This window comes from Oncorhynchus nerka, linkage group LG2 (assembly GCF_034236695.1).
Source record: "Oncorhynchus nerka isolate Pitt River linkage group LG2, Oner_Uvic_2.0, whole genome shotgun sequence".
Classification (NCBI taxonomy): Eukaryota; Metazoa; Chordata; class Actinopteri; order Salmoniformes; family Salmonidae; genus Oncorhynchus; species Oncorhynchus nerka.
In genome coordinates, this window is record NC_088397.1 from 64,865,639 (window position 1) to 64,937,727 (window position 72,089).

General features: G+C 43.7%; 3 protein-coding genes and 2 pseudogenes across 3 annotated transcripts; 3 read left to right on the plus strand and 2 right to left on the minus strand.

The window, feature by feature from the left end:
- The first annotated feature begins 4,194 nt into the window (after positions 1 to 4,194).
- LOC115139763 (SWI/SNF complex subunit SMARCC2-like) lies at positions 4,195 to 21,449 on the plus strand. Its single transcript, XM_029677541.2, is given in 26 exon segments — positions 4,195 to 4,305; positions 5,161 to 5,280; positions 5,605 to 5,690; positions 5,909 to 5,990; positions 7,355 to 7,447; positions 7,564 to 7,633; positions 7,789 to 7,858; positions 8,164 to 8,239; positions 9,408 to 9,655; positions 9,961 to 10,085; positions 10,309 to 10,368; positions 10,603 to 10,771; positions 11,335 to 11,406; positions 11,569 to 11,682; positions 12,228 to 12,381; positions 12,567 to 12,686; positions 12,794 to 12,856; positions 13,058 to 13,316; positions 13,523 to 13,684; positions 13,848 to 13,909; positions 14,423 to 14,549; positions 14,672 to 14,835; positions 16,872 to 17,006; positions 17,276 to 17,414; positions 17,417 to 17,662; positions 17,829 to 21,449. Coding segments are annotated over 26 exon segments (3,186 nt in total). The 3' UTR covers positions 17,888 to 21,449.
- Positions 21,450 to 22,263: 814 nt separating this feature from the next.
- On the minus strand, positions 22,264 to 37,419 carry LOC115139781 (myosin light polypeptide 6). The gene is made up of 6 exons (XM_029677556.2): positions 37,338 to 37,419; positions 37,058 to 37,085; positions 35,492 to 35,635; positions 25,249 to 25,422; positions 24,514 to 24,591; positions 22,264 to 22,761 (listed from the first exon to the last, which is right to left on the minus strand). The coding sequence occupies exons 1-6, from the start codon at positions 37,338 to 37,340 to the stop codon at positions 22,733 to 22,735; spliced, it is 456 nt and encodes a 151-aa protein (XP_029533416.1). The 5' UTR covers positions 37,341 to 37,419; the 3' UTR covers positions 22,264 to 22,732.
- A 609-nt stretch (positions 37,420 to 38,028) lies between these two features.
- On the minus strand, positions 38,029 to 44,447 carry LOC115131439 (elongation factor Ts, mitochondrial-like; annotated as a pseudogene).
- A 6,536-nt stretch (positions 44,448 to 50,983) lies between these two features.
- Positions 50,984 to 56,134, plus strand: LOC115139786 (uridylate-specific endoribonuclease-like). Its single transcript, XM_029677571.1, has 9 exons — positions 50,984 to 51,092; positions 51,600 to 51,722; positions 52,289 to 52,417; positions 52,845 to 53,019; positions 54,245 to 54,450; positions 54,853 to 54,966; positions 55,084 to 55,190; positions 55,334 to 55,476; positions 55,677 to 56,134. Exons 1-9 carry the CDS (start codon positions 51,035 to 51,037, stop codon positions 55,789 to 55,791), a joined length of 1,170 nt encoding a protein of 389 aa, XP_029533431.1. The 5' UTR covers positions 50,984 to 51,034; the 3' UTR covers positions 55,792 to 56,134.
- A 5,728-nt stretch (positions 56,135 to 61,862) lies between these two features.
- On the plus strand, positions 61,863 to 66,414 carry LOC115145913 (neurogenic differentiation factor 4-like; annotated as a pseudogene).
- Positions 66,415 to 72,089: the final 5,675 nt, after the last annotated feature.

Consider the following 72,089-nt stretch of genomic DNA (forward strand, 5'->3'; position numbering starts at 1 on the left):
TGGAGTAAAAAGTACATTATTTTCTTCAGGAATGTAGTGAAGTAAAAGTAAAAGTTAGAAAAAATATAAATAGTAAAGTAAAGTACAGATACCCCAAAAAAATACTTAAGTTGTATTTTAGAGTATTTTAAATTAAGTACTTTACACCACTGCCATCTAGGTGCCCTTCTTTGCAAGGCATGGTTTGCTTAATATAAGGAATTTGAAACGGTTTATACTTTTACGTATGATACTTAAGTACATTTTAGAAATTCCATTTACACTTTTGATACTTAAATATATTTAAATCCAAATAGTTTGACTTTTACTCAAGTAGTATTTTACTGGGTGACTTTCACTTTTACTTGAGTTATTTTCTATTAAGGTATCTTTACTTTTACTCAAGGATGACAATTGAGTACTTTTTCCACCACTGGTAGATGGGTAAAATAATTTAAAATAGTTTTATTCTGTACAGGCTTCCTTCTTTTCACTCTGTCAATTAGGTTAGTATTGTGGAGAAACTACAATGTTGTTGATCTATCCTCAGTTTTCTCCTATCACAGCCATTAAAATGTGTAACGGTTTTGCTTCATGGTGAAATCACTGAGCAATTTCCTTTCTCTCCGGCAACTGACTTAGGAAGGACGCCTGTGTCTTTGTAGTGACTGGGTGTATTGATACGCCATCCAGAGTGTAATTAATAACTTCAACATGCTCAAAGGGATATTCAACGTCTGCTTTTCTTATTTTTTTACCCATCTACCAATAGGTGCCCTTCTTTGCGAGGCATTGGAAAACACGCATCCTGGCAACAAGGCAATAAAGTAATACTACAAAAAATGTGGCAAAGTAATTATTTTTTTTGTCCTGAATAAATAGTGTTATGTTTGTGGAAACTCCAAAACATATTACTGAGTCCCACTCTCCATATTTTCAAGCATAGTGGTGACTGCATCATGTTATCGGTATGCTTGTAATCATTAAGACGGGGGAGTTTTTCAGGACAAAAAAAATGGAATGGAGCTAAGCACAGGCAAAATCCTACAGGAGAACCTGGTTCAGTCTGCTTTCCACAAGACACAGGAAAATTAATTCACATTTCAGCAGGACAATAATCTAAAACACAAGGTCAAATCTACACTGGAGTTGCTTACCAAGAAGACAGTACATTTTGACTGAGTGACTGAGATACAGTTCTGACTTAAATCTACATGAAAATCTATGGCAAAATCTTTGGCAAGACCTGAAAATGGTTGTCTAGCAATGATCAACAACCAACTGACAGAGCATCAAGAATTTTTAAAAGAATAATGGGCAAATGTTGCACAATCCAGGTGTGGAAAGCTCTGAGAGATTTACCCAGAAAGACTCACAGCTGTAATCACTGCCAAAGGTGATTCTACAAAGTATTGACTCAGGGGTGTGAATACTTATGTAAATTAGATATACATGTTTCTAAAAACATGTTTTGCTTTGTCATTATGGGGTACTGTGCATAGATGGGTGAGATTTTTCTTTTATTGAATACATTTTGAATACAGGCTGTAACGAAACAAAATGTGGAATAAGTCAAGAGGTATGAATAGTTTCTGAGTTTGCAACTTCTTAATTTTTTCAAATCTCACTATTACCACAGTTAGCTAGGTGATAGAGAAATCCCTTCCTCATATAAAATGGCAGTATCCCATCTCTTAACCCCTGAAACCACAAGCAATACTCTATAATTACAGAATAGACCCGTGTCTTGCTCCTTCTCTCAGTGAACTAGTCTGTGGTCTCATCTTGTCAGAGTGAAAACAAGCAGACAGATATTTAATTAAAGGTGAGAGGTAATAGTATTCTGGATGCTGAATTTGTTTCCTACGGGAGACTGGAGGGATAGTGGTGGTGGAAGGGAGGGGGGACACCTCGGCAGTCTCCCCTCCTCCTCACACTCTATCCTGGCAGATTCCAGTGTAAAGTTAATTGGACAGGGAGCGAGGGCATAGGAGGGAAGCGTTCGTGCCCATTAGCAATCCCCCTGTGGAAGGCTGAGCTGAGAGGATCACAGACTCACAAATAGGAGGATTAAAATAATCAATAGGCTTCAGTCTCCTCTCCAGCACCTCCCCCCCACACATACACACACACAGAAATACATACATTCTGCCTGGTCACATGCACACCCCCTTACACTCAAGACATACAGACACATGTAGACTTTCAATTACTCACACATTTCCATGCATAAACACTGATTTGTGTGAACCCATACACACAAAAGTAATGATTCCGCACACACACATAAACATATACATCTATCTTAGTGCTAATGAGGGGTATGCGGAGACTGGTGTAGACGGAGAATAGGAGCAAAAGGTCAAAGAGAAGAATTCACCAGACAGCCGCGTTTCTGTCTTTGGAACAATGTGAAATGGATGTTTCTGGGATATATTATTATACCTTAGATTTTGGCAATGAGGCCCTTTATTTACTTCCCGAGAGTCAGATGAACTTGTGGATACCATTTTTGCGTGCAGTTTGAAGGAAGCTAATAACTAGCGCAATTACTAACTAGCATTAGCGCAATGACTGGACGTCTATATGGGTATCTGCTAGCATGCGCAAGGACTGGACGTCTATGGGTATCTGCTAACATGTGCAATGACTGGAATTCTATACTAGCAGACTTCCAGTCATACCCATAGACTTCCAGTGCACTAATGCTAGTTAGCATTGGCTCGCAAACCTAACTCTAAGGCTGCGTTTCAAACACATAAAAGTCACACCCTCCTCCACTTCGCCTCACCTTATGCACTTGGGGGAATCCCCACGGCCATCTTTGTAGACGGTCAAAATGATTAGCCAAGCATAGGGAGTTGGCGACACAAGCCCCTCAGCCCTCGTTTTTGATCGCGTTTGCGAGCGTACAATTATGTTCACTCCGGTGCCTGAAACGCCGCATAATTTAATTTACGATGATTGTACATCTGCTAAGAAAAGTCAGCCAAAACTTAAAACCAATATTAATATGGAGAAATAAACATACAAGTGTATGTAAAAATAATTTAAATAAGTTAGAAGTTGTGCTACTAATGCACATGAAGGCTGAAACACGTATCATAAACGTAATTATGTTTTTGTTTGGTTTGCTTTTGGAAACGTTAGCTTGCGTGTACAACTTTCTCTGACATCACACTTAGATTGTAATTTTCGATGTACCTGATATAGTCAGATGGCTACCATTCAATGTCTGCGGAGGCTTTGTCTTCTAGCCAAAATATGAAATGCAAACATAATTGACTGTAGCGCATATAATGCACACACAACAGCTACCAGTGGTTTCATGATGACTGAAAACACAACCGTGGGATGAACGAGTGACACATTTCTGGGCAAGAAAATGTCAAATTCATTCATTCTTTCCTTGCCCTGCAATTGTCAACTTGTCAGAGGTCATGCATGATATGTCATCAGAGGTGTCCACTTAATTTGAGGGCTGAGGGGAGAGGTTGTGTCTTTTAAGTGTTTGGAATGCAACCTAATTTCCACAAGTTAATCTAACTATGGGGAAGTGAATAACGGGCCTCATTGCCAAAATCCCAAGTATCCCTTCAATCTTTTTATCCTTGAACGTTAGGCCTTTAACCGAAGCTGACAAGGTAAAAATCTGTTATGCCCCTGGCGAAGGCAGTTAACCCACTGTTCCCTGGTAGGCCGTCATTTAAATAAGAATTTGTTCTTACCTGACTTGCCTAGTTAAATAAAGGTTAAATAAAAAAATAAAAAACAGGGAGACCACAAGATGGACATCTCTTTTTCAAGTGAGCCCTGGCGAAATACAACTCGGAGACAGAACTGCTATAATAGTGAGCAAGCACATTTGGGTAATGAGAGCAGAATGTCTGAAACCTAACGAACCTAATTAAATAGTAATAAATACCAGCCATACATAATGCTTGTTTTTATGTAGAAAATATATATTTATAATGTGGTAATGATTTCTCTCATCCCATGTCAAAACATAATTTAGAAAGGTAGGCCTACATTACATTCAATGTGCACTCTCTGGTGTCCGTGTTTAAAACGATGCAGACATTATTACGCACTGCATTATCTTTATGCAATGACGCCACCTATTGTATATTTACTGCAACTACAGTGGCAGTAATGGGCCCACCGACTGCAGTATCTTCTTTCCACCACCAGGTCGCTGTCATTCTGCAGACAAAGATGGCGGTGCGGAAGAAAGACGGCGGCCCGAACGTAAAATATTTCGAAACGTCTGATACCGTCTCGCAATTCGACAATGTCCGCGTTTGGTTGGGCAAGAATTATAAAAAGGTACTGCCTGTTTTTTTTGTTGCTAAAGTAATAAATACACGCATTCATATTATCATAAATGAAGGCGAGCAACCCTAACAGCAAAACGAGTGAGCAAAGAGAAAGGAGGGAGGGTGTGAGATGAGATGGGTTGCAGGATAGTTCAGCGGTTTAATCCACACATTCACGAGACTGAAACAAAAGGATGCTGCGAAAACGTCTTGGGGAAATTCCGCGTTGCAAATTATGAACATAAATCCATGTTACTACCCCCTTTTAGTAGAGGGGAATGAATGGCCTGTGTTGCAGGTTTTTGTTCAAGGGGAGGAAACCCAACTGGCTATCTAACGGTAATTTCATTGATTGCAGATGTCTATACTCCAGCTACCGCACCGGCAGCGGCAGCGCAAGTGCACAAATCCAGATGTTGAGCTGTCTTTTTACCGGCGCTTTCGGTTTTATCTTTCACCCCATTGCACGCCATGTTCTTTTAGGGCAATATATGCGCCTTGAGTTTTAATGACCCGCCCCCTTTTACCCCTTCCCAGATGGTGTGCAGAATTTTCTCATTATAGTGTTGCCAAAAAGCCCTGTCTATTGTCTCAGAGCATGCGCTCAGCTCTACCATTCTCAACCTGGCCCAGACAGAAAGAATGCAAAGATTCACGTAAAGAAACCTGTTGTTTCTTTGACCATCAAATTAATTCTGCTTTTGTTAATTGTAGTGTTCAAACTGTCAAAGTTCTATGGTGGATATAGAAAAAAAAATCCTATTCTCTCTCTCGCTATCGCACATGCACACACAAACTAAACTTAAGTTACAATGTCTATTTATTCTGACATTTCCATGTTAATCCTCTCTCTCTCATCCCTCAGTACATCCAGGCGGAGCCCCCCACCAACAAGTCTCTGTCCAGCCTGGTGGTCCAGCTACTGCAGTTTCAGGAGGAGGTGTTCGGACGACATGTCAGCAACCCACCTCTCACCAGGCTGCCGGTATAAACATACACACACACAATTGGGTATTGTGCTTCCCCTATTACACTATTCTAGGGCTCGCGAGTGGTTCAGCGGTCTAAGGCACTGTATCTCAGTGCTAGAAGCGTCACTACAGACCCTGGTTTGATTCCAGGCTGTATCACAACCGCCCGTGATTGGGAGTCCCATAGGGTGGCGCAGCGTCGTCCGGGTTAGGGTTTGGCGGGGTAGGCCATCATTGTAAATAAGAATTTGTTCTTAACTGACTTACCTAGTTAAATAAAGGTTACATATATTTTTTTTTAAAGAAGATTGTATCTAACCCTCTGTCTTTTTGTTCAGATGAAGAGTTTCCTGGACTTTAAGTCTGGTGGGGCTCTCTGCCACATTCTGGCAGCAGCCTACAAGTTCAAGAGTGATCAGGGCTGGTAAGAGTTTCATTAACGTCATTAGATTTTGTTTGACTCACTGCACATACATTCCCTTCAAATTAATTGAACCCAGTTGTATAGTTGAAAAGTTCTGTTTAAGATTAAACAAAATAGAATGATCCTTGAGATGTTTTCATTTTGACAATGATGTATTTTTATTGAAATATTTGACGAGGTTCTTTGAGATTTTTTACTCCTGTCTGTCTTCATGGCAGGCGCAGGTTTGACTTTCAGAATCCTTCTCGGATGGACCGCAATGTGGAGATGTTCATGACTATCGAGAAATCCCTGGTACAGGTCAGTCTGCCGTGTTCTTCTTTGGAAAACTATTTATTTATCTATTGTTCTGTGTCCCTCTCTTTCTTATTCACTCTCTCTTTCTTATTCAGCCTTTCTTTCTTATTCACTCTCTTTCTTATTCACTCTCTCTTTCTTATTCACTCTCTCTTTCTTATTCACTCTCTCTTTCTTATTCACTCTCTCTTTCTTATTCACTCTCTCTTTCTTATTCACTCTCTCTTTCTTATTCACTCTCTCTTTCTTATTCACCCTCTCTTTCTTATTCACTCTCTCTTTCTTATTCACTCTCTCTTTCTTATTCACTCTCTCTTTCTTATTCACCCTCTCTTTCTTATTCACTCTCTCTTTCTTATTCACTCTCTCTTTCTTATTCACTCTCTCTTTCTTATTCACTCTCTCTTTCTTATTCACTCTCTCTTTCTTATTCACCCTCTCTTTCTTATTCACTCTCTCTTTCTTATTCACTCTCTCTTTCTTATTCACCCTCTCTTTCTTATTCACCCTCTCTTTCTTATTCTCTCTCTCTTTCTTATTCACTCTCTCTTTCTTATTCACTCTCTCTTATTCACTCTCTCTTATTCACTCTCTCTTTCTTATTCACTCTCTCTTATTCACTCTCTCTTTCTTATTCACCCTCTCTTTCTTATTCACTCTCTCTTTCTTATTCACTCTCTCTTTCTTATTCACCCTCTCTTTCTTAATCACTCTCTCTTTCTTAATCACTCTCTCTTATTCACTCTCTCTTTCTTATTCACTCTCTCTTTCTTATTCACTCTCTCTTTCTTATTCACTCTCTCTTTCTTATTCACTCTCTCTTATTCACTCTCTCTTTCTTATTCACTCTCTCTTTCTTATTCACTCTCTCTTCACTCTCTCTTTCTTATTCACTCTCTCTTTCTTATTCATTCTCTCTTTCCTATTCACTCTCTCTTTCTTATTCACTCTCTCTTTCCTATTCACTCTCTCTTTCTTATTCACTCTCTCTTTCCTATTCACTCTCTCTTTCTTATTCACTCTCTCTTTCCTATTCACTCTCTCTTTCTTATTCACTCTCTCTTTCCTATTCACTCTCTCTTTCTTATTCACTCTCTCTTTCCTATTCACTCTCTCTTTCTTATTCACTCTCTCTTTCTTATTCACTCTCTCTTATTCACTCTCTCTTTCTTATTCACTCTCTCTTTCTTATTCACTCTCTCTTCACTCTCTCTTTCCTATTCACTCTCTCTTTCTTATTCACTCTCTCTTTCTTATTCACTCTCTCTTTCCTATTCACTCTCTCTTTCCTATTCACTCTCTCTTTCTTATTCACTCTCGCTTTCTTATTCACTCTCTCTCTCTCTTTCTTGCCATCTGTTGATTAGAACAACTGTCTGAGTCGACCAGTGATCTACCTGAGCTCTGACATTGAGGCCAAGCTGCTGGGGAAACTGAAGGACATAATCAAGAGGCACCAGGTAGGCTTGTCTTCACTGACCTAGTGACGAAACTGTATATGGAGTACACATACAGTGCAATACAATACAACACAACATACAAACACAGTTAAGCAGAGTTTGTTTGCTGCCAGCAGGGCTCAGTGACTGAAGACAAGACATGCAGCTCCCATGTGGTGGTTCCCATCCCTGCCAGTCTTGAGGAGGGTGAGTCAGTCTAACATTAAGGATCAACCGTGCCCTTGAGCAAGGCACTTAACCTTAATTGCTCTGTATAAGAGCATCTACTAAATGACAAAAATGTAGTGGCTTGAAAATGAGGCCCCTCCCTCTCTCTCTCACCAATCCCCTGGTTGGTTCAGAGGAGTGGGTGCGTCCGGTGATGAAGAGAGACAAGCAGGTGCTGCTCCACTGGGGATACTCTCCTGACAGGTAGGTACTGTCCATACTGGGGCCTCAGCCTGACACAGTCAACTCAATCTTAGCCTTTAGCAGCACAGCATGCTTTAACACCTGTGATACTGACACTATTGAGTAAAGTCAAACAGTGAATGTACACTAACATGCTCTCTAAACCCATACCCACATCTCCTTTACCTATTCATACACCACGACAAAAGCAAACAGTTCCACACTGTTTTTCTCAGCCTGTGTCATAGCACCATGTTGTGACATGTAGTGCACTAGGCTGACACTAGTCTCTGACCTCCATCTGACCTCTGTCCCCTGCTGCTCAGCTATGACACCTGGATCTCAGCCAGTGAGGTGGAGGCAGCTGTGGAAGATCCGCCCAGCCCAGAGAAACCCAGGAAGGTCAGCACACATAGCTTTCTTCCTCTCTCTCTGTGTGTAAAGGGCTGTGCCCAAAATCGCTCTTTCCTACTAATTACAAACATTCTCTACTATGTACTAACCATACTACGTAGCCTACTATTTAGAACATCCTGATAGTACCCGTCATTCATTCGTTTTGGACAGCTCGCCTCATCCCCTTGTCAAACACACTTGGGTCTGAAATAGACAATTCTCGTCCTCAATAGCATGCAGCTAATTCGTATTAGATGAAGAGCAGAAATTAATATGACATCCTTACATTTAAAGCATACAACATTTTTGAAATCTCATATACCATAAAACTTTCTATTCGCATATATACAGTAATCAGCGTACTATTTATTATGCCGTACTATTTATTATGCAAGTACCGGTATCCGGACACGGCTCTCTCTGTCTCTCATATATACATGTAAGAAATTATTAACATATATACATGTTTATGACCAGAGTGCGAATTACACCGTGATATTCGGGGGGGGGGGTCTATATGAATTTGTTTTATGGGCCTAATAATAAAGATATCATTTAATGGTAGAAATGAATTACCTTTCAATGTGGCATGGGCACAACCAGTCACAGTGTTTTCATCTGTTTGTCAAACAAATTACTTCAAAAAGTATGCATGTTCAACCACTCCAAAACAATCCAAACAGTGCATCGCATGTACACTTACGCCATTACAAAACACCAAACAGTGTGCCTAATGACATTCAGCCATTGATAAGACCTACAATTGATGCATCTCGCTGATAAATTCAACTTTTTTGTAGGCTGAAAAGTTGGGACGCTGAAACTGTTCCGGGGAAAACGGCAAGGATCACCCAAATACACACGCTCAATTTACTACTCTAGGCTACAAATTGTAGGCCTGTTACCATGAACTTCAAATAGGCCTACCGGTAGCCAGTGTTGTAGTGGTATTTGGACACTTTTATTGTAATATTTACCACTGTAAAACATATTTACAACTACATTTTAAGCAAATAGTATAATATTAAATTAGCATAATTTAGAGACCCCTCCAAAGTTGGACTTTTGTTGCATTTAGGAGAGCTAATGTCTCATTCAGAGGAACTGAGCCCCTCCTGGCTCCCCTGTAATTCACACCCTGTTTATGACATCATTAAAAACTGTGTTTCTTCAGGTCCATGCCAAGTGGATCCTGGACCTGGACCAGTTTAATGAGTGGATGAATGAGGAGGACTATGAGGTCGGAGAGGGGGGCCCCAAGAGGAAGAGGATCTCAGCCAAGACCCTGACGGACGAGGTGACCACCCCAGGGGACGAGCGCCGGGACAAGAAGCCCGGCAGCGCCAAGAAGAGGAAGCGCTCACCCTCCCCCTCGCCCACTCCAACATCCCAGGAGAGCAAGAAGAAGAACACCAAGAAAGGGTATGTGTGTGTGTGTGTGTGTGTGTGTGTGTGTGCTACCCTATTACCCTTTGTTTACTACTGTATAGTCCAGCCCAGGATGATGCCCTTTGTAGAGGTGTCATTGGGAGATCTGTAGATTGCTGACACACACTATGACTAAGAAATACTAGCCTTTAGATGCTATACACTATGACTGACTTTGTGTGTGTGTGTGTGTGTGTGTGTGTGTGTGTGTGTGTGTGTGTGTGTGTGTGTGTGTGTGTGTGTGTGTGTGCGTGCGTGCGTGCGTGCGTGCGTGTGTGTGTGTGTGTGTGTTTGTGTAGGCCCACCACCCCGTACACTAAGTCTAAGCGAGGCCAGAGAGAGGAGGAGCCAGAGGATCTGACTAAAGATCTGGATGAACCATCACCTGTACCTGCTGTAGAGGAGGTCACCCTACCTAAGACAGGTACACAACACACACACATGTACAATACATATGACATTTTGTTAGTGAACATTCTAACTCACACATACACTTTATTATGTACGATTTTGACTTAGCCCATTGGCTTATCCTCCTGATATTTACGCTGGTTGAAACATCAGTATCATCATTGTGACTGAAGGTCAGGGGTTGAACTAAAGTCACAGGAAATGCAACCCCCCTCTCTGTCTCTGTCTCTCTGTAGCCAACACTAAGAAAGACTCTGAGTTGACACCAGTGAAAGGAGGTACCATGACAGACCTGGGTGAGTTCCCTGAACTACTTCATCAATACAATACTTTCTATATTTGTCCATATGTACAGATTATTTAAATGTTTTGCTGTCACAGTATCCAACCTGATGCACAACCCACACATCACATCATAACTTTACATCTCAGTGTATACACTGTCTGCAGGGAGAGGTCACTATATTTTAGCTTAATCTATCCTTTCTGTCCCCCTATGTTCATTATCTCCTCTTTTATCTCTTGAACAGATGAGCAAGAGGATGAATCCATGGAAACTGCAGAAAAGGAGGAGGAGGAGGGCTCTCCGAGTGTGAAAGGAGAGCCAGTGAAAGGGTCGGACCTCCATGAGGACAACGTGACTGAGCAGACCCACCACATCATCATTCCCAGCTACGCTGCCTGGTTTGACTATAACAGGTAGGCTACACATCCCCCCCACCCCCGGATCATCAGCCTTATAGTGTTACGCTTTAGAGTTTGTTTCGTGCAATTCTACACATTTGGCCATGGGGTGTTGAGAAGATTTGACAATTTTATAACTAACTTCATGCAATTCTACTCATTGTGCCATGGAGTAGAGAGGACAATGAGCTGTTTTAAAGCACATTTCCTACAGTTCTACACATTTTGCCATAGGGTGGAGAGAAATGTTTGCAGTTTATAATATAATATCTGAGTGAGACTAACTAAATCAATGTGGGTCCCCTGGGCGGTAATTCGACCATAACAAGTTTAGATACCTGTCCGCTAAACTAACTTAGCAATCCAAGAACTGTTAGCTGACATGGTTAACTATCAGTGACTGACATAAAAAGAAAAAAGCTGCTGATGAAATTGAACCTTGTGTATTCTACTATTCCCTAACTGGGGGGGATTGATCCGAGGGTGGGAGCTGCCAGTTGCCCATCCCTGTTCTAGAGAGATGCTCTTAAATGGTATAGCTAGTCTACTGTATGTTAACCTCGTTCTCTCTTTCCCAGTGTCCATGCTATTGAGCGCAGAGCCCTCCCAGAGTTTTTCAATGGCAAGAACAAATCCAAAACCCCTGAGATGTGAGTAAACCCATGCTAACATATTATTATTACACATGCCTAGCTTATGCACTCCTCTGTGTTATGCATAAAACAACATCTTTCACACAGCTTTAAGGTTAGGAGTGACTTAACTGTATATTCACTGACAATAATCTCTATCTCTCCTCTATCTCTCCACAGTTACCTGGCCTACAGGAACTTCATGATTGACACGTACAGGCTGAACCCGCAGGAGTACCTCACCTCCACCGCTTGTCGTAGGAACCTGGCCGGAGACGTGTGTGCCATCATGAGGTTAGGGGGACTCGCTGCACACGGACATTTACAACAGTCACATTACAGTTTACTCCGTTTTGTAATTCTTATAAGAAGAGTATAATACTAGCTTCATGAAACCAGACCGCTGCGCTCAGATCAGGCTGGTTTAACACTGTAGAACAAGGGTGTCAAACGAATTTTGCCCCGGGGGCCACATTCGGTCTTCAACGAGGTCTGGAGGGCCGCACTGAAAATGGATTATATTTCCTCGCCGTCAAAATGTGCAAAAATTAGTCCTCTGGTCATCATGGAATTTTCGATGCTGCCTGACTGTCTAGCTTTCATTTGGTTGATTAGAGAGATGGACACGGTCAAGAAACTGTATGAATGTAGGTCCATTATCATTTCCACACAGTTTCCATTTGGTTTTAGACATTTTAAAGTTTATTGAGTAAAAAAAAAAAACTTTAGACCAGATTTGACACCCCTGCTGTAGTACATTGTGTACACACTGTCATTGTTGTGTATTCTTTTCTTTTCATCTACTTCCTGCAGTAACATTTACCTCCTCCTCTCCTCAGGGTGCATGCATTCTTGGAGCAGTGGGGTCTGATCAACTACCAGGTGGACTCAGAGAGCCGGCCCACCCCCATGGGCCCCCCGCCCACCTCCCACTTCCACGTCCTGGCTGACACCCCTTCCAGCCTGGTGCCCCTGCAGCCCAAGGCATCTCAGGTACACACACACACACACACACACACACACACACACACACACACACACACACACACACACACACACACACACACAAATAAACACATGTGCACGCACAAACACAAATTGCATCTATATTTTGGTTCTAGATGTCTCTATTTGACTGTAGCTTCACTCCACTTACCTTCTCTCTCTGTCCCCTCTAGACTCCGGCAGCCCAGCAGATTCTGTCATTCCCAGATAAGGTGAAGGAAAAGCAGCCAGTCGACCTGCAGAACTTTGGCCTGAGGACAGACATGTACAGCAAGAAGACTGGGCCTCCTAAGGTATGGCTCACAACACTGCAGGACTGATGAGGATCATAATGCACTGTATAGCTAACTATTAAAGAGTAGTGAGGTGTTTCAGTGATATTACTTCTTCCTGTCTACAGAGTAAGACTGCTGCCAATGCCATGCGAGACTGGACCGAACAGGAGACACTACTGCTGCTAGAGGTAACTAACAGCTGTCTCCTCCACTTTATTACCATTCAACAGAATGGTTCAACAAAAGGCCCTTTAAATCCAAATAAACTTCAAATTGAAAACATGTTGAGAGGAACAAAAACACACAAAGCACTTATCTGAAAACAAAATCTAAGGCTTAATATAACATTATAATTATTAATATCAATCATATCATCCCTCCCCTTTCAGGGTCTGGAGATGTACAAGGATGACTGGAACAAGGTGTCAGAGCACGTGGGCTCACGTACCCAGGACGAGTGTATCCTGCACTTCCTGCGTCTGCCCATTGAGGACCCATACCTGGAGGACATGTCCTCGTCCCTGGGCCCCCTGGCCTACCAGCCCGTCCCCTTCAGCCAGGCAGGCAACCCCGTCATGAGCACCGTGGCCTTCCTGGCCTCCGTGGTGGACCCCCGCGTGGCCTCCGCAGCCGCCAAGTCTGCCCTGGGTGAGGGGTCAACTCACTAACTAACCGTCGGTCAGATCACACAGTAAAGACTGGCCTGATTTGTGTCAGATAACTGTTTAGTTAACCATTATTTACCAGGCGGTGTCTTGAAGTTTAAAAAAAAACTTCTCTCAAGAGAGACATTTTAGAGATGGATTGTGTATTGGGTGTAGCGTTCAGCTGTTTCTCTCTTCTCTCTCTCTCAGAGGAGTTTTCCCGTATGAAGGAGGAGGTCCCAGCAGCACTGGTGGAGGCCCATGTGAGGAGGGTGGAGGAGGCGGCGCGGGCCAGTGGCAGACAGGACCCCCTCTACGGCCTGGAGGGCAGCGGCATTGCAGGCACCAGCCTGGAGGAAGGAGACAAACCTGGTACAGCTTCCATCTACTATTATCTAAAACTATAGTCGTCTTTGGTCATGTTTCCACATAAGTATGTATGTCAATAGTTTATCAATCTGAATTGAAAAACGAGTTGCAGGTGGGGTAGACGTAAGGCTGGCTGACAACTCATCTGTCTTTTCTCTGCCTCCAGAAGAGAGCAGTGAGGAGAGTAAGAGTGACAGCCAATCCAGTGAGGAGAAGAGGGAGACCAAGGTATGGTGTCTGTTTGGACTTCTACTGTACCTGTGTTTGCGTGGTCGAGTCTTCTGGCAAACCAGTTCTGAATTGTCTATGTTGTGATGATCGATACTCAAGTATCAGTAAGGACGGCCTCCCGAGTGGCACGGCCTTCCGGGTTAGGGGAGGGTTTGGCCGGCAGGGATATTCTTGTCCCATCACGCACTAGCGACTCCTGTGGCGGGCCGGATGCAATGCACGCTGACACGGTCGCCAGATGCACAGTGTTTCCTCTGACACTCCTCTGACACATTGGTGTGGCTGGCTTCCGGGTTAAGCGGGCATTGTGTCAAGAAGCAGTGCGGCTTGGCTGGGTTGTGTTTCGGAGGACGCACGACTCTCAAACTTCGCCTCTCCCGAATCCGTACGGGACTTGCAGCAATGAGACAAGACTGTAACTACCAATTGGATACCACGAAAAAGGGGTAAAAAAAATCAAGTATCAGTAAAGAGCTGACCTTGTTGTCCTTATCCCCATGGTGATAACAGGAGAATAAAGATGGAGCCATGGAAGAGGATGAGAAGCAAGGAGAAAACGGGAAGAAGGAGGAGGAGAGAGGGAGAGAGGGAGAAGGAGAGAGAGACCGAGAGTCTGAGAAGACAGAGACAGAGATGGGTAATGTTTATGTCTGTGACTGAATTTGAATGTCTCTGTAATCTCTGTAAAATAGTGGATTCTGTCTCTCTTTCTTAGATACTAAATTAAGTGTGATTTATATGTTTCCCACTCTGCATTAGGTGAGAGAGAGAAGGAGAAGGAAGGGAAGGAGGCCTTGGAGGAGGGCCAGAGAGAAGGAGAGAGCGAGGGCGAAAGGAAGGCGAAGGTGGAACGGGATGTGGGAGAGGGGAACCTGGCTACCGCTGCTGCCTCTGCTCTGGCTGCTGCTGCCGTCAAAGCCAAGGTCTGACCTCTGACCCTTGTTTAGCATGATGCCCCTAACCACAGATCTAGGATCAGATGCTGTATGTATCAAGCTTCTCAGAGTAGGAGTGCTGATCTACGATCAGTTTTGCCATAGTTCATACAATTACATTAGGAGGCACCTGATTCAAAATCAGCTCTCCTAGCCAATCCCCAGGGATTCAAAAATAGGCAGAGACTGCGGATCCGGAGGTAACCACCCCGTCCCGCCCACCTGGATCCCTTTTCCCCACAGCTGAAGATCTGAATCACGTTCTGATTCTGAAACGTCCATGCAGCGTCTGCATACCAATCATTTGATCTCAATCAGTTTCATGGGATATGCATTTAGATCTTATTGAGTTATACAGTGTTGTTTCCAAGTAGCCTACAAGTAAGCCTGTTCTGAATTATATACAGTGAAGCAAATTCTTTTGCAGATAGTGTTAAACTGTATAGCTTACCTGTGTTTAGTTTCAATCAAAGCACATATTTTGCCTAACACGCTGTTGAGGCCACATGAGAGAAAAATGTGACCGTTCGTACAATCATCCTAAAATCTCATAAGAAATGAGGTGGTATTTTTTGTCTTCCAGTATTGTTATACAGTCGGAAAGTATTCAGTCACCTTGATTTTTTCCACATTTTGTTACGTTACAGCCTTATTCTAAAATGTATTAAATTGTTGTATTTTTCATCAATATACACACAGTACCCCATATTGACAAAGAAAAAACTGTTTTTTAAGGAAATGTAATATCATATTTACATAAGTATTCAGACCCTTTACTCAATACTTTGTTGAAACACCTTTGGCAGTGATTACAGCCTTGAGGCTTCTTAGGTATGACGCTACAAGCTTGGCACACCTTTATGGTTAGGATCCAGGCTGTGTCACATCCGACGGTGATTGGGTGTCCCATAGGGCGGCACAATTGGCCCAGCGTTGGCCGGGGTAGGCCGTCATTGTAAATAAGAATTTGTTTTTAACTGACTTGCCTAGTTAAATAAAGGTTACATTTCTCTTCAGATCCTCTCAAGCTCTGTCAGGTTGGATGGGAGCGTTGCTGCACAGCTATTTTCAAGTCTCTCCAGAGATGTTCCATTGGGTTCAAGTCCGGGCTCTGGTTGGGCCACTCAAGGACATTAAGACTTGTCCCGAAGCCACTCCTGCTTTGTCTTGGCTGTGTGCTTATGGTCGTTGTCCAGTTGGAAGGTGAACCTTCACCCCAGTCCTTTAGGTGCCTTTTGGCGAACTCCAAGCGGGCTCTCATGTGCCTTTTACTGAGGAGTGGCTTCCGTCTGGCCACTCTACAATATAGGCCTGATTGGTGGAGTGCTGCAGATGGTTAGCCTTCTGTAAGTTTCTCCCATCTCCACAGAGGAACTCTGGAGCTCTGTCAGAGTGAACATTGGGTTCTTGGTCACCCTTTTCCCCCGACTGCTCAGTTTGGCCGGGCAGCCAGCTCTAGGAAGAGTCTTGGTGCTTCCAAAATTCTTCCATTTAAGAATGATGGAGGCCACTGTGTTCTTGGGGACCTTCAATGCTGCAGAAATGTTTTGGTACCCTTCCCCAGATCTGTGCCACGACACAATCCTGTCGCGGAGCTCTACGGACAATTCCTTCGACCTCATGGCTTGGTTTTTGCTCTGACATGCACTGTCAACTGTGGGACCTTATATAGACAGGTATGTGCCTTTCCAAATCATGTCCAATCAATTGAATATTCCACAGGTGGACTCTAATCAAGTTGTCAAAACATCAAGGATGATCAATGGAAACAGGATGCACCTGAGCTCAATTTCGAGTTTCATATCAAAGGGTCTGAATACTTATGTAAATAATGTTTTTATGTTTAGTATATTTTTTTCACTGTGCAAGAAAATACAAAAAAACAGTATGTTCAGTTCAGTATATGTCTGTGCTATTTTCACATACTAAAGATTATTTTCTCTACCCTTTCTCTCCCCTATGCTTCTTCTCTCTCTCTTCCTCTCCACCCCCCCCCCTCCCTCTCTGTCTTTCTCTCTCCATAGCACCTGGCTGCGGTGGAGGAGAGAAAGATCAAGTCTCTGGTGGCTCTGCTGGTGGAGACTCAGATGAAGAAGCTGGAGATCAAACTGAGACACTTTGAAGAGCTGGAGACTATCATGGACCGAGAGAGGGAGGCTGTGAGTCAGGCAGTAGCGAAGCATTATGGGGGATCTAGTTTAAGTGGACTAGTTGGTTTTGCTTTGTTGGTTGGACTACGCATTTACGTGTGTGTGTGTGTGTGTGTGTGTGTGTGTGTGTGTGTGTGTGTGTGTGTGTGTGTGTGTGTGTGTGTGTGTGTGTGTGTGTGTGTGTGTGTGTGTGTGTGTGTGTGTGTGTGTGTGTGTGTGTGTGTGTGTGTGTGTGTGTGTGTGTGTGTGTGTGTGTGTGTGTGTGTGTGTGTGTGTAGTTGGAGTACCAGAGGCAGCAGCTGCTGGCAGACCGTCAGTCGTTCCACATGGAGCAGTTGAAGTATGCAGAGATGAGGGCGCGTCAGCAGCACTTCCAACAGATCCAGCACCAGCAGCATAGCCAGACTGGAGGCCCACACCCCGCCCCGGCTCCCACGGGCCCCCACCACAGGGCCCCTCAGCCACCCAGTCCCAGCCGGCCCCCAGTATCCCTGCACCACAACCAGCTCCCAGCCCAGCACCCTCTGCCTCCTCCGTCCCCATGACTGGCCCTTCCTCTGCCCAGGCCCAGCCCACTGAGCCCCAGCCGACCCCCAGTGGTCCTCACTCCTCACCTCCCCGCCCGCCAGGCCACTCCAGCACCAACACCACCCCAACACTCCACGGTGAGTCACATTTTGTATTGACCAACTGTGAATTTTCAGTAATTACCTAATACTGTATGAAGGTGATCATGTGACCCATTGGAATTAACTTGAACTGTACTGTTGAATGTTTTTGCACTATGTTTGTGTTACACATCTCAAATTCTTCTCCTCTTTTTGAACCCAGAGTCCAGCGCCCCTGGGGATACACTCCACTCCTCAACTGCTGCTCCCACTCCACAGTGAAAAGAGAGAAAGAAAGAGAGAGAGGTAGGGAGAGAGAGGAGGGAGAGAGAGGACGGAAGAAGAGAGAGAGGTAGGGAGAGAGAGGTAGGGAGAGAGAGGAGGGAAGAAGAGAGAGAGGTAGGGAGAGAGAGGAGGGAGAGAGAGGAGGGAAAGAGAGAGGGAAGAAGAGAGAGAGACAGGAAAAAGGTCTTGGTAAACTGAATGACATTGACCACTTTGTACCTATGAATTCTGCCTGTATCATCTGAAAATGAAGAAGTCAAACTGAAGGAGATACAACAAACTTTGATCATTTTTAACATTTGGACTGGACGATTGACATGCGAAAGAAAAACAAAACAAAAACATTCCCTACCGGAATGAATATTAGGTGGAAACAACCCCCTTAAAATTACTCCCAACTAAAAAGAAAATGCAAATGAAGAGTTTTCAAACGAACAGTCTTCTTTTTACAGACATAAGTTGCTTAATTACTTTCACCCTTCACATCGGACCCAAGGTTAAACCAAGAGAGTATTGTCATGTAAATACGCCACCTGACCTGAGGATATGAAGAGAACTAAAGGACTCTTGTCTTAGCAGTCCTCTGAATAGTGGTGCTTTTGTTTTCTTCTATAGAGTACTGAGGGTCAGATGTTCCCAGCCATGTTCACAGACATACCTACCTACCTATTCTCCCAAGGTACCCTAGTAGGTACTTAGAATTGAAAGAAGATTTTTTTTTTTTTTTAAGAAAAAAGATTTGCACTTTGAAAATATGTTTCTCCGGCGGCCATATCTGAAGACAAATCATTATCAACTAAGGGCTCTATTCAATCAGATCCGCTTTAGACAACATCCGCAAAAGCTGTTGTTGTGGCTGTGTCAGAGGTGGAACTGCGTTAGAGCTGTCAAATAACACAAGTGGCTCCTGGCATTATACCTAAAGCGTACATTGCCATTGGCTGCATGAAGTAGCATTAAGGGCTTTATTCAATCCGCACCGCGGAAGTCCAGGTTTACACCATGATTGAAATTTAAAGGCAGTGTTCCCGCATTAGCAGAGACTGTGTTCACGGTAAACACTGCATATGTCGGCTCAATCGGAAAATACCATTACATTTCTATCCTGGAATCTGTAACACTTCAGCTTTACAGATTGAATAGAGCCCTACAAGAATACCATGCAGCGTTGTTTACAAGTTTGAATTCTGGAATGTGTGATGTAATCTACAACTCGATTAGGCTGATAGAAATCCTCATTATTTAGTTGAATGATTTTCAATTTGAGCGTCATTATTTCTATATAGCCTACATTTTCTCGTTCTGAACTTGTAATGTGAGACGGGTATGACTACCTGACAACGATCAAGAGTAGCTGCTCACCGATTTGACAGTTCCACCTCCAACACCGCCAAAACATCAGCTATGTGGGTGTCGGCTATCGCCGCTTAACGCTTGATCTGATTGAATCTAGGCCTAAATGGACCTGAAGCACATAACTGTTTTCTTGTTTTTAACTTTTACTAGGATGTCATAGTTTCGAAATATGAGATCATCAAGCTTTGTTGTCCTATGTTAGTGAATGTGGCGTTATAGAGCTTCGGGGTTGGCCTGTTGGTTAGATGTATCCTAAACTAAAAAGTATGTGTGAGGGCAATGAAAACGAATGGTATTACTCTTTGTAATAATATGTATTCCACTTGAAAACGGTCTCATCTGGCCCTACTGCCATTTCAGTTAGTAAGACTATGTACTGTTAACTGGATTTTCTGTTTACAATGCTGACAAATGATTCACTGCAATTTGAAGGGACAAAATCCCTATATGACTGAGCATTAGAAACCACTTAAAGTATTGATGAAAGGCAACATACTCCCAGAGTTACAGTGCCCCCGAAGACCCACAAGGACCAGGTCACAATGTTCTAAAAGTCCTCATTTTAAAGGGACAGTGCAGTCAAAAACTGTATTTTCCCTGTGTTTTATGTTTCCACACTGATGTTGGAATAATGCTGTAAAATTGTGAAAATTATGATAATGCCCTTTAGTGTAAGAGCTGTTTGAAAATGTAATCTTGTTTTGCAAGGGTGGGGTTTTGGACTACATGGCAACATCACCAGGCGGTTTAAGTTAATAGGCCAACAACAAAGAGAGTTTGCCCTCCTCTCTGCCAACAATAGCTAGTTTTCAGGTTACATGTCCCTCCCATTTGGCTCCTTTAATTAGTCCCCTCACTCAGACCACTTCGACAGTCCTAGCAAAATTCTTGCTTGAGAAATTGCTTTTAGCTAAGAAGCTAGTTTTGTTTGTTTTCTAAAATAATCAGGTACTTAATTGTTATCCAGAAATGATTTGATATTGAGATAAAAACATCTTCATTGGCCCTTCAACTCTATTTTGTTTTTGAACATTCATATCTGAAACACTTCTGAAACAGTTGGGCTTTCATAGAGCAGATCGTAATCATAAGACAAGCAGTAACTAACTACACAGATATGATTTGGATTCTGTCAGTATGTCCAGTATGGCTCGTCAGTATCAGTCAATCATACCATTGTAAAGATTATACTCTAAAGTAATGACTGGATGTAGGCTCCAGAAGAACCCTATTAGCAACTTCAGACATAAGACATCACCGTCACAACTCTTCCTTCATTGATAAACCAACATCCTTTTTAATCATGTTTGCCATTTTCTCCATATAAGTCAGTGGGGTGTAGCCGGAGTTTTGGATGTTCGGGAAATCCAGATTTTTATAGTTTGTGTTTTTCCAATGACAGGTCCAACTCACCTGAAGTGATTACTATGTAATGGAAGTGGCTTTAATGTTACAAAAGAACTGTGCAAGTCAAGGGATCTCAAAAGTCACATCAGTTTATAGAGAATTCTGTCCATTAATATTTGTAACAATATCTTTATGTATCCTATCTATTTTTATATTTTTTGACTGTCAGGTTTTCCATCTTGTTTCTTTGATATTACTGTTTGCATCTAATTGCTGTATTTTTGTAACCTCTCTCACTGTCATGTGCGTGGTCCTAATAGGTCACAATGACCTGTCAGTCAGTGTGACTGTGAGCATGGGTGTGAATGCATGCCATGAAGATCTCTATCCCCTAAGAGTTCCATCAGTTCCATCGCCCCTCCCCCCAGTGTTTGATAAGGGCTGAGGGATTGTGATGCTCATAGTTTGGTATGTCTGTATGAGAACACGCACCAGCACATCACACACATTCTGACAGTGTCATATATACTCTGATGAAACTTGTCCAGATAGCCAGTGTTAGAAACTTCACTAGTCGTGACCATGGATGGACTGCTTTGGTCTCCATTGTGTGGATTTCGTGATATGAAATACATGTCTGTCCAGTTTGTTTTTCATGATTGCATTGATTACACAGTAGAAATGAACCTTTCCTCAGTTAAACCGTTACCGAATTAGTGTCAGTTGCTCTGCAGTTCATATAAAAAAAAAATGGTTTTACTTACAAAAAGTTTTTAAAAACCATGTAATAAATGTGACATGTGTACAGTTTGGTCATTGTTGCCATCTTGACTGTACCATGGCAAACTTCAAGCTATGACAATTGTCTTCAGTGTAGTTCACTAAGAATTTTTGGCAGTATGACTATGCTCTAAACACTCATTCCTTACGTGAAGGAAGACATCTTTCACTGGTTGTTGTTACATTAGGCCTACGGAAATAATCCAACGCTCCATCTGCACTGCAGGCACCGCAAGGGGGCAGGCTGAGTGGCATCTTCCATACAGGGTCCCCCTATGCATGGGACAAGTGCGTCTTGAACATTACGGTTTATTTTCCACTGAACCATCACCTAGTACTAACAGACACCCTGCAGACTAGAGACCAAGCAATCACCTTACCATACAAGGCCTACTGCCTCAGGGCAGCTAGTAGACTCATACCTGCATTACCATAAAAAGGGCTAGTGTAAGTACTGCAAATACCATAGAGGGCCACTGCAATAAAACATACCCATCTTACCATAGCACTACTGCAAAAAAGAAACTATGACAATGCTGAGTAGGCCTTACATTACAGCCCTGTTGAATAATATTCAAATTACCTTTACATTTGAGAGAACGCCAGCATAGAGGTTTGTTCCCTGAAGTTATCAAATGGATATACCACTTCCTAGGTTCCATGGTGTCACCTCAAAACACATGCATTCTAATAGCCAGAATGGTCCTGGACATGTAGCCAGAATGTCTAGGTATCTGGACCATCCCAGACATAACCAGAATGGCTTAAAATGGTCTAGTAAGTGAAGTATCCATTTTTATATTACTGTAATGAAATTCCAGACATCTGTTAAAACTAAATGAAGGATGGTTCTTCATAACACCACCATTGTGTTAAAAAGATTAACACCATTTGTTTTCAGAAACTGGGGATTTTTATTAAATATAATTTGATACAACATATACATGAGACAGTAAATCTACCATTCCATAATTGGCCCGGTAAAATCCACATTACAGCTGGTCTCAGCCAATGAACATGCATCTCCTCTGTATAAAAACACAGCTATTGGGCGACAGGGCTGACACAGGGGTTGAGTGACAGGGTGGGGAGATGGGAACGTATGGAATAACGAAGGGAATGTTATTGCCGATTCTGTCAACGAGCCAGGCGTGATCGCATGCACCTCTGTGGCTTGATGATATTTTGAAGTGAAATTAAAAAAAGGGGCTCTTCAACTCAAGACACAGAAAAGGCACTTCCGAAAGAAAATATCACAAAATGGAGGGCAAACAAGATTTGGATGGGGGTGAGACAGACATGACATATAATAGAAAAAACATTTGGGAATAAAATTAACCAGTTGTGTTCTTGAAATCTTCAACCACTCATCACCATCCGGACAAGTTCTGAGGGAGAAAAAAAAAAAAAAAAAAAAAAATCAGCAGCATTAGTCATCGGTGTGAGAAGAAAAGCCTAGAGCAAACTCCACCTCCAGCCAGCAGTGCTCTCCCTATCAACTATAGATTTAGAGGGCCGTCTTGTCTATAGGAATTTATACTGACTCATTACTGTGACTCTTGGTTCGAGATGGATTGGCTTGTATAGCCTAGAATAAATTATGGGGGGTGTATTCCATCAAAAATAGACATTGACAAACACTCAGATGTCACAGCCCAGACATCACATTGAGACAAATTCAATTCATCAGAGAGTTCACTTAGTGACTTGCTCCCACATGGTTCTCTAGGTGTTTATCCCCAACATGAGACAGCTTTCTGCTGGAGCTGCAGCCTGATCCACATGTCAGTCAGAAGAGAATCTGCATTAAAGAGGAGAACATTAGAGGCAGGAGCAAGGGATTAGAGGGGGAAACCATAGAGCAACTCAGAAGATCCATCTCCTAGCGAGCCAGAACAGCCAAGGGTTTGCTCAGCCAGGCCTCAGAACCTGGAATGTGTTAAGATTAGCAACCACCCCCTCTTTATTTGGGCTGTTCTAACAGAGGAAAAAGGAGGAGCGAGGGATCTGTCAGAAAGGGGGGGGAAGAACTAGCACACCTACAGTACCAGCTTCCATGGGGAGAGGGGATGGAGGGAAGAGATGTCACCAGCCAAGGAAATGCAATTCTCTATTAGTATGAAGTGACTATAGTAAAGACAATAGTTGAACCCTTAAAGCTTTATTTTACAGCACTTCATGTGTTTACACCCCCAAACACACCCTTATGCATTCAGAGTTGAGGAGTCACACCTCTAGTCTAACAGACCCCCCCATCAGTGTCCTGCCCTCATCAGGTTGGAGAGTCAGTGTCCATGGGGGTCACTCAGGAGCCACATGCAGAGAGGCTACATGCAAACTACAGCCAGATGAGAGGGAAGGGCAGGAGAGGGAGAAGTGCTCTGTAGGAGAGAAAGTTAAATAAAAGAACAGATCAAACCATAAATTCAAACCAGACTCCACCACAGGAATCCAGGAGCCTCTGACAACACCATCACGGCACAGAGAGATGTCCTACTCTACATACGCCATAAGTATCATAGCCTTTACTACGTATCTCTTCAATAGGACGCCATCTTTTGAATTAGTGTGTTTGAGCAAGAACCACACACTCAAACCAGAAACAAGAGTAACCTGCGTGTTAACTACTTGCTTAAAGTAGGAGTAGGAGCATTCTGTGCAGTGATGGTTAAAGAGAGGGCCCCCCCTCACCGCTACACACATCTCCCAGTGCAGGTGAGAGCCCACTGCTGGGGTAGGTGCTGACCGAGGGGGGGGGGGGCTTTTGGGGGTCTGCTCGTACCCGCTGCTCAGCCAGACATGATGTGGCGGACAAAGAATGTGGGAGAGGAACAGGGAGGTCAGTGAAGGGGGGGACCCCACACATCTGAAATCAAATGCGCACAACCTCCACCCAGTCAGACACAATCCTTATTAATAACCACAAAATCACAGGAGTTTGTGTTTATATGATACATGAGTACATACCATTCAAGACAATTGCCATTTTATTTTGTTACAATTCACATCTTATCCACATGATTCTTCCATTATTCCAACACTGAAATGGTCAATCCTAAAGCATTGTGATATATTCTACTGTACAAGTCCAATGTTCTCCCTTTACACCCACATACATCCAGTTCACCACGCTGCTTTACCTTCGTAATTGATGCAGCCGTTGGCGTCTTCGTGTCCCGCTAAGAGAGTCTCCACCTCCTCTTCTGTCATTTTCTCACCTGCAACAAAAAAATGAAACACTTACATTCTCAGATAGACAAGTAGACAAGACACGATAGGAAGAGAATCCCATCTTTCCTATACCTAACACCGGTGAGCTAAACCCCACTACCAAGCAGACATTCCCAGAGGCATACTGATACAGTTAAGTGAGACCATCAAAACCATGTCTTATGTGTTGCTCAATCCTCTTACAAGACAGATGTTCCGGATGCAAATGATGAAGATTAATATGGATAAGGTAGGGCATTGAATCACTAGTTTAAGAGGTGATATCAGGAACGTAATCAGTTTAGTGACAATAAGGACCTTTGGTTCCCCAGTCAGGTGAGGTTGACAAGGAAAAGAGGTAAACTATCAGGACCATGCAGTTCAAGCTTTTCTCTTGGTCCAAATTAAAATTCAGGTAAAACCGTCAAGAGCAGAATGTCAATGATTTATGTCGCCGACATTGTCACAAGGCAGGTTTCAGTACTGTTTGTCTGGAATGTTAAGCTGAAGTAGAGCTCTCAAGCACAAGAAAGAAATTGTTGGCTAATATACTGTAATATTAACCATGGACTAATACAAGAAATAACAGTGACTGCAGTTGGATGAAAATGAACTCTTCATGAGGAGAGATGTAAACATATTCATCAGGGGTTGTGAGGCATTACCAAGTGTTGTGAGGACATGGCGCAGCTCAGCGCCCATCACTGTGCCATTTCCCTCCTTGTCGAAGACGCGCAGACCCTCCACAAAATCCTCAAAGGAGCCCTGGTCCTTGTTCTTAGCGATGGCCTGGAGCATGGGCAGGAACTGCTCAAAGTCTAGCATCTTGTGGTTCATCTCTGGGGAAGGACGAAAACATATTTTTTTAAACACTTAAAACACTCTTTGCTAGAAACTCACTAGCTGTTACTTTGCTAGAAGACAGAATAACATACTGAACAAAAATATAAAGTGCGACATACAATGAATGACTTAAGATTTTACTGAGTTACAGTACTATGGATTTCACATTACTGGGAATACAGATATGTATTGTTGGTCACAGATGCCTTAAAAAAAAAAAAAAAAAAAAAAAAAAAAAATGGGACGTGGATCAGAAAGCCAGTCAGTAGCTGGTGTTACCACCATTTGCCTCATGCAACATCTCCTTCGCATAGAGTTGATCAGGCTGCTGATTGTGGCCTGTGGTTGTCCCATTCCACTTCAATGGCTGTGTGAAGTTGCTGGATATCATACACATTGATCCAGAGCATCCCAAACATGCTCAACCGGTGACATGTCTGGTAAGTATGCAGGCCATGGAACTGGGAAATGTTCAGCTTCCAGGAATTGTGTACAGACCCTAGTGACATGGGGCAGAGATTTATCATGCTGAAACATGGTGATTGTCGTGCCATTCATCCACCACAACGCTACTCAGAATCTCTTCACGGTATCTGTGATTTCAAGTTGCCATCAATAAGATGCAATTGTGTTTGTTGTCCATAGCTTATGATTGCCCATACCATAACCCCACCATGGGGCACTGTTCACAACGTTGATATCAGTAAACCGCACACCCATGCAACACCATACATGTGGTCTGAGGGTGAGAGAACGGTTTGATTTACTGCCAAAATCTGTGAGACGAAGAAACATTCAATTCTCTGGTGGACAATCCTGCAGTCAGAATGCTAATCACACTCAACTTGAAACTTCCATGACATCTCAATGTGACAAAACTGCACATTTTAGAGTGGCCTTTTGTACCCAGCACAAGGTGCACCTGTGTAATGAGCATCCTGTTTAAACAGCTTCTTGATCATCCATCCAGCTGACAGGTGTGGCATATCTTGGCAAAGGAAAAACTCACCAACAGATGTAAACAAATGTGTGCACAACATGCACAAAAAGCTTATTTCTCATTTGGAACATTTGGGATATTTTATTTCAGCTCATGAAACCAACATTTTTTGTTCAGTATATACAAAATAACCACATCTGCTCCATTTAAAACTAGACCTGCATACTGAGTGTAAACTCAAAAAAAAAAAAAGTCAGTTTCAGATAAAGATATTTTTTTGTTGTTGCATTGGACAAGTCAATTCATGTCGCACTCCTGCATCTGCAGTGAAAGGTGGCAGAGCTAGAGCGGTGTTAGTCAGACCACGAGACATCCCGAAAATCAGTCTTCGTGAACATCTGTAGCGTCTGACCGGTTTGGCCTACAAACTATTATGACCACTATGGAAAGAAGAGACTCAAACCTGGTTTTCCTCTATGGCACCCATAAGTGTCACAGGATTCCACTGAAGGAAAGCAGTACGGGTTTAGAAAAACTAAGGTAGTTATGTGCCTATGTAAGAAAAATATATACACACGTTTGGACAAGCCGAACACCTTATTTTTTACATTGTCGAATAATAGTGAAGACATCAAAACATATGGAGTCACGTAGTAACCCAAAATGTATTTATTTTATTTTATTTAACCTTTATTTAACCAGGTAAGCAAGTTGAGAACAAGTTCTCATTTACAATTGCGACCTGGCCAAGATAAAGCAAAGCAGTTCGACACATACAACGACACAGAGTTACACATGGAGTAAAACAAACATACAGTCAATAATACAGTAAAAAAAAAACAAGTCTATATACAATGTGAGCAAATTAGGTGAGAAGGGAGGTAAAGGCAAAAAAAGGCCATGGTTAAATACAATATAGCAAGTAAAACACTGGAATGGTAGTTTTGCAATGGAAAAATGTGCAAAGTAGAAATAAAAATAATGGGGTGCAAAGGAGCAAAATAAATAAATAAATTAAATACAGTTGGGAAAGAGGTAGTTGTTTGGGCTAAATTATAGGTGGGCTATGTACAGGTGCAGTAATCTGTAAGATGCTCTGACAGTTGGTGCTTAAAGCTAGTGAGGGAGATAAGTGTTTTCAATTTAAGAGATTTTTGTAGTTCGTTCCAGTCATTGGCAGCAGAGAACTGGAAGGAGAGGCGGCCAAAGAAAGAATTGGTTTTGGGGGTGACTAGAGAGATATACCTGCTGGAGCGTGTGCTACAGGTGGGAGATGCTATGGTGACCAGCGAGCTGAGATAAGGGGGACTTTACCTAGCAGGGTCTTGTAGATGACATGGAGCCAGTGGGTTTGGCGACTGAGTATGAAGCGAGGGCCAGCCAACGAGAGCGTACAGGTCGCAATGGTGGGTAGTGTTAGAAAACGGATTGCACTGTGATAGACTGCATCCAATTTGTTGAGTAGGGTATTGGAGGCTATTTTGTAAATGACATCGCCAAAGTCGAGGATTGGTAGGATGGTCAATTTTACAAGGGTATGTTTGGCAGCATGAGTGAAGGATGCTTTGTTGCGAAATAGGAAGCCAATTCTAGATTTAACTTTGGATTGGAGATGTTTGATATGGGTCTGGAAGGAGAGTTTAGAGTCTAACCAGACACCTAAGTATTTGTAGTTGTCCACGTATTCTAAGTCAGAGCCGTCCAGAGTAGTGATGTTGGACAGGCGGGTAGGTGCAGGTAGCGATCGGTTGAAGAGCATACATTTAGTTTTACTTGTATTTAAGAGCAATTGGAGGCCACGGAAGGAGAGTTGTATGGCATTGAAGCTTGCCTGGAGGGTTGTTAACACAGTGTCCAAAGAAGGGCCGGAAGTATACAGAATGGTGTCGTCTGTTCATTGATGTATACAGAAGAGAAGTCGGTCAAGAGAGTGAACAGAGAAGAGAGTCGGTCCAAGAATTGAACCCTGTGGCACCCCCATAGAGACTGCCAGAGGTCCGGACAGCAGACCCTCCGATTTGACACACTGAACCCTATCAGAGAAGTAGTTGGTGAACCAGGCGAGGCAATCATTTGAGAAACCAAGGCTGTCTAGTCTGCCGATGAGGATGTGTGGTTGACAGAGTCGAAAGCCTTGGCCAGATCAATGAATACGGCTGCACAGTAATGTTTCTTATCGATGGCGGTTAAGATATCAGGACCTTGAGCGTGGCTGAGGTGCACCCATGACCAGCTCTGAAACCAGATTGCATAGCAGAGAAGGTATGGTGAGATTCGAAATGGTCTGCAATCTGTTTGTTGACTTGGCCCTTAGAAAGGCATGGTAGGATAGATATAGGTCTGTAACAGTTTGGGTCAAGAGTGTCCCCCTTTGAAGAGGGGGATGACCGCAGCTTCTTTGGGAATCTCAGATGACACGAAAGAGAGGTTGAACAGGCTAGTAATAGGGGTGGCAACAATTTCTGCAGATAATTTTAGAAAGAAAGGGTCCAGATTGTCTAGCCCCCGGCTGATTTGTAGGGGTCCAGATTTTTCAGCTCTTTCAGAACTTCAGCTGAATGGATTTGGGAGAAGGAGAAATGGGGAAGGCTTGGGCGAGTTGGTTGAAAAAGCAGGGGTGCAGTGCTGTTGACCGGGGTAGATAATTTGTGTTGAGTTGTTGCCAGGTGGAAAGCATGGCCAGCTCTGTAGAAAAATGCTTCACATGGGTGAACAGAGGCACAGCTGAAATTCTCAATTATTGTTTTTAGTGGATTTACTCAGTGGTGACAGTGTTTCCTATCTTCAGTGCAGTGGGCTTGTCTGATGGGAGGAGTCTTCTAAGTGTTCTTATTCTCCATGGACTTTACAGTGTCTCAGAACTTGTTTTGAGTTAGTGTTGCAGGAACATAGGAGGAAATTTCTGCTTGAAAAAGTCTAGCCTTGGCTTTTCTAACTGCCTGTGTATAACATCATTGTTTCATTGCATGCTTCCTGAACAGCTGCATATCACGCTGTTTGTAGTTTGGAATTAAAATTTCGAAATAATGCAGAACCCATAGGATGTTTTTGTGTTGGTTAAGGGCAGTCAGGTCTGGGGTCGTCTAGAACCAAGGGCTATATCTGTTCCTGGTTCTAATTTTCTTGAATGGGGCATGTTTATTTAAGATTGTTAGGAAGGCATTTTTAAAAATATCCAGGCATTGATTTGACAGCTGGACATCGGATGCAGGCATGAGGATGGAGGTCTGTTGAGATCTTGCGTTCAGCAGAGGTGTAGTTAGATTAGTGAGTTAGGATGATATCTATGAGGGGATGTCCAAATCACACAACAAAAAAATAAAAACAATAGATAGATATAGTTATAGAGGCCCAGGAAACATAATAATAATAAAAATAAATAAATTGTCCGATTGTCTATTCTGGATGGCAGCCGGTAAGACAGCTAACATGTTCCAGTTGCAGATGGGCATTCAGGCGTCTGAAGATAGATGGAGGAGCAATCAGATCTCCTTGGTGTAGATACAGCTGGGGGCAGAGGGTCCAGTTGTGAAGGCCCGGTGAGAGACTTGTTTTTAGAGTAAAAGCGTCCGGATTTTTAAAAGTGCAGGGAGTGATTGACAGACTCAGGATAGTGATTGAACTGGCTAGGCTATCTTTGGGTAGATTGATGTTTGCTCGGGACCGCCCCTTAAGATCCGTTGTAGTTTGAATGTCCAGAGATTTTTGAAATCCAGGGACATGGAGAGAAAATCGGTCGGTATGTTCCGTTCCGTTGCGCAGTGAAAACAAAAACTGGCGATAGATTTTCGAGTTAAATGGATAGCTGATGACCACAAACCGTGGTTAGCTGAATACTAACGAGTTGCCAGTAGGAGCTAACTAACTCCTGGCTATTTCTGGCTAGCTTCTTGGAGGATTGCAGATTTGAGGTAAATAATACATTTATACATATCAAAGATTGGTGAGGCAGCTAAAGATGAGTTGATGGAAAATAAAAATAAAATGTATGTGTACAGAAAAGTTGTAAATATATATATATATATATATATATATATACACACACGAACGACAATATATTGTCAAAAACATCTTGAACTGGAGCCATGGGCATCAATCAAAAATGGTGCTCAACATTTACATTACATTTACATCCGAGCAGCTAACCGATCGCTGCAGCTGTACATAGTCTATTGGTAAATAGCCCACCCATTTTCACCTACCTCATTCCCATACTGTTTTTATACTGTTTTTTATTTATTTATTTAATTTACTTTTCTGCTCTTTTGCACACAGCAATGGATCATATTGACATTAAGGGAGTGGTCATCAAAGAGGGGAGTGGAGAGAATGGTTTGGGGGTCAATATCTCTACCTGTACATGACCATCTGATCATTTATCACCCCAGTGTTAATCTGCAAAATTGTATTATTCGCCTACCTCATGCCTTTTGCACACATTGTATATAGACTGCCCATTTTTTTTTTCTACTGTGTTATTGACTTGTTAATTGTTTACTCCATGTGTAACTCTGTGTTGTCTGTTCACACTGCTATGCTTTATCTTGGCCAGGTCGCAGTTGCAAATGAGAACTTGTTCTCAACTAGCCTACCTGGTTAAATAAAGGTGAAATAAAATAAAATAAAAATTTAAGTCATTTAGCAGACGCTCTTATCCAGAGCGACTTACAAATTGGTGCATTCACCTTATGACATCCAGTGGAACAGTAGTGCATCTAAATCTTTTAAGGGGGGACTGAGAGGGATTACTTTATCCTATCCTAGGTATTCCTTAAAGAGGTGGGGTTTCAGGTGTCTCCGGAAGGTGGTGATTGACTCCGCTGTCCTGGCGTCGTGAGGGAGTTTGTTCCACCATTGGGGGGCCAGAGCAGCGAACAGTTTTGACTGGGCTGAGCGGGAACTGTACTTCCTCAGTGGTAGGGAGGCGAGCAGGCCAGAGGCCAAATATATTTTTGATTCTTCAAAGTAGCCACCCTTTGCCTTGATGATAGCATTGCACTCTTGGCATTCTCTCAACCTGCTGAAGTAGTCACCTGGAATGCTTTTTCAACAGTCTAAGAGTTCCCACATATGCTGAGCACTTGTTAGCTGCTTTCATTCACGCCGCAGTCCAACTCATCACAATTGGGTTGAGGCCGGGTGATTGTGGAAGCCAGGTCATCTGATACAGCACTCAATCACCCCCCTTTGTCAAATAGCCCTTACACAGCCTCGAGGTGTGTTTTGGGTCATTGTCCTGTTGAAAACTAATTATAGTGGGACTAAGTGCAAATCAGATGGGATGGCTATCGCTGCAGAATGCTGTGGTAGCCATGCTGGTTAAGCATGCCTTGAATTCTAAATAAATCAGACAGCACTCCCCAGCAAAGCACCCCCACACCACCTCCATGCTTCACGATGGGAACCACATGCAGAGATAATCCGTTCACCTACTCTGCGTCTCAAAGACGCGGCAGTTGCAATCAAATATCTCAAAATTGAAATCAGACCAAAGGACAGATCTAATTTTCCACAGATCTAATGACCATTGCTTGTGTTTCTTGGCACAAGCAAGTCTCTTATTATTGGTGTCCTTTAGTAGTGCTTTCTCTGCAGCCATTCGACCAGAGGCCTGATTCACGCAGTCTCCTCTGAACAGTTGATGTTGAGGTGTATGTTACTGGACTCTGTAGCATTTATTTGGGCTGCAATTTGTGAGGCTGGTAAATCTAACGAATTTATCCCCTGCAGCAGAGGCAACTCTGGGTTTCCATTCCTGTAGCTGTCCTCACGAGAGCCAGTTTCATCATAGCGCATGATGGTTTTTGCAACTGCACTTGAAGAAACGTTCAAAGTTCTTGACATTATCTGGATTGACTGACCATCTCTTAAATTAATAATGGACTGTAGTTTATCTGCTTACTTGAGCTGTTCTTGGTCTTCTACCAAATAAGGCTCTCTTCTGTATACCCCCTTACCTTGTCACAACACAACTGATTGGCTCAAACACATTAAAGAAATTCCACAAATTAAGGCAGACATGTTAATTGAAATGCATTCCAGATGACTACCTCGAAGCTGGTTGAGAGAATGCCAAGCATGTGCAAAGCTATAGTCAAAGCAAAGGTTGGCTAGTTTAAGAGTCAAATATATTTTGATTTGTTTAACACTTTTTTGGTTACTACATGATTCCATACGTGTTATTTCATATGATTTATTTTTTTGAGCAGTAGTAAATACAAGGGAACATTTAAACACAATGTAACTCCAAGTCAATCACACTTCTGTGAAATCAAACTGTCCACATAGGAAGCAACACTGATTGACAATCAATTTCACATGCTGTTGTGCAAATGGAATAAACAGGTGGAAATTATAGGCAATTAGCAATACACCCCCAATAAAGGAGTGGTTCTGCAGGTGGTGACCACAGACCACTTCTCAGTTCCTATGCTTCCTGGCTGATGTTTTTGTCACTTTTGAATGCTGGCGGTGCTTTAACTCGTGGTAGCATGAGACGGAGTCTACAACCCACACAAGTGGCTCAGGTAGTGCAGCTCATCCAGGATGGCACACCAATGCGAGCTGTGGCAAGAAGGTTTGCTGTGTCTGTCAGCGTAGTGTCCAGAGCATGGAGGCGCTACCAGGAGACAGGCCAGTACATCAGGAGACGTGGAGGATGCCGTAGGAGGGCAACAACCCAGCAGCAGGACCGTTACCGCCTTTGTGCAAGGAGGAGCAGGAGGAGCACTGCCGGAGGCCTGCAAAATGACCTCCAGCAGGCCACAAATGTGCATGTCTGCTCAAACGGTCAGAAACAGACTCCATGAGGGTGGTATGAGGGCCCGACGTCCACAGGTGGGGGTTGTGCTTACAGCCCAACACCGTGCAGGACGTTTGGCATTTGCCAGAGAACCCCAAGATTGGCAAATTCGCCACTGGCGCCCTGTGCTCTTCACAGATGAACGCAGGTTCACACTGAGCACATGTGACAGACGTGACAGAATCTGGAGACGCCGTGGAGAACATTCTGCTGCCTGCAACAGCCTCCAGCATGACCGGTTTGGCAGTGGGTCAGTCATGGTGTGGGGTGGCATTTCTTTGGGGGGGGGGCCGCACAGCCCTCCATGTACTCGCCAGAGGTAGCCCAACTGCCATTCGGTACCGAGATGAGATCCTCAGACCCCGTGTGAGACCATATGCTGGTGCGGTTGACCCTGGGTTCCTCCTAATGCAAGACCTCATGTGGCTGGAGTGAGTCAGCAGTTCCTGCAAGAGGAAGGCATTGATGCTATGGACTGGCCCGCCCATTCCCCAGACCTGAATCCAATTGAGCACATCTGGGACATCATCCACCAACGCCACACCACAGACTGTCAAGGATTTGGCGGATGCTTTAGTCCAGGTCTGGGAGATCCCTCAGGAGACCATCCGCCACCTCAACAGGAACATGCCCAGGCGTTGTAGCGAGGTCATACAGGCACGTGGAGGCCACACACTACTGGGCCTCATTTTGACTTGTTTTAAGGACATTACATCAAAGTTGGATCAGCCTGTAGTGTGGTTTTCCACTTTTGAGTGAGACTCCAAATCCAGACCTCCATGGGTTGATCGATTTGATTTCCATTGATCATTTGTGTGATTTTGTTGTCAGCACATTCAACTATGTAAAGAAAAAAGTATTTAATAAGAATATTTCATTCAGATCTAGGATGTGTTATGTTAGTGTTCCCTTTATTTTTTTGAGCAGTGTATAATTCTAGAATGTAGTAAAAATAAAGAAAAACCCTGGTATGAGTAGGTGTCCAAACACTTCACTGGTATTGTATTTATTTTTATTTCTTTGGGGATACCTAAAGGGGTCCTGAAATACAAAAATAAAATAGCTAAATGATCCATAGTATGACCATCTTAACACAATTCCATACGTCAACTTAGCACCTCCCCCCCAACGTCATAGAAGACGTAAACTAAAAGAGATATTTGATACACATTCCTAAATACTGTACTCACGCCCAGTATGTGTAGCCTTACAAATTCAAAGTACGTGCTGCTCTTGCACATTTAGCAAAAAATAGAATATTTACAAATCTTATCAATTCCAAGAAGAATGCTTGTGTTTCTCTTTAAGTTGATTATCAGCTTTACATTATCAGATCTAGTTGACATGAGCTGCGTATCTGAGATGCATGTGTTTTGTTTAACACATGTAAGAACAAAACAGGGATTGTTTGGAGTGAACCCTGTGCAAGAAGAACAATTTCCCTAATAATCCTGTTTACATAGACACATCTGAAATCAGACCTGATGGCAAAAATATTCAGAAAACCAGCAATCAAAATAAACATTCTACAACAGTGAACATGTTATTTTGGGGGAGCATATTTGATTCTGAGTTCAGACATAAAATTCAGTTGTTTACGAACACATTTCACTTGCACTAAAGAGGGAGACTCGGTCGGCTGGTGCTAGCAAATGCGCAGAGGAAACACACAGCTGGAACACCGATTAAGGTGTTTACATGTCCTAATAATTTGAAAGATTGCTCAGAAAAACAGGTGTTTTAATCAGCGTATGCTTACTTTGATTTTATGCCAAATAAGATATGCAGAGTAAAGTATTTATGACTATTGCATAATCTGCCTAGGGCTATAATCAGTTAAATATCAAAATATATTAGTACGCATGCAAACATTCAATGCCTCAGTTCCTTGACTGATAAGGGACAGGCAGCACAAGCACAACAGAAACAGTTTCACTACTAACACCCTCTTGATAGGTTAAGACAATGCCTCTGTGGTACTTGACAATTGCAGATTATAAACTAAATTCACTCCATAGGATAGTTGTCATACCCAGAAGAACATGGTTTCAGTTATATCCTTGGATGCTTAATCACAGTTGACACCTTACAAATAACTCAAACTGATTTGGTGAATTTGACAGCAAACAGTAAACAGGCCCAAAAATACCAACCCTAAGCGTTGAAAGATATGCCTAAATCAAACAGAAAACAATAAAGCTACTCTATGCCTGAATAAAGTGGTATTCATTTGTTTACTGAAGCATGTAGTACTTCTATAGGTTTGATCCAGCCAGTGGATACTAATGTCAATGTTCAGTAAACATCTAGAAGCATGGCTGACCTTCTGACTTGGGGTTGCCCAGGACCTTGAGGACCTCAGCGTTGACAGGGTTCTGGCCAAGGGCCCGCATGACATCACCACACTGGCTGTAACTGATCTTCCCATCACCTGTCCTGTCAAACAGCAGGAAGGCCTCCTTGAACTCTGACAGACAGGGAGAAGGGTGTTAAAAAAGCAGAGTTGGATTTAGAGTGTGAGGGGGGCTGTAAATGTAGAAAAAGGTTGAAAATGGGGGGAAAAGTCTGAATAATTTCTTAAAGAGTTATTACATAAGCTATTCAATTTGTTATCTACAGTAAATGCGGTGGCCTCTAATGGAACGCTTTCTGACATCTGGGTAATTTCCACGGGCCATTGTTATGGTGCTTGCCTCCCATCGCTGGTATGCGGCGCATTCCGAGACCGCTTGTCTAAAACTACACAGCAGCCACTCATTTACCCATATATGGCATTGACAGCAAACCCTGGCCGAGTAATCTTTCAACCAATCAAACGAGCAAATTAAATCGACCGTAGAACAAAACTCAAAACAGCCCATTGAGCAAGGGGAAAAGCCACATGCGATAGGCGAGTACAATAACGACATATCGGTACATATATCATTGCTAAATGGATACATTATGCTTAGCTAACTTTATTTCAAAGTGTATGCCTGAGGTTTAGTTGGGCCACGCCTTCAACACGTAGACCTCAAAGTGGTTGAGTCATTTCCCTTTGCCATGTATACAATGTCTGAGTCAGCGGTGTCGGACTGAGAACAAATTACAAGTGTCTTGACTGCCTCTATAATATATAGACATATTTTAAACAGTTCTGGCACACGTAACTAGCTGAACTAGGCGAAATCACAACAAACGAAACAGATTAATACCAAAATTGGTGTTGAAAAAAGTTAACTCAAACGACAAAAATGTTTCATCCAAGTATCTAGGCTTTTAAACACTAATAGCTAACTATGCCATGTTGAAATATGGCCCTTCCATTTCTGCATGCATAATTTATTTATTTATTTTTAAATCAGAACGCAGTGCAAAATTAGTTGGGCATCCATTCAACACAAAACCTTAATCTGTTTAGACAATTCAAGCAAACCCACTGTGGGGATCAAACAAGGGGATTAACCACATTATATGGGATTGCCTGAGCCAATAGACACCGGTGAATCAATATTTTAGTAAATGTTTCACTATTCGTTGCTGGTTGTTTGTCTGACAATTCCACCATCCATGCATGGTAAGAAAACGTATGCACGCACAACTGTTAGTCACTCTGCATAAGAGCGTCTGCTGTGCTAATTGTCAAAAATGTAAACGTTTCCCAAGATGGTTAGCCCACACAAAACCTGGACCATCAACAAACTCACCATAGGCTCCAGTTTTAAATCAACTTGTCAGTAGGGAAACTGCTTCTCACAACAAGACAAACATGAGGACAGGAGAGAAGAAATACAGCTATTCCACATTCAAAGAATGACGACAGTGAAGCAAGGGATAGTCTAGTAGCTAACAATTTAGCTAGGTAGCTAACTGGCTAGCCTTCAAATAGCTTTACTGTCACAACACTCACCGATGATCTGGTCTTCTGAGAAATCAGACTGGTAGAGAAGCACGGCAAAGATGAAAACAGAGAACACATCCTTTAATATGATTATCGAAGATGAGGAAAACAAGTAACGTTAGCCAGCAAACATTGCCCAGCCATGTTTTGAAAATCCAGCAATGCAATGTTTTCGTTGGATCAGTTTACTGGCTTAGTCTACACGAATTGAAAATGACATTTGGCTAGGCTAACATTCTACACTTCACATACAAATATCTTTCAAACAGAACAGAGTAAAGGCATTTACCATTTCTGGGCTTGGTTGGAGTCCCGTCTGCGGTCGGAGGTCAGGCGAATGTGAACCGACAGGGGCGAACGTTGACAAGAAAAATTATGCTCGTGACGTCATCATTCTTAATTAATGCACTGCACAGGCCAATCACATCTCGCAGGCGTTGGCTCTTCGAATTATTTACCTTCATTCAGGAAGATAAGCGCAAAAAACGGTCATAACATTAATTTATTGGAATCTTGACCATTCTTTAAAAGCGAATAAATGAATATCGGTGTATGTATGCTGTGCTGGGGAAAAAACAGAAATAGTTTTTCCCAATTCCATTGAAGCTTTCATGTGGACGATTGTTATGAGCCATATGTATTAGTGAAAAAGTACGCCATCGTGTGGTATGAAAATGCAAACTGTAGCTAGAATCATGATCTTATGAGAAATTAGTGAGATAAGATCGTCATAAATGTACAGCAGACATGGTAATGAGCTTCAAATATATTTATTGCTGGGGGGATAAGCTGTTCCTAATGTTTGGCATACTCAGTGTATATTAGGCTTCACATACAGCCTTAAAACATGAGACACTGAAATTGCTTGAGTGCATTTGCATGACACCGACTGAGCGTCTGCACTGTGACCTAATTCAGAAACAAAAAAAGGCAGATAACAAAACATGTAAGGTCTTTGATATGCTCTCCTCTCCCTTTCACTATGCCCCATCACTGCCCGCCTCCCAACACTGAACGCAAACAAAGTCCACAACTCGAGCCCCCTGCTCTGTCAGGTACTGGGCAACTGTCCTACTGGGGTCAGGGAGGAAGGATTGCGCCAACAGGCGTGTCTCCGTGTCCCGACAGGGCAGGTCATCCATGCTGCCCAGGGATATGGGGGCCTCTCCCACAACAGGATGCCTCAGCTTCCTCCCAGTGTGTCCTGCGCCCCGTCCTTGCCCCCCCTGGAACACCACGAGGGCGCCGTATCGCCCATGGCCATGTCAGACTGGCCTGCCACGCCACTGTGGATGTAGTACCTGATGTGCAGCCCACCGTCACCGCCCGCTTCACTGACATGTCTCACCCAGACAACCTGACAGGGGACGGGGCAGGAAATGACAGGAAACCACAACTTCACTAACAGAGCAGTCTTCCATTTCCAAACACTTTCAATCAAGAAATAATGCTGGAGATAGAGGCTCTCAAAGTTCAAATCAAGTAAACCCTCTTTGATACATTTAAAATCATATTTGAATAATGTTTGGGCTACTTTTATTAGTCACTCACCTACGGTAAGAGCCAGCTGATCAGCCAGAGAAGCACCTTCACCCAAGTTCAGTTTAGAGAGGTCTTCTGCTGCCAGGAGACACTGGAACAAACAAAGATAAATGCAATTTTACATATTCCAACAGGCATATTCGGGTGATGTGGCTACTGAGTGGGGGTGGTGTGGTGATCAAATCAAATCAAATCAAATTTATTTATATAGCCCTTCGTACATTAGCTGATATCTCAAAGTGCTGTACAGAAACCCAGCCTAAAACCCCAAACAGCAAACAATGCAGGTGTAAAAGCACGGTGGCTAGGAAAAACTCCCTAGAAAGGCCAAAACCTAGGAAGAAACCTAGAGAGGAACCAGGCTATGTGGGGTGGCCAGTCCTCTTCTGGCTGTGCCGGGTAGAGATTATAACAGAACATGACCAAGATGTTCAAATGTTCATAAATGACCAGCATGGTCGAATAATAATAAGGCAGAACAGTTGAAACTGGAGCAGCAGCACAGTCAGGTGGACTGGGGACAGCAAGGAGTCATCATGTCAGGTAGTCCTGGGGCACGGTCCTAGGGCTCAGGTCCTCCGAGAGAGAGAAAAGAAAGAGAGAATTAGAGAGAGCATATGTGGGGTGGCCAGTCCTCTTCTGGCTGTGCCGGGTGGAGATTATAACAGAACGTGGCCAAGATGTTCAAATGTTCATAAATGACCAGCATGGTTGAATAATAGTAAGGCAGAACAGTTGAAACTGGAGCAGCAGCATGGCCAGGTGGACTGGGGACAGCAAGGAGTCATCATGTCAGGTAGTCCTGGGACATGGTCCTAGGGCCCAGGCCAGTTGAAACTGGAGCAGCAGCATGGCCAGGTGGACTGGGGACAGCAAGGAGTCATCATGTCAGGTAGTCCTGGGGCATGGTCCTAGGGCTCAGGTCCTCCGAGAGAGAGAAAGAAAGAGAGAAGGAGAGAATTAGAGAACGCACACTTAGATTCACACAGGACACCGAATAGGACAGGAGAAGTACTCCAGATATAACAAACTGACCCTAGCCCCCCGACACATAAACTAATGCAGCATAAATACTGGAGGCTGAGACAGGAGGGGTCAGGAGACACTGTGGCCCCATCCGAGGACACCCCGGACAGGGCCAAACAGGAAGGATATAACCCCACCCACTTTGCCAAAGCACAGCCCCCACACCACTAGAGGGATATCTTCAACCACCAACTTACCATCCTGAGACAAGGCCGAGTATAGCCCACAAAGATCTCCGCCACAGCTCAACCCAAGGGGGGCGCCAACCCAGACAGGCCGACCACAACAGTGAATCAACCCACCCAGGTGACGCACCCCCCAGGGACGGCATGAGAGAGCCCCAGTAAGCCAGTGACTCAGCCCCGTAACAGGGTAGAGGCAGAGAATCCCAGTGGAAAGAGGGGAATCGGCCAGGCAGAGACAGCAAGGGTGGTTCGTTGCTCCAGAGCCTTTCCGTTCACCTTCCCACTCCTGGGCCAGACTACACTCAATCATATGACCCACTGAAGAGATGAGTCTTCAGTAAAGACTTAAAGGTTGAGACCGAGTTTGCATCTCTGACATGGGTAGGCAGACCGTTCCATAAAAATGGAGCTCTATAGGAGAAAGCCCTGCCTCCAGCTGTTTGCTTAGAAATTCTAGGGACAATTAGGAGGCCTGCGTCTTGTGACCGTAGCGTACGTGTAGGTATGTACGGCAGGACCAAATCAGAGAGATAGGTAGGAGCAAGCCCATGTAATGCTTTGTAGGTTAGCAGTAAAACCTTGAAATCAGCCCTTGCTTTGACAGGAAGCCAGTGTAGAGAGGCTAGCACTGGAGTAATATGATAAAATTTTTTGGTTCTAGTCAGGATTCTAGCAGCCGTATTCAGCACTAACTGAAGTTTATTTAGTGCTTTATCCGGGTAGCCGGAAAATAGAGCATTGCAGTAGTCTAACCTAGAAGTGACAAAAGCATGGATTAATTTTTCTGCATCATTTTTGGACAGAAAGTTTCTGATTTTTGCAATGTTACGTAGATGGAAAAAAGCTGTCCTCGAAATGGTCTTGATATGTTCTTCAAAAGAGAGATCAGGGTCCAGAGTAACGCCGAGGTCCTTCACAGTTTTATTTGAGACGACTGTACAACCATTAAGATTAATTGTCAGATTCAACAGAAGATCTCTTTGTTTCTTGGGACCTAGAACAAGCATCTCTGTTTTGTCCGAGTTTAATAGTAGAAAGTTTGCAGCCATCCACTTCCTTATGTCTGAAACACATGCTTCTAGCGAGGGCAATTTTGGGGCTTCACCATGTTTCATTGAAATGTACAGCTGTGTGTCATCCGCATAGCAGTGAAAGTTTACATTATGTTTTCGAATAACATCCCCAAGAGGTAAAATATATAGTGAAAACAATAGTGGTCCTAAAACAGAACCTTGAGGAACACCGAAATTTACAGTTGATTTGTCAGAGGACAAACCATTCACAGAGACAAACTGATATCTTTCCGACAGATAAGATCTAAACCAGGCCAGAACATGTCCGTGTAGACCAATTTGGGTTTCCAATCTCTCCAAAAGAATGTGGTGATCGATGGTATCAAAAGCAGCACTAAGGTCTAGGAGCACGAGGACAGATGCAGAGCCTCGGTCCGTTGCCATTAAAATGTCATTTACCACCTTCACAAGTGCCGTCTCAGTGCTATGATGGGGTCTAAAACCAGACTGAAGCATTTCGTATACATTGTTTGTCTTCAGGAAGGCAGTGAGTTGCTGCGCAACAGCCTTCTCTAAAATTTTTGAGAGGAATGGAAGATTCGATATAGGCCGATAGTTTTTTATATTTTCTGGGTCAAGGTTTGGCTTTTTCAAGAGAGGCTTTATTACTGCCACTTTTAGTGAGTTTGGTACACATCCAGTGGATAGAGAGCCGTTTATTATGTTCAACATAGGAGGGCCAAGCACAGGAAGCAGCTCTTTCAGTAGTTTAGTTGGAATAGGGTCCAGTATGCAGCTTGAAGGTTTAGAGGCCATGATTATTTTCATCATTGTGTCAAGAGATATAGTACTAAAAGACTTGAGCGTCTCTCTTGATCCTAGGTCCTGGCAGAGTTGTGCAGACTCAGGACAACTGAGGTTTGGAGGAATAGGCAGGTTTAAAGAGGAGTCCGTAATTTGCTTTCTAATAATCATAATCTTTTCCTCAAAGAAGTTCATGAATTTATCACTGCTAAAGTGAAAGTCATCCTCTCTTGGGGAATGCTGCTTTTTAGTTAGCTTTGCGACAGTATCAAAAGGAATTTCGGATTGTTCTTATTTTCCTCAATTAAGTTAGAAAAATAGGATGATCGAGCAGCAGTAAGGGCTCTTCGGTACTGCACGGTACCGTCCATCCAAGCTAGTCGGAAGACTTCCAGTTTGGTGTGGCGCCATTTCCGTTCAATTTTCTGGAAGCTTGCTTCAGAGCTCGGGTATTTTCTGTGTACCAGGGAGCTAGTTTCTTATGAGACATTTTTTTAGTTTTTAGGGGTGCAACTGCATCTAGGGTATTGCGCAAGGTTAAATTGAGATACTCAGTTAGGTGGTTAACGGATTTTTGTCCTCTGGCGTCCTTGGGTAGGCAGAGGGAGTCTGGAAGGGCATCAAGGAATCTTTGTGTTGTCTGTGAATTTATAGCACGACTTTTGATGTTCCTTGGTTGGGGTCTGAGCAGATTATTTGTTGCAATTGCAAACGTAATAAAATGGTGGTCCGATAGTCCAGGATTATGAGGAAAAACATTAAGATCCACAACATTTATTCCATGGGACAAAACTAGGTCCAGCGTATGACTGTGACAGTGAGTGGGTCCAGAGACATGTTGGACAAAACCCACTGAGTCGATGATGGCTCAAAGCCTTTTGGAGTGGGTCTGTGGACTTTTCCATGTGAATATTAAAGTCACCAAAGATTAGAATATTATCTGCAATGACTACAAGGTCCGATAGGAATTCAGGGAACTCAGTGAGAAACGCTGTATATGGCCCAGGAGGCCTGTAAACAGTAGCTATAAAAAGTGATTGAGTAGGCTGCATAGATTTCATGACTAGAAGCTCAAAAGACGAAAACGTCTTTTTTTTTTTTTTTTTGTAAATTGAAATTTGCTATCGTAAATGTTAGCAACACCTCCGCCTTTGCGGGATGCACGGGGATATGCTCACTAGTGTAGCCAGGAGGTGAGGCCTCATTTAACACAGTAAATTCATCAGGCTTAAGCCATGTTTCAGTCAGGCCAATCACATCAAGATTATGATCAGTGATTAGTTCATTGACTATAATTGCCTTTGAAGTAAGGGATCTAACATTAAGTAGCCCTATTTTGAGAAGTGAGGTATCATGATCTCTTTCAGTAATGACAGGAATGGAGGTGGTCTTTATCCTAGTGAGATTGCTAAGGCGAACACCGCCATGTTTAGTTTTGCCCAACCTAGGTCGAGGCACAGACACGGTCTCAATGGTGATAGCTGAGCTGACTACACTGACTATGCTAGTGGCAGACTCCACTATGCTGGCAGGCTGGCTAATAGCCTGCTGCCTGGCCTGCACCCTATTTCATTGTGGAGCTAGAGGAGTTAGAGCCCTGTCTATGTTGGTAGATAAGATGAGGGCACCCCTCCAGCTAGGATGGAGTGATGTGTTATACCTTAACGTATCCAGTGTGACTCTGGTTTTTACTGCGGTGGTGAGCCATGGTGGCAAACGCCACATACTTCACCAGCTGCTGGAACCTCTCATTACGGGCAACAAAGTCTATTTCACAGTTCACCTACAGCACACACAGACATGGAGGACATTGAGATACAGCTACATCTGATCACAGTGGAATTACTACTATATTTAAGTTTACACAAAAGTCTTTATCAAACTAAACAAAGTAAGATGACTATCAAACTTCATAACATTCAACTTAAATATTGCTTGCAGACAGCATTGAGGAGGATGAGTAATAGGATCTCATTGAGTGAATGAGATCTGCTTACCTCCACCATGACAGCAGCTTTGTCTCCTACAAACAGACTGATCAGCCCCTCCATGGCCCTCCTCCCCTCCTTTTGGGCCTCCTCATGTAACCATCTCTATGCCTTTGTTGGAGAAAAAGGGGGCATTACACATACACACTATCCTAAATATACATTACATTTAAGTCAGGGGTTGCCCAATCCTGGTCCAGGAGGCATGCAGTATGTGCAGGCCCTGCAGGGCAGGCTTTTGTTCCAGCCTAGCACTAAATCATAACATACTATTAACAACATTTTTCGTTAATGTTGGACTGGAACAAAATCTTGCACATTCACCACCTCTCCAGGACAAAGTTTGGACATCCATCCCCTCCATGCTTAGCCAGGGAGACTGCAGACAGAAGACATGTTTACCTGTGTGATGTCATTATCACATTTTCCAATGATTTCTTGCAGTTAATAAACAGTGTTTGTGCGTAGTTTCATAAGGAGAGCTTTCTCTGCAACATTAAGTGGACATCCTGTGTGTAAAGACTGTACCTGCTGCAAATCAAAGCTCAACAAAGCTCCTTATGAAAGACGGAATGTTATTGAACCACGCCGGGTACTACAACGAGGGTTACATATGTAACCACGGTTATGTGAGCTATATGGACCACTCCAATATATTGGTATCACTCCGCGATGGAGGGATACATCCGAGGTGAGAATTTACAGATTTACTCCCGTGGCTGGGGTCCGCCCCTATATACACACTGTAGACCCCATGGCCGCGACACACGTTCTCTACATAATTTGAGGCAACTCTAGCACCGTAGAAGATTGGAGTGATCCATATAGCACACATAACCATGGTTACAAATGTAACCTTCGTTATGTTTCACTATATTGGACCACTAATATATTGGTATACAGTGGGGCAAAAAAGTATTTAGTCAGCCACCAATTGTGCAAGTTCTCCCACTTAAAAAGACGAGAGGCCTGTAATTTTCATCATAGGTATACTTAAACTATGACAGACAAAATGAGAAAAAAAAATCTTAAAAATCACATTGTATGATTTTTTATGAATTTATTTGCAAATTATGGTGGAAAATAAGTATTTGGTCAATAACAAAAGTTTATCTCAATACTTTGTTATATACCCTTTGTTGCCAATGACAGAAGTCAAACGTTTTCTGTAAGTCTTCACAAGGTTTTCACACACTGTTGCTGGTATTTTGGCCCATTTCTCCATGCAGATCTCCTCTAGAGCAGTGATGTTTTGGGGCTGTTGCTGGGCAACACGGACTTTCAACTCCCTCCAAAGATTTCCTATGGGTTGAGATCTGGAGACTGGCTAGGCCACTCCAGGACCTTGAAATTCTTCTTACGAAGCCACTCCTTCGTTGCCCGGGCGGTGTGTTTGGGATCATTGTCATGCTGAAAGACCCAGCCACGTTTCATCTTCAATGCCCTTGCTGATGGAAGGAGGTTTTCACTCAAAATCTCACGATACATGGCCCCATTCATTCTTTCCTTTACAAGGATCAGTCGTCCTGGTCCCTTTGCAGAAAAACAGCCCCAAAGCATGATGTTTCCACCCCCATGCGTCACAGTAGGTATTGTGTTCTTTGGATGCAACTCAGCATTCTTTGTCCTCCAAAGACGACGAGTTGAGTTTTTACCAAAAAGTTATATTTTGGTTTCATCTGACCATATGACATTCTCCCAATCTTCTTCTGGATCATCCAAATGCTCTCTAGCAAACTTCAGACGGGCCTGGACATGTACTGGCTTAAGCAGGGGGACACGTCTGGCACTGCAGGATTTGAGTCCCTGGCTGCGTAGTGTGTTACTGATGGTAGGCTTTTTTACTTTGGTCCCAGCTCTCTGCAGGTCATTCACTAGGTCCCGCCGTGTGGTTCTGGGATTTTTGCTCACCGTTCTTGTGATCATTTTGACCCCACAGGGTGAGATCTTGCGTGGAGCCCCAGATCGAGGGAGATTATCAGTGGTCTTGTATGTCTTCCATTTCCTAATAATTGCTCCCACAGTTGATTTCTTCAAACTAAGCTGCTTACCTATTGCAGATTCAGTCTTCCCAGCCCGGTGCAGGTCTACAATTTTGTTTCTGGTGTCCTTTGACAGCTCTTTGGTCTTGGCCATAGTGGAGTTTGGAATGTGACTGTTTGAGGTTGTGGACAGGTGTCTTTTATACTGATAACATGTTCAAACAGGTGCCATTAATACAGGTAACGAGTGGAGGACAGAGGAGCCTCTTAAAGAAGACGTTACAGGTCTGTGAGAGCCAGAAATCTTGCTTGTTTGTAGGTGACCAAATATTTATTTTCCACCATAATTTGCAAATAAATCAATTAAAAATCCTACAATATGATTTTCTGGATTTTTTTCTCATTTCGTCTGTCATAGTTGAAGTGTACCAATGATGAAAATTACAGGCCTCTCTCATCTTTTTAAGTGGGAGAACTTGCACAACTTGCACTCATAAGAGCACGCCTGCCCACCAGAAGGGTTCAGACGATCTTATCTTGCCTCGACCACTTTCGGCAGGGGGGTATCTGACTTGACCTGCCCACACCTGCTGGGCTTGCTGACGATGGCCTCATTGCTGATTCCCATCTCCGGCCTCTTCAACAGTTGTTCAACTCCCACCGGCTGCACCCGAAGCACCACCGTCACCGCCAGGTGCGGGTAACCGCTCAGGGCATTGTTGAGGTGGCGCTGTCGCTCCTTTCTCTCAGGTGGGGTGGAGATGCTGTTGGTGTGACCAAGGGCAGGTCAGCCAGCAGCTGTTGGCTACCCCCTTGGAGCGGCAGGCACATCACTACACTAGAGCTCTGAGCTGTACTTCTGGCCCTGCGGTCTTTCACCAGGGAAGACATGTCCTGGTGAGAACGGACAACACCACAGGGTGGCCTGAGGTACCACCGACTCCATCTTATGACATGGGAGCTCCTTCTCTGTGCTCAGGGATGTCTAGCGTCTCTAAGCGCAACACTGGCATCCTGCATGTGGCAGCGGATATGCTGTCGAGGGATGGCCCGCCACCTTTGGACTAGAGCCTACATCCCCAGGTGGGGCAGCAGTTCAGTAGGGAGCAGGGGGACCTGTTTGCCTCCCTGGACAATGCACACTGCCCCCAGTGGTGCTCCATTCGGAGCCACCAGGGCCTCTGGGCTTGGATGCTCTGGTGGCGATTGCTGATTCAGGCCAGGGAACTCTGTGGCATCCGAGACCGCACCGCCTCAGTCTATGGGCTTGGCCGCTGAACGGCACCAATAGTCCATGTTAGGACTACAGGAGAGTGTAATGAACACCATGCAGAGCGCAAAGGCACCGGCTGCAACCACAGCATATCAGTTGCGCTGGCGGTTGTTCTGCTCTTGGTGCACTGGTATTGAGGTTGTGCCCGAGTCATGTGGGGTGCAGTATGTCCTCCAATACCTGCAGTCTCGCATGGATGAGACCTTTGCAGCCTCTACACAGAGGGTATTTGGTCGCTATATCTGCCTGCCATGTGGGGTGGTTGGACAGGCCAATGGGGCGCCATCCCTTGGTCTCCAGGTTTATGAAGGGGGTTTGTCGCCTGCGTCCAGCTAGGCCCCGCTCAATGGAGAGCTGGGATCTGGATGTGGTCTTGGCAGCTTTGGAAAAGCACCCTTTCGAACTTGTTGGAGTCTGCCTCCCGGAAACACCTCTCTATGAAGGTGGCTTTCTTGGTAGCGAATACTTCCATGAAGAGGGTGGGTGAGCTCCATGCTCTGTCGGTAGGTTCTGAGTGCTACTGGATGGACCCCGGTGGGAGGAGTATATTTCTCTGCCACAACCCTTCATTCCTCCCAAAGGTTCTATCAGACAGGCATGAGTCCAGTTCCATGCCAATGAAGGCCACCCTCTGGGTGGGTGTCAGATGACTCTTCTTGTCGTTTACAGTAATGCCCAGCCCGCCGATGTGGGTCAGGAGCTGTTTGACAGGACCTGGGCCCTGGTCGGGGCACAAATCAGCCAATCGTCCAGGTAATTGAGGATCAACAATCCTTGGGACGACAGAGGTGCCAGGACAGTGTCCATGAACTTTGTGAAAGTGTGGGGTGCCAAGGAGAGGCCGAAGGGAAGAACCATGAATTCCTAAGCTGTCTCTTCGAAAGCGAATTGGAGATACTGCCAATGAGCTGGGTGAACAGGAACATGGAAGTACGCATCCCTCAGGTCCAGCATCACAAACCACTGGTCCCTGGACATGGCTTGCAACACGAGGCTGGGGACAGCATGTGGAACCTCAGTACCTTCAAATACCCGGTTGTTACCCTCCGTCTTTTTTGGGACCACAAAATAAGTGTAGTAGAACCCACCTAGCTGTTCTGATGTCTCGATCCTGCAGATGGCACCGTTGTCCAGGAGTGAGGAGATCTCCAGCCTCAGGGTTTCCTTCAGGCCTCTGAAGGACGGGGGCCGGCACCGGAATTGGAGTCGTTACCCCTTGAGCATTGTGGACAACACCCAGGGGGACTCCACACCCTCCTCCCACTTTGCCCTTTGAGACCGGGTGAAGCTGCGGGGGAAGGGTGTGTCAGAGATCTTGCCGGGGCCTGCCTCTCCTCTGGTGCCCCGAGCACCTGTGTCCCCCAGGCACATCCGTATGGCGGTGACGGTTGACAGGTTGTTGCCCCACAGCATGCTGTGCCGCTCCCCGCTGTCGTCCCCTCAGCTCTCCTGCAAGGCCTCGTGGAACTCAGCAGAGATGGGGACAGAAGAGTCCTCACTGTCCACCAGTTTGATGTCCAGTGCAGTGGCTCCCGGAGTGAGTAGGCTCCTCATAACCTCTCGAGCCACTGGGGACGATGAAGCCCCTCTGCCAGCTTCTGATGGCCTGTCAGCCTGGTAGCCCAGCTCACGGTGGTGAACAGTGCCAGCATCGTCCCCCAGGAACAGCCTATCACTGGCGAACAGGGAACAGCTGTTGTCGCCATTGAAGCTATCAACCTCCTGATGCAGGGCATGAACCCTCCATTCAAGGTGGACCCAGCGGAGCCGACTCCTGCCCCCATCCAGGACTGGCAGCAGATGGGCTCTGCCTGCGGTGGCTCCAGCCACGCTGCCTGGAAGGTGTACTGGGACCAGTACAGGGACTAACAGCTCGCTGGCACACCACTCCTGAGGGAGGGAGCTCGTCCCCAGCCTGAGCCTGGCCGACTCACTTAAGCCAACAAGGCCACGGAGCAGGGGGTCCAACGCCCTGGCAGAGCTTATGTCGTGACCTGCTTGGAGGAATAGGAACCCGTTGAGGGATAAATTACCCAGTACCTCTGCAAAAACGGGGAAGACCCGTGTGGGAAAAGCAGGCAGACAAAAAAACAGCAACCGAGTAATGGATTTGATTGATTTGTTTTACGCCAACTGCAATATTACCTATCCGGTTTAATATCCAAGCAGTAAAAACAGCACCATATGATGGAGTAACTCCGTTAAGGAACTCCAGAATTAATGTCTCAACGTAGTGTAAGCAAACCACGATACTCTTACACTCTGCAGGGGAAAGAACAAGAAAGAAACCCTGCAGGGTAATTAGCAGAGAACCCATGCCTACGTCGCGGGGAGCAGCATGTTAAAGCAATTCACAACACCCACATAGAACAAGCTAGTGGGCAAGTTGTGTAAATACAGTTTGTGGCAGCAAGAGCCACCCTACTAATGGATGCACACAGAGTCATAGTGTAACGCTAACGAAACACAAGCATGACAAACTACGGGCGGAAGACATAGATCAACCGTGCAGCGAGTGGAGCACTCAAGAGGAGGCCATGTGGCCAGCTGCTCCAGGCTGCAAACAGCCAGTGAGTATACTTCCACACAAGATATTACACTTACCAGTGACTTACCAAGCGAACTTGAAAGTTTGTACCTCAAACCATACGCACTTCCGCCGAGAAAATGAAAGATAGCGTGCGGCCATGAAGTCTATATATATGGGCGGACCCCAGCCATGACACAGGTGTACACGGGAGTAAATCTGAAAATCCTCACCTCGGATGTATCCCTCCGCCGTGGAGTGATACCAATATATTGGCGTGATACAATATAGTGAAATATAACTGAGCATGGCTAAACTTACTGTTAGAAAACACATTTTTCGTTGAGCTGGGAAATGTCGCTATAGTTTTTGTTTAGCGCCATCTAATGTACTGGAATGCATATCACACTTAGCACACAGGGCAACACTTCTTTGGGATACAGTTTGATGGTACAAATCTGGTCTATTATTTTCTTTATTACATATTTTTTTACTTGTACTACAGGTTTTTTTTATTTTGAGAGATACTGTTTGACACATTGGCCTATACTGCTATGAGGTGCAAGTTGTTTACATACAGTGGGGCTCATTCTACACAGTGACAGGCCCCAACATCACAACATCAACCATTACATTGCATAGTATTTCCAAGGGCAAGATATGGCTGTGTCCCACTTACATTCACCCCTGTTGTAAGGCACGTGCCTATGGAACTGAATGCAGAAACAGTTTTCCACTACGACATTGCACAATGGCAGCAGGTGTTCTGGATGTGCTACAGGCTGTACTGCAGAAACCATGGGAAGTGAACTACACCAGATGGCTGACGACCGAATATAACTGGCCCATTTCAGACTTGGAGTGGAAAGGTCCAGGAAAGGGAGTAGAACATTGTTTGCAGAAATATGTAGAAAGTGAGAGATCCACACAATATGTCAGTGTCTATGCATTATTATGCATAATGGACATAGTACCACATTTGAAATGGTTCAGACGTTTATATCATGATACAGTAATCCATTTATGAAGTTTATTAATATGCAATATGCATGAACGCAGACAAAAAATATGGCAGGTGTTTCTATAACACAACAGAATCTGATAAGATGCTATTTTAAAAACCAGACGTGTTCAACAGGTGTGAGTGTGTGAAATTTCTCTGTGCTTGTAGTATTCATTAACTCCGTCCCTCCTACAAGTTAATACAAGTCCACTCTATATTTTTTTAGGAACGTTATAAACAACTCTGTTCTCCCATTCCCATGTCACCTCAGCATATTTGCACCATGTCAAACCTTTTGTATGGATGCATCACTAGCGTCCTTCCACATCAACCACTGAATAGGTCATAGTCATATGTTTTACAAAAAGCTTTCGTAACAAATGGGTTACAAATGAGGACACGTTGGAAACACATTTGTGAACAGTATGTTCAAACTGGGTCTAACTAGTACAAATGCTATCCTCAATATGTAGTAGCTGCCAATGCTAACCCCAGATTACTGTACTTAACATGATTGGAAGACTGACTATAGGGAGGAGCTTTCATGGATGCTAGAACTTCTGTTTGGCTCGGCTAACTTGCTATATAAGGAAATACATCTTTGGGACAGTGCACCTAGTTATTGGATCTTTGCTGGGCCATAATGAAGATCATTCTGCTTGTCATTTTGCTTGTGACCCTGTTCTTTCAGGGGTACAGCAGTAAGTATGAGCCCTCCTCAGGGTGTTATGGGGCAAAGGATAATCTACTAGATAATTATTATTTTTTAACTTCATTAGTATCACTTGAAATTAAATGTAATATACCTGTTAGAATATAATATTATCATTGAGAGTAGGGCAGACCCTAACACAGCCTGTGAGTGCCATGGAGACTGTTGGTCTGACTATGAAAGCCTCTGTAAATGACAGTTATAGTAGCAATCCTCTCTGTCAGTTTATTTTTTATGAGTTAACTCCTTCAAAGCTGTGCTGAAAGTTATGTGTCATAGAATTAGTGTCCAACCGCATTCTAAGCGCTCCACCTTGTAAGTCAGATAGTAAGAATAGTTTATCATCCACTAGGAAATTATTGATTTGTTAATTGGCTCAAAGCCTAGTTAAAATGTGTATGAACTTGACCAAAATAGCCCAAACGAAGCACAGCGTAGTCTTTACATGTCAACAGAAGCAGGGTGTGAACTTTTCACTTTTGTTCCTTTTCTCCAGCTGGATCCACATCCTGCCAGGGCCGCTGTGACGAGAAGTACAACTCTCAGAACAAGTGCCACTGCAACTCCAAGTGCTCCCAGTATGACAACTGCTGCAGTGACTTCGAAGCCCTCTGTAATGGTGAGAGATGCCTGTGTCATTCTGATCTGGAGGCATGCAAACCATGTCCCTGAAACATATCCCACGGTCGACTACACCTAGGCACAGTTAGTTATTCATCTGTTATCTGTTTGAGCTGCCCTTCTTTCCATCTCGGAAAATTAACCACAACACCTGGTGAAATTCACATAGTGGTCGAGGTCAATCACAGTGCACCATTCAGATACTCCTGTATCATATGTGAAAGAGTCTTCACGACACAACCTTTGTGAACTAAGTAAAAATCAACATACTACATGTAGCTCAATATTAGACAATAGTCAGTCATTGGCCTTTCTGATGGCTCACCACCAGTGTTTGAATCAGGGTGCCCTTAGTCTTTTTTACAGCTTGAGAATGCATTGGTGTGCTTGGCCAGTAGAGGTCATTGGTGTGCAATGTAAGGTGTTGCTCATCAAGCATAGCACAACAATCCTTAGGCTCTTTATGTGAAACACAGTACTCTGCAGTTCGAAGTCCTAGCTTACACATTAATGTTAAAATGTCAATTGAAGCTAAAACATAATAATAATGACTTCTCCACTTAGCACCCGCTCCAGGATTGTCCTGCCAGGGCCGCTGTGGGGAGAAATACAACTCTCAGAACAAGTGCCACTGCAACACCAAGTGTGGAGACCACAACAACTGCTGCAGCGACTACACCTCCCTCTGTGGAAGTGAGTTAACTGTCACTCAAACTGTTACACCAAAAGTATTATATCCTTGGTATTTGTCCTGACGCACACTACCGTTCAAAAGATTGGGTTCACTTGGAAATGTCCTTGTTTTTAAAAGAAAAGCAAACATTTTTTTTTATATTTTACTTTTCTTTTAAAAACAAGGACATTTCTAAGTGACCCCAAACCTTTGAACAGTAGTGTACAAAATAACATTGTTTATGAGCCACAACAGCACTAAATGACCTAAATATTATTAAAGCCATGTCACTACTTCTCTATGTTACAGCAGTACAATGATTGTTAATGTAAACTGTTCCCCATGTCTCTGATACTGTTTGTTCTATGGGTGGTAGGCTATTATAGGTTCTATAGGTTCAATGGTGGCAGTCCCTAAAATAAATTGTTCCTTTCACGTGTCTGTTAGGCTCTGGTGGTGGAGATGGAGGCAGTGACATCACTGATGCTGAGATCAAGTCTATGTCTGAGGCTCTGTATGCTCTGGACTCCAACAAGCCCTCTGCATCAGAGCTGATCATTGACTCCCAGGCCAGAGTGCCCAACTCCGAGACCAGCTCCCAGAACGACCTGTCCCCACGCCCGTGAGATACTTGCCTGAAAAAACGGTTATATTTTGTTTCTCTTTTCTCTTTCATTCTCTACTTCTCCATTTCCAACCACCTCTTTGTTCTATTATTCCTTCTTCTGTCTCTCTCTTATATTATTTTTCTCTCTCTTTCTCCCTCCTTATATCTTCATATTTCTTTCCCTGTCACTGTTCAACCTCCCCATACTCTCTGCCCCCTGCTCTATCTCTTCCTCTCTCTCTGACCTACAGTATAGATATACAGTACCAGTCAAAAGTTTGGACACACCTACTCATTCAAGGGTTTTTCTTTATTTTTACTATTTTATTACATTGTAGAATAACAGTGAAGACATCAAAATTATGAAATAACACATATGGAATCATGTAGTAACCAAAAGAGTGTTACACAAATATATTTTATATTTGAGACTCTTCAAAGTAGCCACCCTTTGCCTTGATGACTGCATTGCACACTCTTGGCATTCTCTCAACCAGCTTCATGAGGAAGTCACCTGGAATGCATTTCAAATAACAGGTGTGCCTTGTTAAAAGTTAATTTGTGGAATTTCTTTCCTTCTTAATGCGTTTGAGCCAATCAGTTGTGTTGTAACAAGGTAGGGGTGGTATACAGAAGATAGCTATATTTGGTCAAATACCAAGTCATATTAGGGCAAGAACAGCTCAAATAAGCAAAGAGAAATGACAGTCTATCATTAATTTAAGACATGAAGGTCAGTCTTTGAAAGTTTCTTGAAGTGCAGTCGCAAAAACCATCAATTGCTATGATGAAATTGGCTCTCATGATGACCACCACAGGAAAGGAAGAACCAGAGTTACCTCTGCTGCAGAGGATACGTTCATTAGAGTTAACTGCACCTCAGATTGCAGCCCAAAAATATGCTTCACAGAGTTCAAGTAACATACACATTTAAACATCAACTGTTCAGAGGAAACTGCGTGAATCAGGCTTTCATGGTCGAATTGCTGCAAAGAAACCACTACTAAAGGACATCAATAATAAGAAGAGACTTGCTTGGGCAAGAAACATGAACAATGGACACTAGACCGGTGGAAATCTGTCCTTTGGTCTGATGAGTCCAAATTTGACATTTTTTGTTCCAACCGCCGTGTCTTTGTGAGACGCAGAGTAGGTGAACGGTTTATCTCTGCATGTGTGGTTCCCACCATGAAGCATGGAGGAGGAGGTGTGATGGTGTGAGGGTGTTTTCTTCCATTAGGTTGTTCAAGTTCCTGGACGAGGCGTCTCTGTTCTCCAAGCCATCGTATGCTGCCTTCGTGGCCCTGCTGGACAACTACGAGAGAAACACAGGCACCACAGAGGACTTCACCCCCCAGCAGCTGGCTGAGCAGGATACCTTCCTCAAGGAGGCCATGTCCAACACCGAGCTGGGCAGAGAGCTCTACACCTTCCTCTTCACCAAGGGTATGGTAGTGTAGACATCCACTCTGTGGCCTACTGAGAAAACATAAACCAGTCTTTATATCATCATCAAGTCTCTAAGAGCCGTCTATCATTAATATGCCATCATATACAGTACCTTCCTAGCTTGCACCTACAGTTCATGTTACAGTATATCTATGATACCACCCCTTCATATTTGTATCTCAATATTGCTCACTATCTCTGATGATGTCCAAACATCTATCTCCATGTAAAGAAGGTGTACCCAACTGGATTCAGCCCAGCTTGAACAAAAAAAGTGAATCAGGTGCTCGACTGAGGGACTTGAAAATCCCCAAAACAGTCCATACTCCTGGAGTAAGGAATGCTGTTTGGATCTATATCCATGTGTAATGTGTCAGTTTGCTGTTCTCTCTTCCCCAGGACGCTACAGCTCTGAGGAGGAGTTCCTCCATGACCTGAAGATGATGTGGTTTGGCCTCTACTCCCGCTACGCTGGCAAGATGGACTCCAGCGGCTTTGAGCACATTTTTGCAGGTATGATATGTGTGTGTGTGTGTGTGTGTGTGTGTGTAAAAGTGTGGTGCGTATCTAGTTTTGTTAGTGGGCAAGCATATGTGTGTGTGTTTATAAAGTGAATGTTTGTTATTCTAGGTGAGATAAAAGGTGGGAAGATATCTGGCTTCCACAACTGGCTCCAGTTCTACCGGTTGGAGAAACAGGGTCTGATTGACTACTACAGCCACAGCTTCGATGGACCTGTGAGCACCAAACAAACCATCACATTCACAACACAACTCTGCAATCATAACATAATCATAACACAAAGTCTCCAAAAATTGAGATTTGACTGAGACCTCTCTCTCTCTCTCTCTCTCTCTCCCTCTCTCTCTCTCTCTCTCAGTGGACTTCCTACCCTGATGTTCTGGGGATGCAGTTTATGTGGGATGGCTACTTCAAGCAGGTTGGTTCTTCCATCATTGGCTGCAGTCCTGAGTTCGACTTGGCCGTGTACAGTCTCTGCTACATCACCCGTCCAGGGAAACAGTGAGTACTCCATTCGTGTGTCTGTTCATTGGTACATTCCTATTTCATGATCTATCACAGATGATGCACGCACAATACATCGTCATTGCTGTTCTGCACTTCCATCCATTTTGGAACGTGTGTCACGTGTCACACTCATTATGTGAGTGTGTGCTTGTTGCCATTTTATGTTATGTTTTCATCTGGTTTTCTGTGTGCAGGTGTAAACTGAGCCTGGGAGGGAAGCCACTGGTGATCCAGACCTACACCTGGGATAAATCCTCCTATGGGAATGGGAAGAAGTACATTGGCTCTGCCTTCCCTGCCACGCCCTAGAACTGAAGCACACAGTGGCCACTCAGCATTCAACAAGCTACCAACAGTCTGTCATCACATCCCACATCGAACTAAACCATGTCCAATTTTAGTCCTGATACGCAGGAGCATTTCAATCAGATCTTGTATTTGTAAAAGAGTCACATTTTTTGTCAATGGGACAATTCATCCTAATTTAAGTTAATATAGTATGAATGTATTGTCTCACTATAAATGTAGGTGCAAAACATAGATGTTGTAATTTTACAATTTAGTAATTTAGCAGACACTCTTATCAAGAGAGGCTTACAGTAGTGAGTGCATACATTTTGTAGTAATAAAGCAAAGGTGACATACCATTCTATATTGGGACTCTTGACATTTTTGCTCATGATTATTTGTACAATTGGGATTATTTTTTCTCAAAGAATGAAGATTCTAATAAATCAGGTGAGCTCAAAAAGAAGTTCAGGTTGTAATGTTTTACAACCATATTTGCCAGAACTTGTCCAAGATGATCAAGAATAGTCCAACACCAAGCAGTTAGTCAAGCAATGAAAACATGTGTAGGGTATGAGAATCCTATGCACTTCTGAGGGCAAGCTCAAACTATGCCCAACGGGGCTGAAAATGGGCATTTACACGCCCCTAGAGCCGGCACAATGGTGACACCCCACCACTAAAGCATGTATGTATATGACACAATCGCTTTCTGTCTTACCCAAACAAAAACCAAATGCGGTCTCCTGCACCCCTCACCAACAAACAAATGTAAACAAATAGAAACAAAAACAGATTTAGGAGATCCTATTCTGCTTGACCTACTCCAAACAGTACCCACTAGCTAAACCTTTTCCTATCAGCTGTCCCACCCCAGCTGGGTGTGTGGATCTGCATGTGTGTAAGGCTGCTTCCAGCTGGGATGGGGAGATCGAGTTTACCCTTTCACTCATCCAGGGTGACTAACGGGATAAACTCTGGGTCTGCCGACGGAACAGGGGCACACGCTTGCACCCCTGTTTAAAGAAAGTATTAGAGGAGATGGATCTGCCTTAGATCCCATTGTCCCCCGGTATGTTAGCGTCCGTGCCAAGTGAGAACACAAGGCCAGTGACTTCATGCTAAAAACACCGCCTTTCAGGAATTCATCTGATTTGGACCTCCACAAACAGTCTCAGTCTCACATCAATTTGACAAGAAAGATTTGCTCTGTGAGGAATTTCTCCGGGTCAGTTTTGTCAGACCATGTTACATTTTCTGGGCAGGTGACTCTGCAAGTTAGAAGAGTAAATGTCCTCTGTTTTTGAACCCAGGATGGAATCAAATTAAACCACACTGGGTCAAGAGAGAGAAAAATATTCAATTGTTTCTTTTGACGCTCTCAAAACTTCATAATCTAATTATAGCTGGCCACCCGCCAACCCCTCCACACATAGCCCCCCAAATGGGCACCCCCTGGCAGAACTACTAGCCACCTGACTTTTGTTTTGTAATTATATTATCCCGCTCTCTTTAGCGTGTCGTGGCTAATGGCTGAGCGGGATGGTCCAGCTGCCCACGCAGAAACAAAGCAGCTTACTGGGCCAGACAATGGGCCCGTGGAAAAGGGACGCCTGAAGGCGGTCGGCCAATGAGCGCCCACCGCAGGGGGCCAAGGGAGGGTTAAGGGAAGGGTTAAGGGGGTTTGGGGTGTAGCTGGGGGGGTATCTATTTTTGTGGCCCCGTGGAGCAGCCTCATCAATAGAATGGTTGGTATAAAGACACATGGTCCAGATCACCAGAACGTTTAGGGCTTGGGATGGAGAGAGGTTCAAGTGTTGCTTAGTGGAACTTCCAAGCTGATCAGGGACCATGAAACCCAGAGTAACTTTCATTCTCTGGAGGTTTGTTTGTCTTTCTGAATGCTCTATAATTAACAATATGATGAGCCTATTGTCGTCCCTATTCAGAACATTAAAAGTATTTGAAGAGAATTTAGGTAATGGGACAGTGAGGGCCACAAGTATTATGTGAAGTGGTGATTGTGATATGTTACTGTCAAATAAAATGTGAAAGAAAATCAATTTTACACATAGCATAATTGTAATAGCATAATTTCTGATATGTGATATTGTGAATAAAAGCATTTAAAACTTAGGCCTAATTATAATTACACATGCAGTCTTTCCAGACCAATCACGACCCCCAATCCCCAACCCTCCACCAACACACACACGCGCACACACACACACGCACACACACACAAGCACAAACGTGCGCTCTCCTCCTGCCTCATTGGGGTATTGGGATCTCTCATAGGACTCCCAGTCTGACAGATGGACACAGCCCCCTCTCCCCACTGTAATTGTAAACAGGACTGCTGGGGATTCAGGAAGAGGTCGTGTGCCTAGGGGGTGTATGTGTGTGTGTGTTTGTGTGTTAGAGAGTGGGGATTGTGCTCTGCTTTCTGCAGCTGAAGCCGCTGCCCTCTCAAGCAAACATACAAACATACCTACACAAGGTGAGTAGGGAGGGTCCTTAGGGATCAATGTTAGGTCAGATGAGAAGTGCTGAGCAACTATCAGATAGTTAATGAGAGAAAATGGGGGAGAGGAAGGAAGTATGAGCCATCTGTCAGAGAAGTTCATAGTGCATTACCAACACTAAGGGGACCAGGGGACATGACAGCAATCATAGATACCTTTTTACCACTTGTGACATAGGGATATTTATCCTGCTTTATTTTGCTCCAGGTTTATTCTGCTCCAGATAAATTAAGTCTTTATTTTCTCTTAATCTGTGTTACCCATAGTTTTCTCAGGTGTCTGCCAAAGTGAGGCTATTTGGAAGCGTGAGGCCTCAGATAGGATATTTCCAGGTTATTCCCACTCTGGGGAAGAGCAAGGCCTGGCTAAATTATTCCCATTCTGGGTTGCAGGTGTGGAGTAGGACAGGCGGGACCCAGGGGGAGGTGAGGGAGATGGGGGGGGTTCGGCTGGGGAGTGTGAGACACATCCATTGGGTGCAGAGACAGGCCCCCATGCAACCCCTCACTCCCCACCTCTCCAACATGAGCACATGTGATCATTTTTCTCATGGGATGGTAGCACTTCACTCAATGTCTTTCTATCTGTCCCTCACACAATCACACACTGTATCTATTGAATGTAAAGTCTATACAGACACAGAAACGTGTTTTCATGGATGCCAAGGGAAGACAGGCCTCCCCCCAAAAATGGATGAAGAAAACGGAAAAGAAATACATACTAAATAATTTGTCTTTCGTCTGTCTCTCTGTGTTTCATAAATGTCCTTCGATTCGAAAGAGGCTGAATGTACACTACCGTTCAAAAGTTTGGGGTCATTTAGAAATGTCCTTGTTTTTAAATAACACCAGTCTCAACGTCAACAGTGAAGAGGCGACTCCAGGATGCTGGCCTTCTAGGCAGAGTTGCAAAGAAAAAGCCATATCTCAGACTGGCCAATAAAAATAAAAGATTAAGATGGTCAAAATAACACAGACACTGGACAGAGGAACTCTGCCTAGAAGGCCAGTATATCCCGAGTCGCCTCTTCACTGTTGACGTTGAGACGGGTGTTTTACGGGTACTATTCAATGAAGCTCCCAGTTGAGGACTTGTGAGGCATCTGTTTCTCAAACTAGACACTCTAATGTAGTTGTCCTCTTGCTCAGTTGTGCACCGGGGCCTCCCACTCCTCGTTCTATTCTTGTTAGAGCCAGTTTGTGCTGTTCTGTGAAGGCAGTGGTAAACAGCGTTGTACGAGATCTTCAGTTTCTAGGCAATTTCTCACATGGAACAGCCTTCATTTCTCAGAACAAGAATAGACTGCCACGTTTCAGAAGAAAGTTCTTTGTTTCTGGCCATTTTTAGCCTGTAATTGAACCCACAAATGATAATGCTCCAGAAACCCATCTAGTCTAAAGAAGGACAGTTTTATTGCTTCTTTAATCAACACAACAGTTTTCATATGTGCTAACATAATAGCAAAAGGGTTTTCAATTAGCCTTCTAAAAGGATAAACTTGGATTAGCTAACACAACGTGCCATTAGAACACAGGAGTGATGGTTGCTGATAATGGGCCTATGTAGATATTCCATAAAAAATCTGCCGTTTCATGCTATAATAGTCATTTACAACATTAGCAATGTCTCAACTGTATTTCTGATCAATTTGATGTTATTTTAATGGACAAAAACAAGGACATTTCTCACTGGGGAAAGCACTCTGTCGCAGTACTTTAGGTGTAGCCCAACTATCTGATGCTGTCTGGTCAAAAAGAGTATGACATTGTTGCTGCACATAACTAGCATTGAATGCAAGGGAAGCCAGCGAGCATTTGGCCTCCCTTGATTAAAAAAAGTATTAAAAAATTGCCAATTAGCAGTGAGCTAAACTGAGTGAGCTCAGCTGTGAATGGTCCTGGCTCACCAAAAGAAAGTGTCATGGGAAGTCAGCTTGGATTTGGCTTCACACCAATCACATCACCAGATTCCAAACGTCATTGAAATAAAATAAAAATATTGTTGCATCTCGTTGTGTTGTTGTCCTCCGGTGGCTAGCTAGCTAAAATGGTCCCTTTCCTAAATCAGCCATGGATTGAGATAGGGATTTGAGATTTTAATTCTCCATACTGGCTAATGATTATAAAGGTGATTCTGATCCAACCATGAATTCATACATTGTGCCCCTGGACTGAGAGAATGGAAGTTCAATATGTAGCTAGATGTAGTAGGCCTGGCGCATCATTGCCCATGTAAGGAAGTCAGGCTAGCAAGCAAGCATTTTTGCCAGGTATCCTAGGACACCAAAAACTAAAAGTGTGTACTGTAAGACAGTATCATAAACCATTTAGGCAACATGAAAGGGGAGTATGGATTTGCTGGCGTTTCTCTACAACTCAACTAGTGTGAGTCAACATGTTTTTGTTCTACTTGCAAGCACACACACACACACACACACACACACACACACACACACACACACACACACACACACACACACACACACACACACACACACACACACACACACACACACACACACAGAGAAATCAGTACCATGGACAGCCACAACATATTTAGCTTATGATGACTGGACTAAATCGTTTTTGGTATATTTTAGTTGCCACTGTATTAGACTAAGCATAGGTGATTAGATGATGTTGAAGTTGAAATGGTGCTGGATTAGTGGAGGCAGCGCATGTTTTCTTTGTGACTTGTGGTAACTCTCCTTTGTTCTAAATCAATAGTTTAGCAGTCCGGAAATATTGGAAAACTTAACTTGTTTGACCATGCTGTAGGTCATGTAACTGTTTGTTCCATGCAATATGCTTTGTGGACTTCAGGAAGGTTGTTGAATTTATTCTGCCACTTTGTCTTCTTATTGTTATTAGTCTATAAATAAATCTCTTTGCCAAAATTCTTCATCTCTCCTATGTCTTATTCGACTAGTATTTCTGAAAGTGTAAGGATAATAATTCAGCCATAGATCTGAAATGTTTATTGCTTGCCAACATTTTACTCCCTCTGTTTAATTTAACACACATACATTAATGATTCATTTCGGTTGCCGTGAAGTTCGTTCTATGGAAAGTATTTGACTCTAGCCACAAAATTAAGGAAATTAGAAGGGGGGGGGGGTTCTGTCAGGTGGGAGATTTTCGGCCCAACACTGGCACCCAAAACGAGTGGGCACCTATTCAGTCCAAGTTAAGCAATGTGCACAAGTAATAGCCCACTTTTACCGAGACAGCCTGCCTCCATTCGGTTAGATTGCGCTGTCCTTCACTTCAGGTCTTCACTAAGGCACAGCGCATGTCCCGTCTCGCGAGGGGTGTCTCTAGAGCCCTATTTAATGAGCGTTATTGGGTGCAATGAGCGCACGCCGGACGCCAATATTTGCTCAGCACACCAGGATGTATGAATGGACGGGGGAATGGCGCGAACACTGCTCATGCGCAACCGCAAACTCTCTTAATCGGTTAAACTCATAATACAGAGCGTGCCGCTCCATCTCTCTATGCAAAAGTTGCGCTGCTTATTTGTCGAAACAGACTGATGATACAAACAATACAAAACTAAAAACGATTGCAACTATGAAAATATTCTAATGTAGATAATGTCACGAGCTATAAGAGTTCAGGCCTACAGGCTATCAATCTAATCAAAGCTGGTTAACTTTTTTTGTTAACGACCACGGGCCGCCCACGCGCGCTCTCGAGCGCAGATGAATTGGATGCGAGAGGATGAGAGAGTTAGAGGAGGAGCCTGTGCATGGGTCGGAGCCTTAAACCCCGGACCCCGGCCGGGTGACCCGCAGAGATGCTACACTCTGGGATGGAACACTGACAACAACTGTGTAGGAGACGCAGGGGAGAAAGTTAATAAAGACTGAGTGCTTTAGGCTAGTTGATGGATAGAACGTTTTACTCCCTGTAGAAAGGTGAGATAGTAGTAACCTATAGACTACGCCTGCTCAACAGCCAACAAGAACACACAGGAGGTCCTTAGGAGCGTTATTTCAAACAGCAGGTAGGCCAACCTCATCTTTCTCATTTTAATTAATGTCAATGTTTTGCTCTCATAGGATAATCGTGTAATTTGAATAGCATAGCCCTATTGAATATTAAAATATTTTGATCATGTTTATGTGAAGTTGTCCATTTATACATTGGTAGGGTAATAGGTTATGATTAGACATTTTTCGAAATGTTGGGTTAGGTTATGCTAAATAACAGGAATGAGGCATACAGCTGCAACTGTGTTAAGGCATTATAGGCTACAGACATGAATACATTGTTATAATCGATTATCTAATTTAGGATTCCAAAAACTGTGACATATTTATTAGACACTAGGTTTACTGCTCCTAAAATGTGCCTGGCATAATCTTAACGGGAACATTTTATCAGGTGTAAACCTATACTTAAATCCGTAATTATTTATACAAAGACAGTTACCCCACCAGCTCATCATGCTTCAGAATCACTTTGGTCATAAGATTGTTGCTATAAAGATGGTCCAAATGGCTAATAAGTGTACGAAATTATGCTATAGGTTATCATTCAGCAAGCTAAATTATGGTCTGGAATAAAAATCTATGACACACACAGTTGTGGACAAATTTCTTAAAACCAATAAATAGTTTCAAATAGGCCTATAGGTCAGCATCTAATAGGGGCAGACCTACAATGAAAAATATGGGCAGACCTACAATTAAAAGTCCTAATGAATCCTATCCTGAATCCTAATGAATCATTACCGTAACCATAAACACAGAACACAATCAGCCGAGTACAATTTGTCGCAGAGTTATACTGTACATGAATTATTCTGCGTTCCCTGTCACTGATCCGGGAATGTAGTCTAACCTTGAGTTAATCCCATGTTGCCGCTTCATCCACGGAGGGAGCAAATCCCGCAATGGCCCAGATTGAGAGTCCATCCCGGAGCCCGTCGCGACCTAAAAGCCTGGAATTACAGAGTTTAGAAGTCCCCCGAGATCAAGTTTCCCCTCGGATTAAAACCCTCTAAAACCTTTTTAGGGGGAGGGTACGGGTTTGATTCGGGGTACATTTGTTTTGAATGGTTTAAACGCTCATAGGCAGACTGTGTATCATACAGGCTCATAGCCATTCAGTAACATGTTGATCCTCATGTGCAGTATAATCCCTTCATTAGCGGTGATTGACACCTGAAGCACGAGAGCGGCAGGACCTGAGCAGGAGAGAGTAGCACTATAGGAGCTGTCCACTGTCCACGTGACCATGGTGCTGAATTATTTTCTTCGTCACTTGCTTCGTAAACAGCAAGTGTGGGCTAACAGTGACATGCTTACTCAAGGCAACAATGCATAGAGAAAGAAAATGGAGAAATAATAGAAAAATTAAACACTAATCCTTCAAATCACATTTTATTAGTCCATACATATATTTAGCAGATGTTATTGCAGGTGTAGCGAAATGCTTGTGTTCCTAGCTCCAACAGTACACCAATATCTAACAATACACAACAATACACATAAAGTGTAAAAGTAATTTTAAAAAAGTAAAAGAATGGAATTAAGAAATATAGAAATATTAAGATGAGCAATGTGGGAGTCCGCAGTATATATATATAATGTGATGGGATGGGATGTATAGTCAATATGGATATAATATGTAGTATATCTGAGGTATTACATATGACAGCAGCATGCTTCAGGAGAATCATCAAACTAAAAATCCCTAAAATATTCAAAGAACCCCCAATGTACTGTTACAAACTGGTCATTAAGGCCTTAGCTTAGATAATTGCTCACAGTCTTAAGTAGATTGTAGAGTAAGCAGGCTGAGGCTATAGTCCTGACCTAATCTCATGGACAGACTAGTAAACATAAAACCAAATTACCCAAGATTTTAGTTCTGGGTTAACGAAGATCAGTCATGACCTAGCTCTCATCTCATCTTGAGACTAGTCGGCCACACAAGGTCAGTAGAACTCATTAGGCTGCGGGACAAGACTGCTATAAATAGACTGGTCCTGGTCTGGTCCTCAAAACCAGCTAGGGTCAATGTCCCAGCATCTGTTGGTCTACACAGTCAAAGAAAACCTACTCTCAATTCACTTAGCTTTGGAAAGTATAGACAAAACATGTAAAAGGGTAGAGTTGTGATGAGCCTCATTTGGCCTCAAAATCTTCATAAAAAATGGTATATGTTAAGGTCAAAACTGTTGCTAATGTTAGTGTGTTTTCGTTTCCAGGAGACCATGATGGCCAAGTTGTACGGGAGGCCCAGCGAGGGGGCGGAGATAGTCAGTTCTCTGGAGTGGATGGATGATGACGTGAGCTCCCCAGACGGAGACGAGCCAATCACAGCAAACCACTACAGACCGGGTGGAATGGGCCACCTGGGCAGGGAGCTGGGCAGTGAGGACATGGAGGATGAAGAGGAAGGGGAAGAGGAAGACCATGGAGACGGGAATGCTCCCAAACGCAGAGGGCCCAAGAGGAAGAGGATGACCAAGGCCCGGCAGGAGCGCTTCAAGGCGCGGCGTGTGAAGGCTAACGCCCGGGAGCGCTCGAGGATGCATGGGCTGAACGACGCTCTGGAAAACCTGCGCAGCATCATGCCCTGCCACTCTAAGACCCAGAAACTGTCTAAGATCGAGACCCTGCGGCTGGCCCGCAACTACATATGTGCCCTGTCTGAAGCCCTGGAGGGGGACCAGTCCACGGAGAGCAGGGCCTTTATGGAAACCCTGTGTAAAGGCCTCTCCCAGCCTACCAGCAACCTGCTGGCTGGCTGTCTGCAGCTGGGGCCTGGGGGGCATATTGAGGAGAGGCCTGAAGACAGGCAAGGGGGGAGAGGAGGACCCACAATCCTGGGAGGGGTGGGGATGGCCGTTGGACCAATCAGCTACTCCTCCCCCGGCCTGCCCAGCCCGCCTTACGGCACACTGGACTCCGCCCACCTACTCCACCTGAGAGGGATGAAGGGAGGGGCTTACGAGAGGCACTCCCCTAACGACTGTAACAGTGGGGTAGGCACCCCTCCCTACGATGGCCCCCCCACGCCCCCGCTCAGCATTGGCAGTAACCTAGTGCTCAAGCAGGAGTCCTCGCCCCACTATCTTCCCCCTCACCACTACCCCCTCCTCCATCGGCCTGACAGGCCCCCAGGGACAAGTCTTCTACCAGGTGCCCCTGGAGATGCCCTATGATTCATACCGCCCTCCTCACATGGCACCCCCACAGATGGGCACCGTCTATGGGGATTAAGGCGTAGAGAGGACAGATGGGGCAGATGAGACTCTCCCCAATAACACACTTCCCCAACTGGCTCCATCTTGACCAATGACTGAGATGTTGGGAGAAATCTGACTTTGATATGAGAGACCCATCTTAGTACTAAACACTGTGAAACCAGCCCATCGTTGTGAACAACTGGGTAGTTACTTAGTAAAAAGTAGAAAGTGGATTGTTGTTTACATTTGTGTACTGTAAAGGTTAGTGCTCAACACTGTCAAAATCAGCTCATGATTGACATTAAACCGCTTGTTTGCTGTGGTTGTTTCTGAACACCAATTAAGCTAAAAGGAACCTCACTACTTGACCATTTCCAAGGGGTTCACAAGAGGAGTGGGTCCTATAGGTGGAAAGGCTGACTTGAAGAAAGACCTCAGCTTGAGCACTTCTGACCAGCACTCGGAACATGAAACACATCATTCACATGCATTTATTTATTCTCTAATGTAATATTTATATGAACTGCTGTTAGTCATTTTGTGTCTATCCTTTATATATGTGTTTGGTCTTGGCCTTCTCTACTTGTGCTGTCCCTGTTACATTGTTGACTGACTCTGATAGTGTATCTGTTTTCTCTCTTCTGTGTCCATTTCTCCTTTGTGGTCAGTTATATATATTGCAAGTGTAGCTGAGGACCAGAGAGAAAACTGCCCATGAGGAAGTGAGAAATGTCTGCTGTTGTAATGACAAGAACAAATATCAATTACAAAATCTGATCACGGTGTAACTTATTAGAGATATCATTCTGTTCAGACACTTTCTCCATTGCCAAATATAAAAAAACGCAAAAATGTTCCTCAAGATGATTACCTTTGGAATGAATTTTTGAACAAAAACGTTATCCATTAAAACCATTTAAACTAAGTTTTCTGTTTGAATTTCTATAAGTGGGTTTGCTTTAATGAATCAGTCTTGCTATGTCGAAAAACAGTCAAGGACCAACTGCTGCAATTATGGTGGTTGTGGGTAGTGGGTGGAAGTGATATGTAAGAGGTTGTGAGACACAATGAGAGAGGTGAGAGGGAGCAGAGAAGATGATGGGACGGGACTATGTTTCTAATGAGAGTACTTCAGTGACCACTGTTATTATGCTACCACCCCCTGACACACACACACACACACACACACACACACACACACACACACACACACACACACACACACACACACACACACACACACACACACACACACACACACACACACACACACACACACACCTAGGCCTAGAGAGACATGAAACATGGGAAAGGGAGTTTGGTTGTGAAATGGCCAGCGTGGGTCCATTGTAAACGCAGCCTGTTCTTTTATTATGCTGAGGTTGCTGGCTCTGGAGGGAAAGACAGCTGGGAGAAACTGAGGGGATGGACATTTCTCTGACGGGCATCTAGGGAGCCAAATGCAGGGGAGGGTGAGCTACATCCCCTCATATCCCCGCCTCCAAACAATCCCATTCCTCTTCATTAATTATTGGAATGACACATAACTTTACACACACACACACACGCACGCGCGCACACACACACACACACACGCACACACACACACACACACACACACACACACACACACACACACACACACACACACACACACACACACACAAAACATAGACTGGTGGAAGATGGTGATGCAGCAAGTGTTGTTCTCATTTGACAAGGGTTTGTGTGTATTTATTGGGGGTGTGTTGCTGGGAATACATTATTCAGAATCTGACCGACATTTAAAAAATTGAAAACTCTAAAAAGCTGTGCGTTTCTCAAGAAGAAAAAAGAGGTTATCGTGGGTTCCACTGTTGGTTATCTTTTCTAGCTACATTCAACATTCAAAACCGTAAGCTGATGAATGGAACTAAAACCTGACAACAGTATTAGAGAAGGTGGAAATAAATAGTCATGCCTAGTCCAAGAGTAATTTACTACGTCCAGACATACAGTATATAGTTGAATTCAGCCAGGGAAGGTTTAGCATCTTACCCCAGTTAATCACCCCCACTATGACTGGAATGGTATCAAATACTGGTGTTTGATGCCATTCCATTTGCTCTGTTTTGGCCATTATAATGAGCTGTTCTCCCCTCAGCAGCCTCCTGTGAATTCCACTCTATTTTAGCTTACAGTACCTGAGTATGTCTAACTCAATGATAATGTCCAGGCTTTATCACAGGACTGTTATGTAGAGGCACATGTGCTCTGATTCAGCCTCAGGGTGTGTGACCTGTAGCTACTCCCCAGGAGAGATGGAGAGATGGAGAGAGGGTGAGAGGGTGAGAGGTAGAGGGAGAGAGAGAGAAAACAAAGAGAGAGAGAGAGAGTCCCTGCTCACTCTTCCCTGAGAGACACGATGTCACTATCACTAACAGTGGAGTCCATCTGCCCTCACACTCAGTGTATAGAGATCTCAGACCTCTAGTGAACAAATATTTTATACAGAGCAGACAAAATATATTATACTATACCTTTATTGTTTGTCTCACTGACGGGCCGAGTGAAGGTTATGAATGGTTACTTTACAGAGAAATATCAACACACAAGCCAAGTTGCCCTTTATTTTCTTTCACCTGTTCAACACTCCAACTCTACCCCTATCCTCTCTTCCTACCCTCCACTTCATCTCTCATCTCTTTCTCCATCTTTTGTTTTAGCTACACTAATCCATCGGCTGGCTCTTAATGAAAGAGTGGATGTGTGGAGGCTGGATTGTAGTAGGATAAAGGTTGGTGATTAAGGTGGCTGGCCTCATAGGGCAGGCAGGCTTTCCTCACTGAGTCGCTGTTATAATAATCCTGTACAATTCAACTGGGCTCAGTTCTCTCTCTTTCCCTCACACACACACACATACATACACACACACACACACACAGAAACGTAGGCATGCACACACGCACACACACACAAGCAAGCCATAAACACGCAAACACGCACGTGTGTTTACGGTCAAACTCACAGGGATGTCTTTAATTCTTTATGGGACATGTTTAAGAGAAAGAACTCTGACAACAGAAACCACACACACACACACACACACACACACACACACACACACACACACACACACACACACACACTGGGCGGATGATGTAGTAGAGGCTGATGATGATCAAGGCTATTTGGAAAGACAAGCGGATGAAGGGAAGGGGTGGGGGCAACACAACACAGGGATGAGGCAGGAGGGGGGAGGGATGATGTGTAGGATGTGTGTGTGTGCATGTGGGGTGAGAGGTTTTAGTGTTGGGTTGTGGCAGCGGGCGTGTTGACTCTGACCCTGGTAACCCCCTCCACCTCACAGTTCCTCCACTGTAGCAGTGACAGAAAATGGAACAGGAGAGGAGGGACAGATGGGCTCTTTTACTAGAGGAGAGCAATGGAGAGACATGAGAAGACCCAAGAGAGAGGTAAAGTTAACATGAGCACTGTGGAGATGAGAAACAGAGAGATGAGTAAAAGAGAGATAGAAGAGAGACAAAGAGAAGAGAGAGAAAGTGAAAGAGAAAGTGAGAGAAAGAGAAATAAAGAATGGAAGATAGGGAAAGAGTGGATAAAGTCTATATATTTACAGTAGTGGTGCATGGGTAAAATCACTGGAGAAGCCAAACACCCCCCCAAATGCCATATTACAAACTATGTGTTGTGATAATTGCGTTGTTTGCTATATTACCTGTTAGTTCATATGCCTTGCCACCGTAATATATAAGTCGAAGGCTGAGGCAATAAGAAGGTACAGTGGCAGAATAAATTCAACCACACCTTTGTTTCATCACAAAACCAGAGAGCAACATCTGTCCGGTGAATTCCACAAAGCACATTGCATGTAACAAACAGTTACATGACCTACAGAATTATCAAGCAAGTTAATGTTTCCAACATTTTCGGACTACTAAATAACTATTCATTTAGAACCAAGAAGAGTTAGGCTACCGCAGGTCAAAGAAAACAAGCTGCCTCCACTATTCCAGCACCATTTCAACTTTAACATTTCAACATCATCAAATCACCTCTGCTTAGTCTAATACAGTATCACTAAAATATACCCAAAACAATTTAGTCCAATCTAAGCTCAATATGATGTGAATGTCCATGGTTCTGATTTATGTGTGCGTGTGTGTGTGTATGTATGCGTTCGTGCAAGTAGAAAAAACATGTTGACTCACCTGACTTGTAGAGAAACACCAAGGCCATCCTCCTCTCTTTGATGTTGACAAAATGATCTATGACTCTGTCATACAGTACACTCTTTTATTTTTTGTTGTCCTATAGGCTACCTGACTAAAATGCTCAACACTGATTGGCTATTATTTTATACTAGCTGTGTGTGGTAACAATGTCATACTCTTTTGGACCAGACAGCATCAGATAGATGGCCTACACATACAGAGACAGAGGGGCGCTGTATTACTCGCTCTGATTCTTTCTTCGGTGAGATACATTCAGCCTCTGCCAAATTAAAGTAAAATTATGAAACACAGAGAGACGAAAGATAAATGATGTTATATTTATTTTTATTTTTTCTTGGTATACTGTATAATTTGGGGAAGCCTGGCTTCCCTTGGAATCCATGAATACACGCCACTGTATATTTCTGTCCAATAAGTTGCCCAGTGTTCTCTCTGTCTATCTGTCTATCCACCCTCTGTACTGGCCTGAGATAAAACCACCCATTGAGAAATCAGTTTACTGTGGTCATTAGATCATCTGGGGTCAGGGGTCAGAGGTGGGAGAGGTCTAAGAGCTCCTTAGTGGTCAGTTGCCTCACATCATCCACTAGTACCAACAACTTGCGCTGCTACTTAATTTTCACACCAAATGTGCACCCAGTCCAATATAAATGTCAGTTCAGTGTTGGGTTGTTCCACAAAATGAGTGCATTTTGCATCCCTTTGATATTTTAAGTAGAAATTCAATATTGAATTATAAAAGCCTGTTACATTAAATGAAGTGCCCTTTAATATAGACCACATGGAGAATTCAATCAATCAGATTCTTTATATGAATAAAGAATTGCTAAAGTGCCAAAATTCCACAAGTTGACATTTCCCTCCGTACACCCTCTGTGACTTCTTGGAAGATTTTAACCCACTTAACCCTAACATATCTCCAAGTTTTCACCATCATGGTAAATGTCTCGTTATTTTGTTGCTTTGACAAAGTAATTTCTGAAAATTATTATTAATTTAATGTGATTAGTTATTACCTCTGTACCTCATTTTAAGCTCAACTCTGTTACGTGAACAGAACTCTTGTTTTAATATGATAAAACTATTCCATTTGAAAAATGTTTTTTCAAAAGAAACAAATATAAATAATTACATCTAATAATCAAATCATTGTGTAAAAGCAGGTGAGCTGAATCTAGGCTTCTTGGCCTTATGATTAACGAGACGTGGTGTGATCATAACAACATACAGTAACTCCTGTCCTTCTGTTCACCTGACTCACAATCAAATGTCGACCGCATTATCTACCAAGGGAATTCTCTATATATCCCGTATATATTCCCCCCCAAGCAGACACATTGATGGCCCTGAACAAACTTTATTTGACTCTATGTAAACTGAAAACCACATATCCTGAGGCTGCATTCATTGTAGCTGGGGATTTTAACAAGGCTAATCTGAAAACAAGACTCCCTAAATTCTATCAGCACATCGATTGCACAACCAGGGCTGGTAAAACCCGGGATCATTGTTATTCTAACTTCCGCGACGCATATAAGACCCTCCCCCGCCCTCCTCTCAGAAAAGCTGACCACGACTCCATTTTGTTGCTTCCAGCCTACAGACAGAAACTAAAACAAGAAGCCAAGAAGCTCCCGCGCTCAGGTCTGTTCAACGCTACAAGACTGCTTCGATCACGTGGATTGGGATATGTTCCGCATTGCGTCCAACAACAACATTCACGAATACGCTGATTCGGTGAGCGAGTTCATTAGAAAGTGCATCTGTGATGTCATACCCACAGCAATGATTAAAACATTCCCAAACCAGAAACCGTTGATTCATGGCAGCATTCGCGCGAAACTGAAAGCGAGAACCACTGCTTATAACCAAGGCAAGGTGACCAGAAATTGACCGGAAACAATACAAACAGTGTAGCTATTCCCTCCGCAAGGCAATCAAACAAGCTAAGCGTCAGTATAGAGACAAAGTAGAGTTGCAATTCAACGGCTCAGACACAAGAGGTATGTGGCAGGGTCTACAGTCAATCACGGATTACAAAAAAAAACCCAGCCCCGTCGCGGACCAGGATGTCTTGCTCCCAGACAGACTAAATAACTTTTTTGCTCACTTTGAGGACAATACAGTGCCACTGACACAGCCCGCTACCAAAACCTGCGGACTCTCCTTCACTGCAGCAGATGTGAGTAAAACATTTAAACGTGTTAACCCTTGCAAGGCTGCAGGCCCAGGCGGCATCCCCAGCCGCGCCCTCAGAGCATGCGCAGACCAGCTGGCTGGTGTGTTTACGGACATATTCAATCAATCCTTATCCCAGTCTGCTGTTCCGACTTGCTTCAAGAGGGCCACCATTATT

Coding starts and splice junctions, on each gene's coding strand:
- LOC115139781 (XM_029677556.2), bottom strand. Junction 24,592..25,248: donor CCATGTCCTCACAACACTTG/GTAATGCCTCAC, acceptor TTTTTGTTGCAG/GTGAGAAAATGACAGAAGAG. Junction 22,762..24,513: donor CGGCTGCATCAATTACGAAG/GTAAAGCAGCGT, acceptor TTTCTCCCTCAG/AACTTGTCCGGATGGTGATG.
- LOC115139786 (XM_029677571.1), top strand. CDS start 51,035: ATGAAGATCATTCTGCTTGTCATTTTGCTTGTGACCCTGTTCTTTCAG. Junction 53,020..54,244: donor AACGACCTGTCCCCACGCCC/GTGAGATACTTG, acceptor TTCTTCCATTAG/GTTGTTCAAGTTCCTGGACG. Junction 54,451..54,852: donor CACCTTCCTCTTCACCAAGG/GTATGGTAGTGT, acceptor TCTCTTCCCCAG/GACGCTACAGCTCTGAGGAG.